Raw genomic sequence first — 72,089 nt, forward strand, 5'->3', positions numbered from 1 at the left:
CCTAGCTCAGTTTCTTAGGGACGAAAACGGATTGGGCAGGGTGTTGGAATTGGCGTTGGCTGTTTGAGTTTTCACTCGCTCAATGTGTTCACTGAGTTTCGCGGTACAGGATTCGTAAACTTCATAGCATGTTTCTTGTTTACCCTGAGATAACTAACTTTAAATGGGTCTGTTTACGATTTTGTCAGTTACCCTTATCATTTGCAGCGTCTGATGTATTTCTCAGGCTCGTGCGCATCGAATAGAATAAATTGAATTGGCTGGGGAAACTTGAATAAAAAGGAATAGTAAAAAACAACAACATGGGTTCCACAACAAAATGTATTGTCATTAATGAGAAGACTAAATTAAATTCACATCGCATCGCAGATTGATAAGTATTAAACTATGCCGACTACCGAAGGCCTTAAAATCGTCCATTGCATTGTTCGGCGTACCTCATCGTCTAGTGGCTGATCAGGGCAGATGTTTTACCGGATCAAAATTTGTTGAGTTCTGCGCCTCACAGAAAGTGCAGCTTCACTTAATAGCAACCGGTGCTAGTCGAGCCAATAGACAGGTCGAAAGAGTAATGAGTACATTAAAGAATTTATTGACGGTGGCCGGGTCCAGTGATCGGTCATGGCAGCATGCTTTAGGTGAAGTACAGCGTTCACTGCATTGTATTATTAATCGAGTTACAAAATCTAGTATTTTAGAGCTATTAATTGGCATATGCTCACGACTTCAAGGTTTAGTATTTGTGACGAGGAGAGTGAAATTGACTTAAGTAAACAGAGAACGGAAGCTGAAAATAATATGAAAAGCGCAGCACAATATAATAAAACAAGATTCGGCGAAGGCAAAGCTAAAGTTGTTAAGTTTTCCGAAGGAGATTATGCCCTTCTCAAGAATAGTGAGCGACAACAAACTAAATAAGACCCAGAGTTCCGTGGACCTTTCGTAGCGACAGAACTGTTAGGCGTTGATCGATACCAACTAAAATCTTTGACGAGTAAGAGACAATATAAATATCCCCACGAGAGCTTACGTAGAATGCCGGAAAGGCAGGTACCGAGCGAGCTCGACATTGATGTAGAGAAAAAAAACCGTACGTTCGGTGGTGAAATAGTCAGTCGGACGTGGCGCAGTTGACTTTTCAAGTTGGTTGATATAACGCGCACTGGGACTCCCTCCACTCGTTTGGCTTACAAGAATGGATGAGAACAATATTCCGCTCGAGCGACAACCGAGAATCTTCTTCGATAAATACAACTTTAAAAAATTGTCGGAATTAAGGTGGCGCCAGCTGAATAATAGTTGGAATTGAAAATCTGCCAAAGGGCCGACTCTAAATTCGAAATTTCGATTTTCATGGAACTTTTTGACTTTTTGGGTGCACAGAAATTTTAAGTTTTACGAATATTAAACGGGTAAAAAGTCAGTTTTAGTCACTTTTTAAAAAGTAGTACTTACTCTTTATTTAATAACTTTTGGTTGGCGGAAGCTTTCTTGATGAATTCTTCAGCAGTTGGTGCTTAATTACCTATATATCCTTGTTAAAAAAAACGTTCTATTTTTATACCCTTGAGGGTATTATAACTTCAGTCAGAAGTTTGCAACGCAGTGAAGGAGACATTTCCCCTATTCCGTATATATATCTTGATCAGCATCACTAGGAGAGTCGATCTAGCCATGTCCATCCGTTTCTACGCAAACGAGCCTTAAGTTTTGATTTTTCTAATAAACTAGTCACTCAGATTTAAATGTATCTGCATGAAACTTTCCCAAAATTTGTCCTTCTATTGTGGGTAGTACATAAGTCGGAACAAGCCGGATCAATCGGAAAAATTAATAAAAAAAATTTTAGCCTTGCTGCTTTTAATTTTGTTATGATTAAATATTTCAGAATTTCGGTTTAAAGTTCATATAGCTCCCATAGAAACAATAAAAATATTATTTTTTTTTAATGTATCTTTTCTATTTTGTAATTTTTTTAACAATTCTTTTTGACTTATTAATAATTTGACAGTTTAGAAATACGCTTTTAATTCTATTAAAATTATAAGACCTATCGAATATTTGAGCTGAATCAAAGCTTCAATTCTTTTAAACATAAACGCAAATAAATCATTATTTTAATGTTTTCAAGAACATTTAGTTTTTTGAAAAAGCTGCAAGGGTATATAACTTCGGCTTGCCAAAGCTTGATTCCTTTCTTTTTAATTTTTTAATTTGCTCATTTATTTAGTTGTTCAGTTAATCAAGTTTGCTCACAAGTTTCGTACTGTCTTATTTGGCCTATGTTAAAATCAGTACAATGTCAAATGGCATATTATTTATGATCATATACATATTAACATAAATTATATAATATATTGCAAGAACTAGTCAGCAAATAAAACTATTGAGCGAATAAAGATCTTTAAGCAACCGCTTAACTGAATAAGTGAGCAGCTGAACTGAAAAACTGAACTGAACAACTAAGCAACTGAACAAGTGAGTAACTGAACAACTCAACAAGTGAGCAACTAAACAAGTTAGCAAAATAATATTTTTTGAATATGTTTTGAACCGATTATCGGATTGAGATGACAGTGGAGTCATTGGACATGTCATAAGAACGGCCACAACAGCTTCAATATAGGGACAAAACATTTTCGCACTTTCACCCCCATTTCTCCGGAGCCAAATGACTTAATAAAACTTTTAGTATGCTCAAACTCATGAAACCGCTACCTTCCGATTGCTATATCATTTATTCAGATCGGACTACTACGGACTCACTACCTGGACGGCCATCCATAGTAATAGCTCCCACAGGAACAATCGGAAAACGTAGAAACTTAAGACGCTAATTAAATTCCTTTGCACGTCTTTCAGTTCATAGCAAGTATTAGCCAGTTTATAGGAGGATGCAAAGTGCAGCCAAAATGCCATGTTTTATAAGGTGGTTAAAAAGGCATAATGAGCTATTTAACGAACAAAGAGAATACAAAATTTCCAACGATTACCAAACGATTCACCCTTTCGTATGTAAGTAAGGGTATGCGAAATCTGACACCGGTGTCGGCTGCTTTGTTGAATCTGATTTAGCATAGCTCCCATCCGGTTGTCTTCATAAACTGCCTTAGTCTTGTTAGGCTTGTGTTAGAAAGTTCCAAGAAATTTATCATGAAGGGATTACCTAGGTGGATTAATCTTAGCCTGCATTGGCATGTGTACCCACTATCCAAAGTTCTGTAAGTACCCGTATTACCATTCCGCTCTCCGTACGGTTGAGTCTCAGTATTTTCAACGTTTTTTTCGCGTCTTAATGGGCCATGTTTCACTAGATTCGGCATGGCATTATGGCATACCAATGCACAGCGGTTGCGCCCATAGGCCAAAGTTCATACATAAACTATAAAAAAAAAGCTCAAAATAAGCATTACTTTAGTATTCGGTATTTTTGGGACGTCTTATCAAACATCAATGTGGCAACTCCAAATATCCAAATATGGCACAAAAAAAGGGTTTTCCAGAAAAGCTAACATCTGACTGACTATAATTGGCTGCAAACGACGCGAAAAAATAGAGTTTTAGCACCGAATTTTAAAATAAGCCGTAAAAAGAAAAATTCGTTATTGAAGAAGCGAAAACTTGTTCTCCAATTGCATTTGGAAAGCTACATGTTTTGCTTCTTTAAACTTCCCAGATCCTCGAAATGAAGTTGAAAAATTAATACTGTTTTGTATTAACAACGCGAAAACTTGTGACTGCAGTAGTTCAAGACGACGTTAATTTGCGAACTTGTGAAAAACTATTTCGAAAGCACGACGAAAAAGAGTGGCTACGATGACGTTCGATTGATCACTAATTATTATCTTTCAATAATTTCGCTTAGAACCTAACTTATGCTACGGTGGCGAGAGACAGGGCGAATTCGCAAGAGCGAACGGACGAAAGCTTTATTGGCTCCCGCTCTCGCCCTACAACTAGTGAATTAAATACAAGCGCCAAGTGCGCAAACAGAAGTGTCATTACGAAAACGGTCGGTGGCATCGTCCGACGCTTTAAAAATGAGGAAAGAGTGGCGTCAATTAGGCAAATGGGACAACCAAAAAACTGACTGAGCGCGAAGAAGCCGAAATTGTTAGTTTTGTGTTTGGGCAGAAGCGATCTCGTCGAGTGCTTGGTACAGACTGACTTTATTCAGAGATCACCAAGAGAATAATGTTTTTTGTTTTTTTTTTGTATTAAGAAAAGCTTAAGTATATACAGGAGCAACACAAATGGCAGAAGAGAAAGTGGTAGGAGAGTTCCGTTCCCGCGTTACCGCCGCAAAGCTATACTTCGCGGGACGGATGTCGGTCAGGTTGCCGCATGTCTTTATTGCTCGTTGCGTCGACTCTGTTTCCGACGCATTAAGTCCTTCAGGATGCTAGCAGCCATATTAGCTACCGCATCCCAATTCCTCTGGTTTTCCAGCATTCAGTTGATCACGTTGTCCACTGTCGGGAAACGCTCGGTTCTTGATTCAGCTTCGGCTCGGTTCCTCGCGTATACGGGGCAGATGAAAAATGCTTGCTCCGCGTCTTGGATGCTTGCTGTGCCGCAGTGGTCGCAGCAGGGGTTTGGCTCGTGCTTGAACCTGTACAGGTATTCTTTAAAGCATCCGTACCCGGAAATCATCTGCGTGAGGTAGAAGTCAACCTGCCCGTGTCTTCTCTGCAGCAAAGGGATTAGACTGGGGACTTACCTGTGCGTCCACAGTCCTGTGCTCGCATTGTTCCACCTCCTTTGCCAAGCCTCTATCGTGCTACTGCGCTGGGTCCTGCTTCCTGTACTTCCTGTTCTTCGTTCTGCCGCCTGGAGGTCTTTTGGTATTGTACCGTGCAGAAGCTGCTTGTGATGCGCAGAGCGCAGCGTCTGTAGACAGCTTTGCACTGGCGACTATATGTTGCAGTCTTCATAGCTTCGGCCCATATGGGCGCGGCGTACAGGATGGTCGAGGTCACCACTATGGCTATTATCCTTCTGCTGTGCTGCTTTGGTCCTCGGGTGTTGGCCATCATCCTTGAGATGGATGCAATCGATCTGGATGCTTTGGATGCTGCATACGCTAGGTGGGTCTTGAAAGAAAAGCCTGTGATCGATCATTACCCCAAGGTACTTGATTGAGTCGCTTGATACTAATGAAGTTTAACCGACTCGAATTGTTGCCTTCTCAACAATCTTCTTGCTGCTTATGAGCACTGCCTCCGTTTTGTGCTCGGCAAGCGATAGCCCGTTGTCTGCGAGCCAGCTCATAAGGGTGTCTATGGAGAGGCTGCACCTTATTGTGGCCTCTTTGAGGCTTATGTGAGTACTCTGTCGGTAAGGTAGTCCGAGATTCCCATGAGATGAAGCGCTTGCAGGACAAGGTTCCAGTTGGCAGAATTAATGGCATTCTTAACATCCAGTGGGTGACCGCTCGGATCGCGTCAATGGTACTTCTTTTCCTCCGGAAACCAAACTGGTGGTCCGAGAACGCTCTGAGTTCTTCGAGCTCCTTTTCAAGGTGGGTGCATACTATGCGCTCAAATATCTTTCCCATCGTATTTAGCATACAAAGGGGTCTGTATAAGGATGCGTCGTTCATCTTGCCTGGTTTTGGGATGAGCACTAATCTTTGCCGCTTCCATCCTGTAAGTAAGACACTTGTACATTACCGTGAATATACCCGGGTAAGCTGCCACCATTGTGTGCAGCGCAGCATTGGGAATGCCATCGGGACCAGGGGCTTTTCCAGCCTTGGTTTTTCTTAGTGCTGCCAGCACTTCGGCTTCGCTAGTGAGAACGGTATCGCCTAACCCGGTAGCTTGACAGGTAAGGGGCGGCTGTGTGGGGAACAAAGTAGCCACTATTTGGCCAAGCTGCAAGTGGTCAGTAGGGGTCGGCTCTCTGTTGAGCTTACTCATGACCATCCTGTATGCTGACCCGAATGGTTCTGCATCCGCAGCTTTGCACAGCTCCTGGAAGCATCTGGCCTTGCTAGCTTTGATCGCGTTCTTCAGCACTTTTCTCTTGGCCCTATAGGTTGCTTCGCTCAGCTCTTGGTTTCCGCGTCCTCTGCTTCTCTGACACCTGCGTGGGGCCGCTAGGCAGTCTCTCCTCGCTCCGTCTATCTCCTCTTTCCAACACGGAACTGGTCTATGCCCATTACCACCTTTCGTGGCTTTTTCCATAGAGGCATCGCACGCCGCCTTAACTCTATCGGCTAAGCTCTTCGCACAGGTTTTAGCGTCTCCTGTAACGCAGACGCCTTCCATGTGTGCTAGGAGGGCCACTGTGTTAAAGGTATGCGCCTTGTAGGACGTTAGGCGACTGCTTGGGGAGGCCAATCTGGGGCTTGTCTGGGTGATGATCAGCTCAATTACGTGCCATTTCTGGGCTAGCGAAGGTCTTGACTTGACTTGCTAAAGGTTGGTCTGTTCCCTTCGGTGAGTAGGCAAACATTTTACGAAGCCAACGCCTCAAGGAGGATGGTTCCCCGCTGTATCGTACTAGCGTTGACCCATGTTGTGGACCATGCGTTGAAATGACCTGCGATGAGGATTGGAGACCTGCCGCGTGCGTCGTCAGCGATCTCCTGGATTATTGCTCTGAACTCGCTAATGCGTACGCTCGGGGCAACTTCGCTCTGGTATATCCCGCCCTGGATGCCCTTTGCGATAGGTGTCCAGAGGGCTGCCCGCGGCTCCAAATCGCTGCTCTACCGTCCGAGCTATGTTGCCATACGCCTTCGTGTACTCGCTGGGTATTGCCACATCAGCCTGCTGTTCGGTTGCCGTCTGGGTTAGTAGGTCCTGCGCCGCTCTGCAGTGATTTAGGTTAATATGTAGAACCTTAACCATGCTGTAAAGAGTTGAGAGCTTTCCGGTACTCCGGACACATCCTGCTGATGGTCGAGTGTTCGGCCTCTCCTCCAGATATTCCTCGTCTCGTGCAGATGATGCATTTTGGTTTGCCCTGAGTACAAGTTCTGCACTTGTGCCCATCCGTGCCACATCTGAAGCAGGATTTCTGCGTGTTTTTGGCTGTTGCGTCCGACGCTGGGCATCTGGCAGACATGTGGCCTATTGCCATGCATTTGTAGCATCGCCTGGGCTCCATTTTCTGCCTTATGCGGCAGATTACCCATCCTACCCTGATTTTCCCCTTGTCGAGGATCCGGTGTGCATGCTCCTGTCTTAGGTGAACCTTCGCCGTTTGGGTTTCGCCATAAGCCTTTCGCATCCTAGATGCGGCGCCCGCCGGCATATCGCATTCCTCCTCAACGTAGACTGCCTGTAGTACCTCCTCGCAGATGGCCATCTCGTCCAGGTCGCGGATTTCCACTGAGTCCTCCAGTATAGCCACTTCGGCTTTGCCGCTGAAGGCGGACTTCATGGCAGTTGCTGCGTGGCTGAGTCTGAGGGTTTCTGCATCTTGAGTAGCAGGCTCCCAAGGGCTGTCCTGCGTATGCCTTGTACCCCATCTATATGCCCCTTTAGGGTAGGCTCGGTTTTAACCAACTTGAGCATGTCTGCGCACAATCCTTCGCTGCATTTGATCAGGATAGCGTCAGGGCGCTGGCTCTTCCGCTCTACGGAGTTTCTCACGTGATCTTCGCTTTCCCCGATATTCTCAGCAGTCTCGCGGGGCTTCTTGGTTTTGCGACTAATCTGCTGCCAGCACGGGTTCTCGGCTGGTTCCCTGCGCCAGTATGCATCCTCTCTGTGCTAGCTTCTTGCCCTGGGCCAACAATCGATGGTGTTGTCTGCTGGGTTTCGTCCATCCTCGCACTTATCTTGCTTTGCAGCTTTTTCATAGCCTGCAGTGAGTCGATCTGGATGACATGACGGACAACCTTCTTGCTGTTACTCTTCGTGTCGGTGAATTTCGCGATCATTTCGTCGAGCATCTTACTTAGTTCATCGGTGAGAGCTGCGGCGCTTGTCTGGACCCGCTGATTCTTATGGGCTCCCGACTTCTCTTCGGCGTGGTTTGATCGTCCTTATTACTGCTGAAGTTGAAGATTGTTTCAGTTACTTTAGGGGGCGCTGACAATGGGAGAGCCTCGGAAGCCTGCTCTATCCCCGTAGGAGACCGCGGCACCTTCTGCTTCATCATCTGAATCTTAGCAGCTCTTTCTCAGCCTTGGCAACTGCAAGGGCCTCGACATGTCCGGACCCTTTCTCCTTATCCATCGCCTGCACCAGTCGGAGGTACCTGGGTGAACCGGGATTTCCCCCGGCTTATGTCTGATGGGAGCTATACCGCTCAGACTCGGTCCCCAGGGCCGCTATCGCGGTGGGGTTGGGAATTGGCCTGTAATTTGGCTTTTTGCTCATCCATCCCTGGAGGCAGTGGCGAAGGTGGTTAAGTTGGTATTAGTTTAATTTTTAATATATCGGATAGCTCCCTCGCAGCCGATGTAAAGCTCAATTGGGAAAGCTTAATGTTAAGCGCACTGTTAAGCTCGGCGCTGTCTAACACTGATTCAAGTAATTTGTGGGTGTTTTGTGGTAGGACAGTCTTGATTTTATGAACCAGACCGTTAATCCAAACGCGGTCGAAGGCTTGAGATACGTCTAGGAATAAGGCACTGCAGTATTCCCTGCATTCAAACGCTGTGCGTATATCAGCTGTTATGCGATTTACCTGTTCGGTAGTTCCGTGCTTTTCCCTGAAGCCGAACTGGCATCACCCTATGGAGGCGTAGCGGGATCGCTCTGTCATTTTGTAGGTGTGTTCTGAGGTGGCACAATAGCAGTTTTTCAAATAGCTTTGATAGGCACGGAAGGAGGCTAATGGGCCTGTAGGACGAAGGTTGGGATTTGTCTTTGCCTGGTTTTGGTATCATTGTAATAACAGACTTTTTCCATTGTGTGGGAAAATAGCCCCATTTAAGAATTGAGTTGAATATGGTGGTTATGCTTTTGACTGCGCATAGAGGCAATTCAAATATCATTTTAGGCGAAATTAAATCATGGCCAGGACCTTTTTTTGGATTCATCTGTTCTGCAATGGCAGCTGGTGAGATGTTTGGTAAAGTGAATTGGTTTGTCGGCGGATGAGGCTGGAAGACATTTTTTAAGTAAGAGGCGAATATGTTGGCCTTTTCCTCGTCACTACGGGCCCACCCACCTGTTGGTGATCGAATTGGAAAATCGGGTTCTATTGGTGGTTGAATGTTTGGGTGCGCTCTCCAGAGTGGAAATTTGTGGCTGGTGGGCGAAAGTTGCACTATATAGGCACATTGAGTCTGATTCTTTTCAGTTAGTAAAGCTTTAGACAACTTCCAACAAGCTTCTTTAATCCTTTGTTTAGTGGCTGGGGAGCGGTGTGCCTGCCAGTCTCGGCGAAGTCGCCGCTTTTCTTGAAGGAGCGACTGAATCTGTGTAGTTGTACGTGTAGTTTTTTGGGGGGATGAGGCTGAAAGTTGGGGGTAGAGTGTTTGGCAGCAGAGGACATTACATCCGTTATATGTTTAATTGAGTCTTCAATATCAGCTTCACAGGAGATTTAAGGTTATATTTTTAATACTTCAGCCAGTTTGTTGTATTGGATGTCAGAAATTGTGGTCGTTCTACAAACTGTGGATGTTCAGATAGACAGAGTAAAACAGGCGAGTGGTCAGATGATAGTTCCGCCAGGGTTTCAACATGTATCAGCCTGGAAGGCACTCTCCTAGTTACAGCAAAATCGATAAAGTCTGGTTTTTTGTTCGGATCTGCTGGCCAGTATGTAGGAGTACCTGGTGAAACAAAATCTAGCTTATTACCGGGTTTGATAATAGCGTTGTATAATTGGCGTCCTTTGGGGTTAATAAGACGAGAGCCCCAGTAGAGAGCAGCTATAAAACAGTTACCCAATGAGTTGTAAAAGCCAAAAAATTCACTCTCTGAAATATTAAATCGTGGGGGACAGTACACAGCCGATAGGGTGACTGGACCGCTGTTTGTGTTGATTCGTAGGGATGTGGCCTATATGTGGTTGTAGGCAAACGCCTCCATAGGGTGATGCCTAATGCGCTGTTTGATAAGGATTCCGGTCCCTCCGTGAGCTTTGCCGTCTGGGTGATTGCTCGCATAGAAGATGTAGCCAGTGAGATAGAAATGGTTTTTTTGGTAGGTGAGTTTCTGAGAGGAGCATGATATCGATGTCCTGGGTGTTTATGACCTGTAGAAGTTCAAGTCTGTGCTGCGAAGCACCATTAGCGTTCCAAAAGCATATTCTTAAGGGATCCATTTACGTTGACTTTTGTTTGATTAGAAGTTCCATAAGGTTGTTCTGGTTTCGCATTAGTTCCTGGAGGGTACCTTGCATTGAAAGCATGATGCTCGTGAGTGTAGCTAAAGTAGCTTCGATGCTGTTTTTTATTTGTGGAGTGTAAGTCTGGTTTTGTTGGTTATAAGGTTGAGTTGGTCTTTGAGCGTTTTGCTCTGCAAGCGGAGTATATTTCGGTTTTGGTGTAGGCGGGTGGGGCTGTAATGCTTCGGGATGAGCGGTTCTTGTAGGCGACAATCCAGGGTATCGAAGTGCAGCCGCAAACGTAACTCCAGGAGTGGTTTTTGAAGGAATGTAAAGATTTGGCTGAACAACCTGTCGGGCGGAGGTTGGTTGTTGGCGCCAAGCTGAGGACCGTTGTCGAAAATCGAAGACAGTGCAGCGATCGTGTTGGCGGTTGATTTATTGTAGACGACATTTGGATGACAAATGGGAACTGTGAGTACGCGTCTACGCATATGAGCCACATAGCGTCAAAGATTGGACCGGCTAAGTCGATATGAATTCGCTCCCATGCTGTTGTTGCTGCTGGCCAACTATGGTACTCTCTTGGTGGTGCAGGATTGTTGCACTTGCAGATGCTGCAAGACTGGGCAAGGCTTTTGATGTCATCGTCTATGGTAGGTCACCAAACATATTGTCTTGCCAACTGCTTTATTCGAACAATGCCCCAATGTCCTTCATGTAAGAGTTTTAGGATATGGGCACGTGGACAGGCTGGAACTATAATAAGATTTGCGTCTGTGTGTAGTCAAAGCAATTGTTTGTTGATTTTGAAAGCAAACTTTTGGTTAAAGTAGGGCTATAGGGCTTCGTTGCCTGGCTGGAGTTTTTCTGACCATCCTACAGATACGTACTGCAGGACCTGCTTGAGAACTTTGTTTTTGTCCATTTGGTTGCGAATGAGCTCAGAATTTGTCAGTGGTGACACTTTCACTGCAGTGTGGCAAGCTTCCTCTTCTTTGTCGAAGTCAGGAGAACCTTCCTGTCGCGTCTGTGATACGTACCTGCAACCTAAGGTGTCCCGCACTAAACAAATCTCACTTTTAGCTATTTTAAACCTTTACGCCGGTGGAAATTCGTGTCTGATTGGAGAGCGCGGAAAAACTCGTCCTCTGAAAAGCCACTACGATATGTGTGTGTGTATACATGTGTTTAACGTGTGTGTTTATACATGTGTGTGCTTATAGAACGAAGGAATACAGAATAGTTTTGGATGTGTGAGGAAGCGAGAATACATAACACATCTCCTCCTTTAATTAAAAACTATTTATATGTTTAGATTTTCTGAAATCCTTTGGCTTAAAACGATCGACTTTTTGGCGAATACGGGCAGCTTTGCCTCGGCTGCTGGGTAGGCGCTGCTGCGCTTTCAGGAGGACGAGAAACAGGAACAGGATCAGGTTGCTGAACAACTGGCGGAGTTGGCGGTCGATCTTGTTGCTGTGTTTCTTGATTGAAGGATGGCTTTGGCAGTTCAGGAATCCACCAAAACTCTGGAGGTCTCTCGATTGAGTTGTTTGCTGACAACTTCGGTTTCAGCTGGTTGAAATGGCGCTTGATGTAACCATTTGACGTTCGAACAATGAACAGCATTTTTTCAACTGGACGGTCAATAATGCCTTCAATGCTAGTCGAGCGTTTTAGATGCGAAAAAAATGGGTCTCTCTCCGCCTTCTGACGAAAGGACTAACCCGATGCCAAGGATGAGACATCTGTAGCTAGCACTAGCTGTTAATTTTCATCAAAGTGAGCTAGCTGCGTTGCGGTAATGATGTGGGACTTAAGAGCTGTAAAAGCCTGCAGCTGTTGTGGACCAAAAAAGAAGGTTACGCCTTTTCTGCGAAGTTTGTTCAATGGAGCACCCAACAACAGCAGTTTGAAATAAAATTACAATAATAATTAATTTTACCCATGAATGCTTTCACTTGTTGTAAGTTAGAAGGCGGACACAATAGTTTTACATCCTCCAAGCCTGAGCTGTCTGGGAGAATGCCGTTTGCGCTGATTCTTCGCCCTTTATATTCTATTTCGTCCTTAAAAAAGAAACATTTTTGTCTTTTGCATCTGATGCCGTTCTCTTGAAGTGCTGAGAACTCGGTCGATTCGGTTCAGATGTTCCTCGCTTGTAGGTGCTGAGATGATGATGTCATCTAAAAAGTTGCCACAACCTTCTATTCCCTTTAGAAGTTGCTCGAGGTATCTATGGAAGATGGCTGGTGCGCTTGCAAGGAAGACGCTGCTATTGAAATAGGCCCAGTGGTGTGTTTACCACCATGATTTCCTTTGAAGCCCTATCTAATTCCATTTGGAGATAGGCTTCCTTGAGGTTTATCTTGCTGAACTGTTTACCATGACGAATGATGTGAAATAGAGCTTCTTTTGTTGGTAACGGATACTGTTCGACGTCGATTTGTGCGTTGACTGCCTGTTTAAAATCGCCACCTGGCTTAGGTGCGAGCACGATTGGGGATGCCTAATTGCTGAATTTGACTGGTTTCCAAATTCCGGCTTGTGTGAGTCTGTCTGCTTTGGCTCTAAATTTGTCAATTTGAGCGAACGGAATTTGGCGGCTTTTATAAAACTTTGGTGTCGCTGAAGATTTTAAAAATACTCTGGCTTTGAAGTCTTTAATGGCACCCATGGACGGTTCAAACACTTCGCTGTACTTGTTGCAGAGGTCACTTACTTTGTCATTATGCACTTCAGAAATGTTTGATACTTGCGTGATATCAAATTCGAAAACGTTAAATAGATCCATGCCGAAGAAATTAGTCGAAGTTTCTATATTTGTCACTGTAACGTGCAGAACATTAAGTCATAGCTAAGTTTCAAGTTTGAGTGGCAACTCTAGCCGATATTTAGCAAGTTAATAGAAAATACTAGAAAGTAAGGAATATACCAGAAATCCCGAAGGGGAGAAAAAGGGAGCTTGGGGAAGGTGGTCACACAAGGAGGGAGTTTCCGCTCTCTTGTGTCGGAATGGTAAGACGGGACAGACGTGTCTCCCGCGGTAATTTTTCGTATAATCCGAGGTACCACGCCACGATCGCGCGTCGGCACGCGGTCAAACGAACAAGTGGATTGATCAGTGCTCCAAGGTTAGTATATATAATATTCCTCTCCGTCAAGGAAAGACGGTGTAGCGGACTCGTATGAGGACATTAGATAAATAAAAATTCAAAAAAATAAAGAAACGTGTGGAAGTGAAATCTCTTGTTTGCGATTTTTGTTCGTAGTTGATCAGTAGCTTCCCTCCTGTAGTATTTGTGACCCGCACATTGACACCCATCCCGTCCGGTCTAGTACCCTAGCATTCCTCCTCGTAGTGCATGGGACCCGCACTTGGACACCTATCCTGTCTGCTCTAGTACCCTAGCTGAGAAGAGAACGGACATTTCCGACGGAACTGCCCCAACCCACGTCGGGATTTCTGTTGGTACTGTGGACGACCAGGAGTATTAACCATAGACTGTTGCCGTCGAAATGCGTCGGGAAACGGGGGACGTCTCCACCAGAACCCGCGTGCGGCGGAGACGAACGGAGCAGCAACCCGACTCCTGTGAGCCCCCCGTTAAGGTTACACGGCGGGCTCATCACAGCAGCGATAGAAGTCGGAGGACAACTGGTGGACGCCACCATTGATACAGGGGCATCGAGGAGTTTCGCCAGCGAAAGTTTTACTCACCTGGCCGCACGTGCAGGCGAGTTACGAGATGTTGTCACTAGAATAGCTTTGGCCGACCGGTCATGTCTGCATGTGACGAAGCTCTGGCGAACCTCGGTTACGTTGGCCGGCACTACGGTACTCTTACCTATGTGGGTAATGCCCATAATTTTAGATCGCATAATACTCGGGATGGACTTTCTCAAAGTAGCGGGATCACAGCTGCGATGTGGGTGAGCCACCCTCGACTTGCATTCTGAATCCCAAGCGGTAGGAGACCGTCTGTTACAGCCAGTACTTATAAAGCCGCGAGGCAGCCAGGAGGAAACGGTACACACTGTTGAGGCTGGGGCCCAATTGGGGACTGCCAGGCCAGGAGGAGCAGAGGTACTCAGCCCTATGCCTACCCGGGCTACGACCCCGAACATCGACGCCAGGGGCCCATTAGGATGGGGACGGTAGAACATGACGAGCAGCGACAGAGCACACCATAGAGTCCGGTCCAACAAGGCTTCATCGATCGAGAACTGGACTCATTCGAGAGGCTGCAGGTGGTGTCTCACGTCGCCGAGCACACTATCGTCATACCCGTTAAGCAAAGGCATTATCCCCGGAACCCGGGATGCAACCTTTCATCGATGCCCAAGTAGATGAACTGCTCCGTGACGGGGCCATCGAACCTTCCAGAAGCCCACACAGCGCTCCCATCGTATTGGTCAAGAAGAAGACTGGCGATTGGCGCATGTGTGTAGACTAGTAGAGGATTGTACCAATGGAAGGTCATGCCCTTTGGGCTGCATTCTGCAGTGCTACGTTTCAACGTGCTCAAGATAGCGTAATTGGTGTGGAGATGGAACCGGTCGCCTTCGCCTACCTAGACGATATTATTATCATAAGCGCGACAGAAGAACAGCACTTCACTCATCTATCGGAAGTCTTCCGCAGATTGCGGACGGCAAATTTAAGGATAAATCCAAAGAAGTGTGGTTACTTCAAGCAGAAACTCGTTTATCTCGACCATGCCATCAGCAGTGACGGAATTTAGACGGATCCCGAGAAGGTGTCTGCGATCAACGGGCTGAAGGCCCCCTCTAACCTAAAGGAGTTCCGTCAATGGATCCGGACGGCGTCGAGCTATCGGACATTTGTGACTATCGTGCAACCGGTGACTGCGCTACTAAAGAAAGGACGGAAGTGGACCTGGGGACCAGAACAGCAAGCCGCCTTGGAAGAAATTAAAAGATGCCTGACTACTGTCCCCGTGTTAGGTTGTCCGGATTTCGACCAGAAGTTCATTTTACAAACAGGCGCGAGCGACGTCGGCTTGGGCGTAGTTTTAGCCCAGGGAACAGATCTACACGATCACGGAGAAAGAGTGTCTGGCAATAATCTGGCAATCAGGAAGATGCGGTGCTACCTGGAAGGGTACCGATTCGAAGTCGTTACCGACCATCTAGCTCTCAAGTGGCTAAATTCTATTGAGAGCCCTTCCGGCCGAATAGCGCGTTGGGCGCTAGAATTGCAGCAGTTCCAATTCGATGTACGCTATCGACGAGGGAAATTGAACGTCGTGACCGACACACTTTCTCGGGGTCCACTGCGACTGGATCAAAAAGAGGAAAGACCAAATACATGATGACCCCGAGAAGTTAGCCGACTACATGATCAAAAACGACCAGCTCTACAGGAACATGGGTTACCGAGCTGACGACGAGGACTACTTCCCTCGGAAGCTCTGTGTGCCCACTTCCCGTAGAGGCCACGTCTAATATGAGTGCCACGATTCCCCGATTTCAGGACACGCAAAGGTATTTCTGGCCCGGTATATATCGCGACGCGAAACACCATGTTCGCCATTGTGAATCTTGTCAAAAGTTTAGGACCCAATTCAGGAGGACCAAAGGACTATTTCACCAAGCTCGGCGTAGAAATCCAGTACACGGCTCCTTATTGTTCACAGGAGAATCCCACAGAAAGGACCAACCGCACTGTGAAGACGCTGGCGACCAGAGTTCGTAGGATAATATGTTGCCAGAGATATCTCTCGCGATCAATAGCAGTATATCGGATTCGACGGGGTATAGCCCCGCATTCCTCACTCAAGGACGGGAACCACGCTTGCCTGCGATGTTGTATGACGAACTCACTCCAGGATCGGCGGTCGTGCTTACAGGTCCTGAAGACAAGGCGTCTCACCTCCAAGGAATCTTCGACATCGTACGAGCGAATCTTCAGCGAGCGTTTTAAGAGACATTACAACCTACGAAGACGAGAATGGAGACCCACGCTCGGCTGTCAAGTCTGGCTGCGAAAAGCAGCCGAGGGACTCGCCGCCAAACTTGCTCCCAAGTATGACGGCCCTTACACCGTTACGAAGTTCACATCTCCGTCTACAGCGCCCAGGAGATCGACGGCGGCGGATCGCCAACAAATCCCAGCTCAAACCATACTACGCAGAAGACACTCCAGACAGGATCTGTATAATCATTGTATAAGCCTCGTATAACCATTGTAATAGATTAAGACTAACGAGTCCTTTGTTAGCTACATTGTCAGGTAGGAAGGGCGTCACCAATAAGTTTAGTTTTCCGGTTCATCGTCACTATCAAAAGCGACGGGAAGAAAGGGGGGTGTATCGTACACACCAAGAAGCTGTACGTTACAATTCTTAGTAGTATGTAAGGTTGTAGTTGTAAGCGACATATTATTAATTAAAATATTTAGTTGAGACAGAACATTAAGTCATAGCTAAGTTCCAAACCCGAGTGGCAACGCTAGCCGATATTTAGCAAGTTTATAGAAAATACTAGAAAGTAAGGAATATACCAGAAATCCCGAAGGGGAGAAAAAGGTAGCTTGGGGAAGGTGGTCACAGAAGGAAGGAGTTTCCACTCTCTTGTGTCGGAATGGTAAGACGGGAAAGACGTGTCTCCCGCGGTAATTTTTCGTATAATCCGAGGTACCACGCCACGATCGCGCGACGGCACGCGGTCAAACAAACAAGTGGATTGATCAGTGCTCTAAGGTTAGTGTATATAATATTCCTTTCCGTCAAGGAAAGACGGTGTTGCGGACTTGTAGGAGGATATTAGATAAATAAAAATCTAGAAAAATAAAAAAACTTGTGAATGTGAAATCTCTTGTTTGTAATTTTTATTCGTAGTTGATCAGTAGCTTCCCTCCTCGTAGTATTTGTGACCTGCACGCGGACACCCAGCCCGTCTGGTCTAATCCCTAGCTTCACTCATCGTAGTGCATGCGACTTGCGCGTGGACCTCTTTCCCGACCGGTCGATAGTACCACCATCCTTTTCCCTTCAATCTGCCTCCGCCCGACGAATTCTACTCGGCTTGGCCTCGCCCGAAGGTCCAGCCAGTTGGATTTTTGGCCTCCGACGCGCGGGAACCGGCTCGTGCGCCCCGATCACCGAAGTGATCAGTGACATCACCCACCGTTCCCACTCTCGCGAAGTAGTTTTCCCGGCTTGGCCTCGCCCGCAAATCCAGCCCTGCGGATTTTTGGCCTCCGACGCGTGGAAAACAGCTTGTGCGCCCCAATCACCGAAGTGATCAATGACATCACCCACCGTTCCCAATCTCGCGAAGTAGTTTTCCCGGCTTGACCTCGCTCGCAAATGCAGCCCGGTGGATTTTTGGCCTCCGACGCGCGGAAAACGGCTTGTGCCCCCAATCACTGAAGTGATCAGTGACTACTCGTTGTATTCCTGCGGCTGCTTTGCGATTTACACAAAAACGATATATTCATGTGGCTGAGATTCTTGTTTTTATCCTCGTCGCCAACAATGTTGTGTTTGGGCAGAAGCGATCTCGTTGAGTGCTTGGTACAGAATGACTTATTCAGAGATCAGCGACAGAATTAACATAAGTAACGTGTGTGTGTATATATGTGTGTGCTTATGGAACGAGGGAACACGGAATAGTTTTTGAGGTGTGAGGTAGCGAGAATACATTTTGCTTATACATAACAGTTAGGAAGATCAATCACCGAAGTGATCAGTGACTTCGCTCAACGTTCCCGCTCTCGCAAAATAGTTCGTCCGGCTTGGCCTCGCCCGAAGTTCCAGCCCGTTGGATTTTTAACAGGACACGATGCGATCAACTCCGGCATCACTCTCTCTCTCGCGACGTCCATGAGAACCTTCGGCGTTGCCCCCCCAACAACTCATTCACTCGTTGAATGAAACTCTCTAGTCCGGTGTTTCGATGAAATTTCTTGTAAAGGACTTCTGGATCTGACTGAGTTCTGTACCCCGGCCAGAGAGCATCCTTACACCACGATTATGACCACTTGTTTCTCTTTCTCACCGCACTTCGCGACAGTGTGCAGCTCCCCTAGTAATGGTATTGGTGTATGTCCAAGCGCATGTGAAACTCGGGAACACTTGTGCAATTTCGGCTTCTTCAGCAGGGCGTATGTATTGGAGTTTATCACGGATAACAGCATCCAGCTTCGGAAGCCATTTGAAATGAAATCACTTGTTTAAATATTTCGAGATCAATAACTTTTCTGTTTTGTTGATATTTTACTTGATCTGTGACACTACGAACTACTTCGATCACTTCGACTTCGTTTGCATCGTTCTTATTGGACTTTACTTCCCGGTTATTTACTTGACCCGGCCATTGAACATTTGACGTGACATACTTTTACATACAGACGATTGCTATTTGACCTTTCCTACCGCACTTGTGACCGTTGCCGTATGGCGGTTCTGAACTTGCTTTTTTCTCTCTGGTGAGTTTGACCACAACCAGAGCAAGATTGAAGATCACCTTTAAACGATCTGGCATCGTTTCCACTGCTTACTGGCTTTTTTGTGTATGTGCGGATCGCATTGATTAGATCCTGTTTGTATATGTTCTCTTTTAGCGCTGCAACGGTTTTTGTTGTTGTCTCATAGGTTTCTGCAACTATGAGTTTAAATCTTATTGTATTACTCCTGGCCGTTTTCGTCCTCTCTCATCTTTTTGGCCATACTTTTAGCCTTATAAGTTTTATTTTTGGCTCTAGTGAAGGCCAGTCGAAGGTCTTTAATATGGTCTGTGAAGCGGTAACCGTCTTTTCTTTGTGAATCTGAAAATATAATAATGAGAAAATATAATATAAAATATAATAATGAGAAGGAAATATGTAATTTTATTAAAATACGATTGTAAGTTTGTAAAACACTTACCGAATAATGTTTCATTTAAATGAATGTAGGACGCAAAACCTTCCCTGTCCCTAGTACCTACACTTAATATCCTACTGAAGATCTAGATTTTCCGAATTCAACAATTTTTAAAAGTGCATCAAGTTGATCTCTAGTAACATTATTATTATGGTACCATTTTCAAGGAGATTCATAGGTATCATATGTGTTTATTTTGTAAAATATCTTTTTTCAATTAAATTATTAAATTTGTTAATTATGTAATGTCTAATTATTTAAATTTATGTTTATTTTTCTTACCTTTTTGTTCACTTAATTTGTGTTCTTAGGTCCACCCTAAAAAACACTACTTGTATGTAGATGTAAGTCCACCCTAGGTAGAAGTAAAGGAAGAGAGAAAAAAGAGAGCACACAAATAAACGAAACGAGTTCACAAAACAAAAAATTTAAATTTATGAAATACATATAAATTACCTTTTGTTTTGAAATATTTTTTTTGGAATTAAACGAAAATAATATTTAAAAAGCATTAATTAAATTAAAACTCAAGTCTTATTGCAGTGTACGCTCAAAAAAATAATTCTTTTTATTTGCTTGATTAACAGCCACACACAGTTTTAGGGACAATTTGCTTACATTTGTTTTGACCGTACACTGTTTTTAAGACTGTTAATAAGTGTTTATAAATTTAATATTTATTTGGCACAGGTACACATCACTTATTGTTTTAATTAATCCAGTGTTTGGTTCATGTTATTTTATTAACAGTATTGGAACTCCTATTTAGATTGTGTATATCAACACTATACTAACTTGAAAATTAAAACCGCAAAGAATATATTAATTTCACAAATCACAGAGGCACCAACTATTTCAAATGAAAATCATAATGCAAGTGGCGAGAAATGCAATAGAAACGAAAAAGACCGCGCGCATTCTAGCATTTTCCCTTTTTTTCTTGTCGTTTGCTTTTTAGAGTACCGTTTTGTTCGGTTACTCCTTGTGAATACAGTGGCGGAGGAAACTATAGCGCCGGCAATGTAAAATAATAATTTAAAACAAAATCACGCTTTGAAAAAAAAATCATGTAATCGTGTATTATTATTACCTAAAATTAAAATATATAAAAAACTGATTCAAATTAATAATTTTCTAACTACAATATAAAATATATTAAATATTATTATTAATACAATTAAATATTAATATTTTTTACAGAATTAATTTTAGGAAAACTTTAACAAGTCATATACCCCAAACATAACAAAGCGTTCAGATATTGTTTTTAAAGATAAAAAGTGAATATATTTACGCCGCTGCTGTTCATTAAGAAAAATAGATTAAATTGGTTTCCCATTTTTTTGTCCATTCCGAAACAAGACTTCTTTTTGCGTTCTTTCGTAAGCGAGGTTTTCGGTGAAAAACACGATCTCAAAAATATCGGACGATCGGCATCGTTCGGGTTTCAGTTTTTTTTTTACATTGCAAAAGAAGGCTTTTTTATGCATTGTAGTGGAAGGGACGATTTCACAAAAACTATTTAGAATGCATAAAAATGCTTCTTTATAGCTTCTTACATTCTTTTCGCTTGCAAAGCATGCATGAAAGAAGCTTTTTTTATTGGAATGCGTTCTCTAACTTCCGACTGGGGTTACTCCCGAATAGATTTTTTAATAGTTGTGTGTGTTAACAACACACCATGAAAGGAAACATGCTTTTTGTTTTTGTTCTGCACTAACCAAATATACGTTGAAGTGCTAGGATACTTGTTGCAGATACGACTCCCAATTTTGATTGTCTTTGTAGAATTTTTGGAATGGAGGGCACATAGATAATTCACCCGCGTGGCTTGAATCACTAGCACCTGGAAGCGTTTTTTTATAGTATTGCTTGCATCCATGTTCGTTGTTGTTCAATAAGAGCTGCTGTAAATTCTTGCTGTTGAGCAAGCATTGTCTGGATTGCGTTCTGATCAGATGGCATCTTGATGAAAATCAACGACTACGCAACACTGCGTTACAGAAAAACGATGTTTTTTTCGGCTGACTACACGGTTTACACAAGAATGTTGTAGTCCTGCGGCTGTTTTGCGATTTACACAAAAACGATATATTCATGTGGCTGAGATTATTCTTTTTATTCTCGTCGCCAACAATGTTGTGTTTGGGCAGAAGCGATCTCGTTGAGAGCTTGGTACAGACTGACTTTATTTAGAGATCAGCGACAGAACCCTGCAGTTCCAATCCCTAAAGATTCCCTCAGTAATCCTCCGGGCTTCGCCAAGAATTCCTTAAGAATCCCGGGGAGTTCTCCATACAAAACGGAAATGAATTTGTATGCAGCAGGCCTTCCCGGCGAGTAATTCGAAGATTGGGAGGAATACAGAAGGAATTGCTCGGGAATTCCTCGGTAATTCCTGAGGAATTTCGAAATAAATCCGTGGGACTTTTTAATCGAATTCCCCCCGGAATCTATTAGGAATATGGAACTTAATCAGTAGGCAAATTCGCAAGGAATGCCTGAGGAAAATACTAAAAAGTCCTTAGGAATTCCAGGGGGAAAATTGCAATGAATTCCTCCGGAAATCCTAATGAAAATTCCCGGGAATTTCTCAGGAATTCCTAGGGAAAACTGCACGCAATCCTTACCGAATTCCTAAGGAAAATCCTCAAGAATTCCTGGGGAAAAGTCAAGGAAATTCCCTTAGGAATCCTTACGGAAATTATAGTAAAAAAAACATCAGAAATTCCATTTATAAACATTTATTAAAATTAGTTTTTTAACATTTATTTTTGTTTTTTTTTGTTTGCGTTGTTTTTTGCGCAAGATAAGGCGTGCGCAAGAGCCTTCTCCGCCGGCAGCTGGCCTCCCAACGCAGATATGCAGAAAGGAAGCAAACTTCGGCAAGCCGAAGTTTATATACCCTTGCAGCTATTACAAGAATTAAATATTTTTGAAAACATTAAAATTATACGCAAGTAAATCGTATATGTCTAAAAACATTGAAGCAATGATGATTTGCAGCTCAATTATTAGGTAGTTATTTTATATAATTTTATTATTTCTATGGGAGCTATATGATATAGTCGTCCGATTTTGATGAAATTTAAACCGTAATTTTGAAATATTTATCCATTACTATATGTCGAAGAACTTATAGAAAAATTTAAAAACACCAAAGTTATAATTTTTTTTTATTTACTTTTATGATTGTTCCTATGAGAGCTATATGCTATAGTCGTCCGATTTTGATGAAACTTAAAACGTAATTCTGAACTATTTAACCATTACTATATGTCGAAGAACTAAAAAAAAATTAAAAAACAGCAAAGTTATAATTTTTTTTAATTTATTTTTTCGATTGTTCCTATGGGAGCTATATGCTATAGTCGTCCGATCCGGCTCGTTCCGACTTATATACTACCTGCAATAGAAAGACAACTTTTGGGAAAGTTTCATGCAGATAGCTTTAAAACTGAGAGACTAGTTTGCGTAGAAACGGACGGACAGACGGACAGACGGACATGGCTAGATCGACTCTCCTAGTGATGCTGATCAATAATATATATACTTTATAGGGTCGGAGATGTCTCCTTCACTGCGTTGCAAACTTCTGACTGAAATTATAATACCCTCTGCAAGGGTCTAAAAATCTGATACATTTTGCTCAATTATACATACCGACTATAACGGAAAAAATCCTGGAAAGCCCTTAAGGGCCTTTTTTCCATTCACTCCGTCTATATTGAAGTCGCAAAGAAGGTGCTCTGCCAAAACTCCTTTAATAGACTTAGGCAAATTATTTCGCCTAAGAATTGCGGTGATGGTCTCAATCTGTAGAAAAAACACAGAATTAATTGCACACTCATCTTCTTCATAAATATTTTACTTACATAGGCGGTTTTAGTAGACGAGCATATTTTAACTTCTAACGCCACCAGCTCCTCCTCACTTTCAATTGGAAAGGAATCGGGTACCTCGGTATCCTTAGCCTTTCCCTTAAGGAAAACTTGCAGCAGTGCCGTCAGCTTTGTTTATTTATGCACTTACCTGATTAATTAATAATTGCCTAAAATTTTCACTTTTAAAAGCACTTCCTCACTCTGTTGCAGTCGAATTCAAGTGCAAAGGGAATGGGGAGAACGAAAAACGAATCCGAAATTTCTGCCTGACGCGTACCAGGGTATATCCGACCATAACAATGCCTTGTAGTTAAAATCACATAAGGCAGATAATCAAATATTAACATTTTGGAGTTGCCTATTGCAACTTTGCAATAACTTCCAAAATGTTATTACATCTAATCAATAAAAATAATTTATATATCATCTTAAAAATTAATAAATATACTAGCGCTTCTAAAAAAGGGCATTTAAAAGTCTACACAGTTCCTTTTGTTCTTGACATTTTGATTTTTTTCTCCGTTTTCTCTCCGTCCAACCCTCTCCCTTCTTCAGCCGCTGCTCCGATTTACTTCGAAATAAACAACAACAAAAAAGTTCGAACTTCGGCAGTGGCAGAAGTGCCGACAGAATTTTGTCAGCCTGCTTTGTTTTGAACTTCGCTAGATGAAGCCCATGTGATTTGTTTTTGTTTTCCGAACATGCCGGCCAGGAAAGAGCAGGGAAGGGAATTTCAGAACTACAGGGAATTAACATGAGTAACGTGTGTGTGTATATATGTGTGTGCTTATGGAACGAGGGAACACGGAATAGTTTTGGATGTGTGAAGTAGCGAGAATACATTTTGCTTATACATAGCAGTTACTAAGATCAAAAAAAATCTTCGACTAAGTGCTCAGGAATGGACGGCTGAACTCTTTGCCGATCACGGAAAAACACTACAAGGGTAGTGTGTGAGCGCATCCGAAACTAAAAATATGCCAAATGTGTATGCGACACCATAAAAAATAATGGTTATCAACCAAATATTAGATTACGTTTATTTTCTAGATAAAAAAGTTTTAATTTTGATAATTAAGATGAAACCGAATATTAATGTAACGCAAATACTAATTTTTTTTATTGTTTATATATGTTTTTAGCTTTTTTATGAATTAAAACAAAAATATTTTTACCACTATAAATAGGTAATAAAACAAACTTTAGTTAAAATTTTAAATTTTGTTCTTTTGTTAAAACCAACAAAAACTCTTTCTTCGCGTTTGAAGTTGAAAAAAACGAATATTTATGTGATCCACTGTTACGCTTAATGCATTTGTGTGAGTTTTTAAGGTAATACTGTGTAAAAATTGGTTGCCGAGAGCTGCCGATGTGTGCACAATGTTTAATATACTATAAAATATATATGTATAAATTTAATTTAAATTTATATTATTCCTTATTTTATGTTTAGGAGCTTTTTCGAATGAGAATTTAGCCGCATTTATATATTTATTAAATGGTGTTCCGAGACAGGTACAAATCCAGTTAAGATTTATGTCAATCTTTAAAACTGAAAATGGAGAATGATGGCTAATCGTTAAGCGAAAACAATCAATATTTTTGAAAAAATATTTTACAAGAGTCAACTATTTCTATGCTTAGTGAAACAATTTAAAAATTACATGATTTTGTTTTTTTTTCGTTTTTTTTTATATTTCTTAAACTATTTGTCTGTTATTGTCACTTTTGAAAGAGAGGGTCTTGGGGGTGGCATTGGGTAACCATGTCCAAATGTTTGTAAATAACTAACAGTAAAAATAGCAGCCTTATATGACCACAAGAAATGAATTATGACTGCTCTTTCAACTAAGCGCAACCACTGAAGCAATCGTTCCTATAAAAGTTATAGGATACAGTGAGACGATCTGTCCAATTTTTTAATATTTTTTTTTGGTTTTTTGGTGAAAGTTTCAAAGCAATAGCACGTCTAGAAGTATTTATGGTCGCGGCTCCATACAAGCCCGACCACTGTGTAATGTTCTCCTTATCCGGAAGGAAAATTATGGTATTGCCAAGTCTTACCAGCTTGTCAGCTTTACAGTTGCTTGCGATGTTCCGGTGTCCGGGGGCCTTTATCAGGTTAATGGTGAACTGCGTAGCCATCTGGTGGAGAGTTTAATATTGTTTGAGAGTTTGTGATGGTCGCATAGATGGACCATATGGCAATCACTGTAGATGTTGATCTATCTTTTTTGAAAGCTGGAACTGTTTACATGTATAAGTGCTTCTCTTATGGCATATACTTCCGCTTGGAAGACGCTGCAGTTATGCGGATGTCTAAATGATTTCCTAATGTTGAGTTGATCAGAGTATAATCTTCCCCGCCGTTCTCTTGTTTAGAATCGTCAGTGTAGATACTGACTGCTTCTGTAGGACCCGGCTGACCGTGCTCTCAGTTTTTTCTGGGGAATAGGATTTCAAAGGGCGTGTGACCATATATTATATTTTTGCTATTCTATTGGTTTGCACAGATCCGTTTTGGTTGGGATCGAGTTGTCTTGCTGGAGAATCCTGGCGTGACCATATGTTTGGGGTTTCCACTGTCCAGTGTGTCTCAAACGAACCGCCGCTATTTTGGCCCGTTTCATGGCTAAGTCCAGACAAAGAAAGCTTAATATAGGGTTTAGCGCATCGGAATAACCCCAGAGCTGGTGCCAGCGCAGGTGGAGCCAACGCTCGTCGTGTCTGTTCCAGTTAACTCTTCATCGACGTTTCGGGTTTTTTGGGAGTGCCCGACTCCATATTATTCTTTTTTATTTTTGACTCAATAATTGATCTCACGAGTTGCGGAGAAGGAAAAAGGTATACCCCAGCAGAAATCCGCGATGCCCAGGTAGGATATATAAGGACAGGGACTTCCTAAGCCCCCCGTAATTACTAGATTTGACAATACTTTAACAAAATCTGTTTGATTTGTTTGTCAGAGTATCCAGTCCGGAGATATAGTGGTCACGGCAAAACGCCTTTTTTCAGAGGAGCTCCCGGAGATTAGCTGTAGCTCATGTCCAAATAAATCTTTTTTCCAACACAGTCTTCAAATTTTAGACCGTTCGCTATCCGCTACCTGCGACCCGCATGGCCACCCATCTTACTAGTTACGATAAAAAAAATCACGTTACCGGTACAGGAAGTGGGATACGGACCAAGGAAATCAATATATAACCACTGCTGCTGCGTTTCATAGGATTGGAAATAAGCCTTAACACCATTTACAAACCCTGCGAATACCTGCGAACTCGTTTCAGGATCTTCCAAGCCAAGGTTTCATGCAACTAATCACCAGTTGCATCTTCGGTCCTTTGATTTTTTCACTGTTTTCTGTCGCGAATGAACTCTCAAAGTTTGAGCATCTTTTAAATGCATTTTCAATGCACTACAAATGACATCCCACTGAAAATAGAACTCTCGCGCGTTTCCCTCAAATATTAAGTAAGCCTCTAGTAGAGGTTACATAATAAAATGCGAAATATCAGATAAATACATTTTGAAGTTTTCTCAGAAAAAATTCTTCAAATTTTTTTTTTTTTTCGGCCTTTTAACTGTATATCACCCCTTAGCAAACAGAATGCTACTATGCAGAAATGATGAAATTCATGTCTACACTTAATTTTTTTATTACTTTTGGCTGAATTCAAATTGCTGTCGCACAGAGGAAACTGGCGCCCAGAAATTTTTTCCGAATGATGGTGGATCTATATAAAAATTGTAGTCCAACGAACTTCTAAAATTGAAAAACAAGCTACAAATTACCAATAATAAACAACAACAAAAAATGTATTTAATAAAATATAAAAATTGTATCCCATCTTCAAATTGCAAAGACATTTTTCTTTGTTCATCTTTCTCCAGACAAATTACTTAAAGTTCGGACTGAAGTTAACCAGCTTCCCACCGAAGCGTTCTATATTCTGTAAAAAACTCAAACGTTCGTTCGGCCAACAACAGAATATGACCATGCAACATCACAACTTATCAAATTATAATAAGTTGGACGTCAAACATAACTCTACATCCGGGAAAAATCATGGAAGCAAGAACAAAAACCAAAAATATACACTTACCAATTATTTTGACCTTTATTTATTAACGCCCTCCTCTTAGTTAAAAGTCAGTCTAGGGTATTTATGTACATGGCTGGAGTATAAAAATATTTTCTGCCATTCTGACTTACAAACCGATTTAAATAACTTTCAATACTGGTGCCGGTATAGCTTACAAACTTTAAAGGTCTAAAAGTGCAAGTCAATCACAGACATAAGATTTATATGCTAGTTTGCTGCTCTTTTTATAGAATACTTATTCTAGAATACGAAACTCCCCGAAGTATTGGCTTTTGTTTTTTATTCTTTGTGAGATTAATAGGCCCGAGTTTGTATGTCGCCTTTTACTTTTCTGTGCCAATTAGAAACATGTAATATATTACAACATTGTAGATCTAATTGTGGCTTCTGAATATCATAGACATTATCTTACAACATAAAATTTTAACACAAAATTAGATTCTTTTGTTTCCATGGACTTTCATCCCTATTTTCTGCGCTTCTCTTATGGTTTGTCGGGTTGAAAGCCGTAAAAAATATTAATAACATAATTATAGATTATTCTTTATATCCAGGAGCCCACACGCGAAATATGGTTTTGCTTGGCCCATTAACCAGGATGTAGAACCTTAATTTTTAAGGATTTGTCTATACTTAATTATATACCCGTTTCTTGGTTAGGATAAGAAGCTGAGTCTGTCTGAATGTCAATTTCAAAATATGGTTACGCTCAAATTAACGACCACAAATCGCGAAAACTGTGTTGTCATCGTATTTAAAGCCGGGGCACTTGACTATAGCGTCCTTTTTTGTAAATTATAAAATGTTGCGTTTAGGGATAAGCCTTCAGCAATACTATACATTTTTGCCACGGCGCTTTAAAGCTTCATTTTCCTGGGCTTAAAAAAGACAGTTGAGAAGCCAGAAACGGCTGCAATAAGCATATGCATATGGCCGCAGAGAGAAAATAAGGGCACGTGGGTATCCATGTTCGGTGCCCCTCCCTTCCCTATATATAAATCAGCTAATTCCATCTGTGAGTTATTTTTTTTAATTTATGGATCTTAAAGTTTATATAATTATTATTTTGTTTGATTCTATGCAATCAGTCGAAACCTTCATTAAAGTGACGGTTTTTGAAAACATCGCGGGTCCTTCTGGAAACTGCTGGCCAGGGAAATTTTAAAAACATTCAAAAAATAAGTTATGTTTTTTAATAACCATTACTAGAATAATTTTGCATTCGTTTAAGTCTACAAAAAGATTACCAATCTTCCACTTAATCCAATCTAAATAAATTACAAATTCGAATATCTTTGTTTATTGACCTTTTGTTTTTTCCTTCAAATAAGAACATTTTTGGAGTTTTTTTGCCGTTTGGGTAAAGAATATTTCAATTTTATATTTATTTTTTCTTGTAAATAGCAGTTTATGAAAAAACGAATTAAAAAAGTCTTTAAATATAATTAAAATATATGTAAGTGTGTACAAACGAATATTTGTTTGCATAAATCTGCCATTTATAGCTTTTTAAATTTTGTTTAAGTTTTCGCATTCGACTCTTTGAGTTAATATTTCTAGATTAAAATGCAGTTTACAATCAAAAGCTTGAATACGAAAGCGTTATACAAGTCGCATTACGTCAAATTACGACGAAGAAACAACTATAGTGACTTCGTTACTTGTCTTGATGCTCGGGCATTCGTTCTGATTTGCCGGTGATAGGTTGCTGCTTGTAATTTCGGCTGGTTCGATTACATTTTCATCAGTCTTTAATCGTTTAGACTTGTTCTTTTTGTCTAGATCTGTGATTTCTGCAGCTGTATCTGGGGAAGCGCCACGCTTCAGTGTACTCTGATCAGTATTAACGTCTAAAACCTTCTCATATGCCGAAAACGTGTTAGCTAACACATCTTCGGTTTCAGTTGGATCGATGGTAGTCTGTAGCTTTTGTAGCTTTTCCTGGAACTTGACAATCACAGCTGTCATGTTGTCGCAACCAGTCCCATCACCCATTGTATTTGGAGCTAAGCAGTTGTCAAAGAGCTAAAAGTTCCAACGGTTATTTATCATATAGTTTTAAATGGTACAATACATTACCTCTTCACAAATTTTGGACAATTTCTTGCTTTTGTCTTTTAATCTAATTCGTACAAAATCAACGACTTCCTCACTAGACATATAGTTCCAGATACCATCACAGGCCAAAACCATAAACTCGTCATGTGGCGTGATAATTAACTTTTTGATATCTGGCAACGCTGAAATCATTTGTTCCTCAGCTGGAAGTTCAAGATTGGTTTTGTAGGCATGGTCTCCAAGGGCGCGAGACAAATTTAAGCCGCCATTAACGCGGCCATCAAGAGTGACTCGACCACCTGCCTTAATTATGCGCGAGGATTCTTCTTCGTCTTCAGGCTTATGATCCAGACTCATTTCAATGGCTCTACCATTTCGGGATATGACACAGCGGGAGTCCCCTGCATTTGCAACGTACAGATCTCGACCATGCAACAAACAGACAACAGCAGTACATCCACTATCTTTGCCAGGTTCCTCGATCATATTTGCGCAAAAATTATCATTGGCCATCTGATCTTCGTCCGTCTCTTCTTCGTCACTAACTTCAACTTCCTATGGATACGTTTATCAGAAATGTATTTCAAATTATTTATGTGGTTATGACACTCATTGACGGATTCTTTCAAGCTTAGAAAGATTCAATTATACAGATTAATATATATTATACAGATATATATTAGATTTGTTGGTAATAATTTAAATTTTATTTTTAAAACAAGAACGGAAGCATACTTCGGCAAACCAAAGTTCATATACCCTTGCAGCTATTTCAAAACAATCTTGAAAACTTTTAAATTTTGATTTATTTCCGTATATGTTTAAAAACATTGAAGCTGTAATGATTTTCAGCTTGATTATTCGATCCTTTCCATGGCAGTTATATGATATCCTTTTCCGATTTGAATAAAATTAAAGCGTAATTTTAAACAATCAAATTATTCTATGTCCAAATAATTAAAAAAAAATTTTAAATAGAGAAGTTACATTTAAAATTTTTTTTTTTTTTTTATTTTGAGTGTTCTCATGGGAGCTATAATATATTCAATCGATTTTTGATTAAATTTACACTTTAATTTTGAAATATTTAACCATTACTATATCTTGAAGAACTAAAAAAAAAACAGATAGCTTTAAAAATGAGAGACTAGTTTGCGTAGAAACGGACGGAAACATAATTCATATAACGTCTTAACAAATTAATATGTCAAATCCTGCAAATGTTTTTCTTTTAGAAGATTTTTTTACAACGCAAAAAAAAGAAGCATACAAAATGTTAACGTTAAATCATAAAACAGCGCCGCGACCAAAAACAAATCCCTACCGAAAATTTCACCCGTTCGACAAAGTCAAAAATTTAAGTTAGTATACTAAGTTCGAAAAAGATGTGTCGGTAATTAAATAGTATTAATTTGGTTATATGAAATTAGTTAGCGTTCATAAGAAAATATGTAAATAAACTCCAGGCTTCTAGAAACTTCAAACATTCTAAGTGCAAAATCCTTATTCGCTCTAATCATTAATTTTTGGCATTAAAATAGTTTTTTATTTAAGCCGGTACAAAACCGATAACCGTATCATTTATTGGGTAAAGTACCGTAACCGCAACCGAAATATAACATTTGAACCGAATCCGTAATCGAAATAGTTATATTGGCTAACCGAAACCGATATTCGATTCGGTTTAAATCCCTGGTTTCAAGGTTTGCAGTTCTTACCTTTAAATGCTAACAAATATTTCTTATACATTATTTTGTTTTCGAACTCAGCAGTCTTTAACTTTTTATATGCTCTAGAACTGAAATATTATTATTATTTTCTAGCTAGTACGATTAGTTGTGTATTTATTTCAAAAGAAAAATTAGTCATTTGTCACGCTATTGGAATAGTCATATGTCCGTCTTGTTCGCACTTACTTAAAATCGTAAGTCTGGGAAAAACTTGCTGCAATGAATGAGGCCAACAATGTAGTGTCATACCCCATTAGTAACTTACATCGTCATCGTCATCGTCATCGTTGGCAGCACTATCTTTTACATCTTCATCAGAGCTTTCTGCAGATGAAACATCAGGACTCTCAACCTGGTCATTTTCTTCGTAATCGGCATCGTCGTCTGTTGACTCATCTTCTTGAGAATTTGTCTTTTTTAGGATTTTTTCAGATTCTTTGCTAGTAGACGAAATTCCAGTAATAACGCCTTTTAATGTTTGTGCGCTTCGATTCGCTTTGCCGATATCGTTAGAACCAGATACGAATGATTCTTGTGCATTCTTTTCTTCCTTCTGCTCTTTGCCCACTTCTGCCATTCTGGGATCAGAAGAAGTAACCCTATCTGCCTTTGAAACGGACCCATTCGATTCCTGTTTTTTATCAAGAGTTAAATTTTTTAATGGAGCATTATTACTACTGCTCACAGTTGATTCGTCTTCGAGTTTTTGTATAGAGGCAGCAGCTGCAGCTGCTGCTGCCGAGGTGGAAGATCCTTCTGGTTTAGCTGTAGGGTCCATTACAGCTTTATTAGCAGCTTCGGCTGCTACAGCTGCAGCGCGACGACCGCGCAAATAAGGAGAAAGCATTTTTAAATTGGCTTCGTTCTCGGATTTTAGAATGATTGAATCGTGTGATTGAGGAAGTCCTTTGTATTTTTCCAGAACTTCATTCAACGGCAAGTTGCTCTCCTCTTGCAATTCAGCTAAATCTTCATCATCGTAATCCTCCGCATCGGCATCGACGAAATTATGTTCACCTGCCAATATTTTTAGTATGCTGACAATCGGTGGATCAAGCAGCGTTTTATCAAATCCTAAAAATGCATCTTTGAGTGCGTTTTCAAGTTGATTATTTTTATACGTTTCTAAATTTCTAAGGAACTCTGGCAACTTTTCGGCACAATATTGGGCTACCTCAGCACCGCCATGTCCATCATACACAGCAAAAAACGACGTGTTTTTGTCAAAATTCAAAATGGAGTTGTGTGCATCCTGAAATGTAAATAAAAACACTAATCAATAAAGCTGTTTGTGTAAGCAAAAAAAGTTTTATTGTTTACCTCTTGACTGTTTCTCCAGCCCTGCATTGAGCTGGCTCCCACTGCAAGAAACTCATTAAATTCATCTGTAGATGCTTTATCGGTCTTCGGATGCGACAAGTAGGCACCCATATTGTAAAATCAATAATCCTTATTCAAAAATGTTAAGAGAATGAGTGGGAATAGTCACGTTGCGAATTTCAGTATTTGTTGAGCGAAAAATCGATGCCAGCCCACGCACGCGTCTTAAGCATAAAATTGGATTCGCCGGCAAGACAATCGTGGCATAAATTTGTTGTAATTTTACTTCATTCTGTTATAAAAATAAATAAATATCCATTTTGTAATGTTTTAAAATATATTACACAAGTTTTTGTCAATGTGTGTCGTTGCCGCTGACTTTTTCAATTATAAGTTTTTCGTCTACAGACTATGTATGTATGTGCTTATGTGTATAAACAACTTAATGTCTCATAAACTAAAATAAAACATTTTTCAACAGAAATAAATTGTTAAATTCTAACCTTGTGACGCGCTGTATACGAACAAATCGAAAACGATCAATACCTTATATATGTGTACAAAGGGAAAAATATGTACATATATGTATGTACATGCATTTAAATAATGGTGGGAATATTTGTGTTATATTTACCTAACCAATATCGGACTTATCGCCGAAACTGGAACTTTGGAATGTCTGGTTGGTAACAGTTTCATTTTTCTTTGCTAAGGATATTTTTAAATGCCTGGTTCAGACTGGGGAGCATCCACATCAATAGCCACATGCTTTACAAAGAGGTGAACAAATTCGTTTTAACAAGGTCTCCCAGGTTAGTGCGCATTATAGGCCCTTTCCACAGAGGTCCATCCACCTTCCACCAACCGTTAAACGGAAGGTCCATAAGGTTTTGCCGTTCAAATAATGTCCCAGTATTGTCAAAAATCCCATCCGTTTCCAATGGTCTGGACGGAATGACGCAATGAAGCATCCAAAGTGTAACTAGGCTCTAAAACTTTATATAAAATTATTAGGCGACTTCGGATGCAATTTCTAATTTTAATTTATTTGCCCTAATTCTTCTGTTCCGCAAATGTTTTTACTGGGAAAGTGAGGAAATCTCCCATTTGGAAATTGAGATTTTCTTTTCTTTCTTCGGGTGTCATTTGTTTCAGTTTTAAATGCAAGTTGTGCATCCCGAAATCATAAAAAGGCTCATTGAAACCTTGGCTCTGCTTCTATAACTCCAGTGTTACCTTCTCAGTTATAGTAGGAAAGAACGACAGCACTGGCTATTCAGAAAGTCAGTTTTTTAACAAAGGTTTTTCTTAGGCAATTCGAGATGGAGAAAACTGCTTTTCTATTGTATCTTGCTCGACATTTTGAATTTGATCGTTGGAATAACAGAATTATTATATTATTATACACATTCATTGTGGTTCAAGTAAAAGATAAATATAATCCAAACAAACAACTAAAGAATGTATACTTTTATTTAACTATATACGTTTCAACAAAGAACTTAAGCTTTATCTTGACATATCAAAGCAAAGAACAGCTGTTCAGACGCAGAGAAGTGCTCTGTGGGACTAGGCCATTATCTGCGTACAACAATTTTCATAAAATCAAAATTATTTTAAATAAAGCATTTTGTAAGCGGACTTGTAATATAAGGTAAATCGAGCGTTTGTAAAATCGTTCGACCTATGTAATAGTATATATTTTGATATATTATGATTTACCAACTCTATGCAACTATGCTCTAAATTTCGAACTATATTTTGAAATTTATTTAAAGGATATATTTTTCAAAATTTTTAATAATTTTTAATAAGACAACATCATGGAAACATAACATAAATAAGGTTTCTTTTGATGCAAAGTCAACGTATGAAATCAAATAGGGATTGATAAAAATGTAAGGTATTTGAACCTATTCTGGCTTAAACATATTAACCATTAGTTAATAAAGGTGACGTGCACACCTAAAAGAAATTAGCGCAGATTCATGCCATATAATTATAGTCACCCATTTATTAAAAATAAAATACGAAAATGTGTTCTTGGGTATAGAAGCCAAAAATACTTACCAGTTTCCCAAATGTTCAAAAATTTTGCGCTGGTTATGTATTACAAAAAATTGAATTTCATATAAAAAATTATATATTTATGGCCTAGTTTCACAGAACCCCATCTACAATTTAATATCATTTTTAAAAATGGTTTTAAGGTTAAGTCAATACAGAGAAGAAATAAGCCATTCTTTAAATGTTTATGCACTTTTTCAAACAGTCCATCCGTTGGAAACGGTTGAAATTTTCAGAAAATGTGATTTCCACAGCTGCTCAAATCAGCTGAAATCGAATGGTGGAAGGTTGATGTGCTTTGTGAAAATAAGATTTTCCATTTTTTTTTATAAATCTCAACGTTTTTTCGGGGATGGACTGCTATGGAATAGGTTAAAATTATCGGCTAACTATCGCATAAATTAGTCCGTCGCAGTTTGTCAAATTTTAACGGCGGACTAACTGGGAAGTTTTTGGAACGACGAGACTTTATGGACCATTCCTTCCACGGATGGTGGATGGACCCATGTGGAAATAGGCTATTTGGGAAAAAATTTAACAACTTGAAAAAACTTTCCATGTTCCATATTTCATCGTCCCGCTATTGCCGCTAAGTTGCGATTAAATAGAGTCGATATTTGTATATTGATATATGCAATAATTTTTTAACCCACTGTTGAATAGAGTTAGGATTTTGTTAATTAAATCTCATATAATTTCGTTTTGAAATGGGAAAAGAAGGTAGTAAGTAAAAAACAATTTATGTGAAGTTTTAAACTAAACCAAACATTTTTTAGATCATCGCTTAAGTCTATCCAAACGACAACAGCCACCACAACATCATAACTTTTCAATAAACGGGGAATCTCCCCATATTCAGTCTTTTTCAAACTCTGTTCCGTCGATGGGGCAACATGACAGCCCAAAGGTACAGACGAGCAATGTCAATATTCTTAAATTTCCTTATATTCGCACTAGAAATACTTTTACAAAAAAAACTGCAGATGTAGCTACTTCGCCCAACTCTGTTACCAGAAAAGTTAAAAGGCGACGCAATAGTGAAACTTCTAGTGACGAAGAACGATGGCTTAATGCCATAGAAACCGGAAAACTAGACGATGTTGATGAGGAAATGAAGAAAATGAAAGACCCGAAACTGATGACAGCTCGTCAACGTGCCATGTACGATACTGACACAAATGGGTTTGTCGAAGAGCTAATTTCACTTCCAAGTGGTTACAAAGAAAAGGAAAAGCCGCAAACGGCGGAGGAAATCCATAGAGCTGTTCTTAAATCTCAGAAACGCAAACAGCAAGCTGACGAACGTCGAGAAAAAGATAAAAAAAAAACGATGGAGCGCTTGTTAAAAAAGCAGGAAAGCAACAAACAACGCTTATTGACTCGCAACAAGCATTCACAAAAATCATCATATCCAAAAATAACCTATATAAGTGCTATAAATGGTAACTATATAGTTGTACCACCAGGTCACGAATTCCTTCTGAAGGCACAATTACCTCTCACACCGCCCCGCTCACAATTGTGCTCTGTTAGCGGTTGTGGAAATCGAAAGGCATACAACTGTTCAACTACAAAACTGCCCCTATGCAGTCTTACATGTTATCGTAAAAATATTTCACACAGTTTTAACCAATAAATAAAAGTCAACTCAAGCGCAAATAATTTTAATATTGATTTACAAAAAAATTGTTTATTATTTCGTTTTGATCAGATTCGATTCGCTGCATATATTGTAACTCCATCTTTAAACGTTCTAGTTCTACCGTTTGTTCAAAAATTTCGTTCCGAAAAACTTGCTGCTCACTCTGTCGCTGATAAGATATGGTTTTTAGCTGATTCTGGGTGCCAATACCGAGTAGCTTTTCTTTATCGACATCTTTTGCAAACAATTCAGATACTTTACAAAAATTATAAGCTAATTTTTTGAAAATTTTAAGATTTTTTGAGTATTTTAAGCACTCTTGCTTAACTTTTATTTTATTTCCGAGTAGGATAGGGTTTTCAACACGCAGTCTATAGATATCATCTATAAAAAGTCCAACTTTGTGAAGCTCCTCCATGTTAAGGCCAATGTGAAGTAAACTTTTTTTAACCAATATTTGTTGTGTTATGTTATGGCTAACGTTGCCATTGACAACTTGTATAACACTGGTCGACAAATTTAAGGTATTAGTTTTGTCTTTTCTAATAAAACGAAGAATTTTTTAATTTGTTCTGGGCGATAGTTCGGTTAACCAATCGTTTGGCTTTCATCCCCTGCAGAGGATAAACAAATTTCAGTCCATCTTTCGAACGCAGTGAAGGAAACGTTATCGACCCTATAAAGTACAGATATTTGGATATACTTCCGAAAAGTCTAAACACCCGATCAGTTTCAAATTTCCGGGATCCACGTATTTTGGGGTCCTGTTGACGAGAAAAATAGGTCAAAATTTACAAGACCGTTCTCTTGGAAAGACTTTACTTCCTAAAAGCCCCAGCGCCCGATCATTTTCAAATTTTCAGGATCCCTGTATTTTGGGGTCCTGGTTACGAATAAATAGGTGAAAATGCAACTATATATGCATTTCTTCCCCAATGGAAGGTATTGCACCATTACTGCAAAAGAAATTATAACAAACAGAAAATAATACCAAAAACTAATCATTAAAAAAAAAACCGTCAACCTGTGGTACTGAATAAATATATTATAAATAAATAACAAATGAATTACAACAAATTTAAAAACAATAATAAAAACCATAAGCAAAAAAATCCAAAATTGAAATTTCAAAAATCATAACGTTAACTTAAATAAAAAAAATTATGATGTTATTCGAGTGTAAAGTTTACACTGTAAAATGAATTTATGCGAAAACCTTAGAGATGTCCAATTAAGCAATAGTTTTGTAAGATATCGATAAATGTGTAGTGATGCCACCCCGGTCCAATTCATTGAGCGCTCATTTTAAAATGACGGTTTAAAGGCATCAGTTTTCTGCATTTTTCTCGGAAACTATCAGGTTTACGCCAAAAAGTCAAACAAAATATGAAATGTGTATTTCAACTAGATCTCCAACTTTTGTTTAAAGGGTTTTTAAAAAGTTCATATTATAGGATTTATTGACCTATTTATTCTTAATCAGGACCCCAAAATACAAACGTCCTGAAAATTGGAAAATGATCGGGTGTTGGGGCTGTTCGGAAGTTTATCCATATTATTTGAGGACCGAATTATTAAAATAATTTTAACATTGTGATTTAATTATATTTTTTATTAAAATAAATTTAAAATATTTTTTGCTTGTAGGATTTTTTACTTATATTATTTTATATAACTTTATATAATAGTGTAATTTTTACAACATCGCCACAAATCAACTTAAAACAAATATATTTATTTCAAAATTAATTGCTTTAAAATTCTAAGGACGTAAAAGTGTCGGTGCGCAACCAAACACTTGTTGGTATAACTCCGTTTGGGTCTGGCAGAATACAAAGGATAGAGAAAAAGATAGAATGAGTGCAATCAAATAACAGTATATAAGAGAGGGAAAGAGAGAGACGACGCCGGCTCAAATCGAAGGCAGCGGCGTCGACTGCGGAAAGTTCTTCATCTGAGTTGTTTCATCCATGAAAGCCAGAACTGCAGGGAAGCGACATAAGTGCGCCACAAGTAATTTTTAAGAGACATTATTTCGTGTGATCTTATAACACTTAGCAGCGACAAAATTTCGCGCATGTCAAAAATATGTCGTTTTTTCTGCGGTGAACTTATGGCGTTCTTAAGCGTCATAAATCGCGCGAAATCGTGGCGTTTTAAAACGGCGAAATTGTGGCGTCAGAATTATGTCGTTACCCCGTATATATAATGCAAATGTAATAAACAAAACAAAAATAGTTCTATTTTTTATACAATTTTGAAGATTTTGTTTTATTTTTGCTTAAAATTTGGTTTGAGATTTAAGCTGTTTGTCTGTCTTAGGTAAAAATAATATTAAAAAGGAGGATTCACACTATTTAAGTAAAAATGAAACCAAATCTTAAAAAGGGAAAATTTAATTTTATTAATAATACAAATGTAAGTTTGGGAAACACCTACCGAATAAAGCTTAACTTAAAAAGGAAATGGATGAAAACTTTTCATGTCCCTGGTTCCGCCGATATTAAAAACTATTATTACGGTGGTGCGTAATGCTGTGCTTCTATTTTTTGACGGGTTATTTCCCAGGAGCTTTTTCATAATGCGATCTATAAAAAATGATCAGTATAAATAAAATTTTAAAACAGAAATGTCGAGAAAATCTTTCTACGACAAGTTTTGTTACCTTTTTTTACAGAAGTTTCAAGTTGATTGTAATATACTTACATATTTCCCCACTATATCCCCCTAAACAGAGATCGATGTAGACCTTAAACCAAAATGAAAAGAAAATAGAAAAAAATTAAAACCAATATATTCTTGCAGAGGGTATTATAATTTAACTCAGAAGATTGCAACGATGTGAGGGAGACGCTTCCGAAAATATAAAGTATATATATTCTCTATCAGCATGACTAGGAGAGTCGATTTAGCCATGTCCGTATGTCCGCCAACTTTGAACGGGCGTAAAGGTTCTATATTGAGTTTGGAATCGAAAAATTTAGGCCTCCGCGATATTACCGCTAAAAAAATACATTTTGTTCGAGTTCCTCAGTTTTTAAAAAATAGCAATAATTTTAATTTAAGATTTTTTATATAAAAAAAAACCTTATTGAAATCGAAAAAAGGGTTGTTTTGCAGAAAACTGCATTAAACCAACGTATTGCACTGAAAATTTTTCTGGTTATAAAATCATATTTGTTCACTCATTTCCTTCGGCGAAATCGAGAAAAGCGCGGTCGAGTGAAAATCGGCGAGGGATGAAGTAAATAAAACTAGAGGTGGGAATCGTTAGCTAATCTACGCCGCAGTGAGCTATCTAACAATTAAACCGAGCTTATAACCCTTCACGTAGTGGCCACACTAAAAGGCAGCCAGCATACATGAAGATAAATTTTCATTGGTGCGCAGGCACCCTAGAAACGGAAGCTCGAACGACATTAACAGCTGCTATGTCGAAACTGCTCGATATAAAGTTAAGCGATCTGCCAACCAAATATATGGAACAAGTATATGGAACAAGACCTAAAAGGCGATTTTGAAGCCTCCTCGATGCAGGTCAGATAGCTAACCGATAAGAGTACTCACCTCAAGGAAAAGGTTTTGACTCTCAATGCGGACGGAGATGCTGATCGGCGAACAATAAACTTACTACTGGAAAATAAGAACAATAATGTCGTTGTCAAAGTGCTAAAGTGCTGATAAAAACTGCAAACTCTTCGTCAAACCATTAATTAAAGAAATTTGAATTCAAAGGGCACTAGGGTCAGCGATGTGAGGAAGCTGAATGAGCGAGATGGTAAAATATTGGTCCTAGTGGAATGAAAAAGCTAAGGAGAAGACGAATACATTCTAAAGAATGGCTATAAACTGCGCCGTAATCAATATTTCTAGATAAGGACTTGACAGACGAAAAAAAACCAAACAAATCGGCTCTTCTGGAACATATAAATTTCATTTTAAATTTAAATAAAGAGAATAAGGTTACAGTACGGAACGACAGCATATACAAAGATGGAATCTGGATGTCGTTTAATGGGAAAAAAAAACGTATGTGCCACGGCAAACCAGTGGACTTCAAATTAAAGGAAATCGAAGGACTTGTCGGAGTTAAAAAAAAACTGAAAATAATAAAAAACAAGAAAGGAAGCAAACTTCGGCAAGCTGAAGTTCATATACCCTTGCAGCTATTTCAAAAACTAAATACTCTTGAAAAAAAATCATATTTGTTCACTCATATTTGTTCACTCATTTCCTTCGGCGAAATCGAGAAAAGCGCGGTCGAGTGAAAATCGGCGAGGGATGAAGTAAATAAAACTAGAGGTGGGAATCGTTAGCTAATCTACGCCGCAGTGAGCTATCTAACAATTAAACCGAGCTTATAACCCTTCACGTAGTGGCCACACTAAAAGGCAGCCAGCATACATGAAGATAAATTTTCATTGGTGCGCAGGCACCCTAGAAACGGAAGCTCGAACGACATTAACAGCTGCTATGTCGAAACTGCTCGATATAAAGTTAAGCGATCTGCCAACCAAATATATGGAACAAGTATATGGAACAAGACCTAAAAGGCGATTTTGAAGCCTCCTCGATGCAGGTCAGATAGCTAACCGATAAGAGTACTCACCTCAAGGAAAAGGTTTTGACTCTCAATGCGGACGGAGATGCTGATCGGCGAACAATAAACTTACTACTGGAAAATAAGAACAATAATGTCGTTGTCAAAGTGCTAAAGTGCTGATAAAAACTGCAAACTCTTCGTCAAACCATTAATTAAAGAAATTTGAATTCAAAGGGCACTAGGGTCAGCGATGTGAGGAAGCTGAATGAGCGAGATGGTAAAATATTGGTCCTAGTGGAATGAAAAAGCTAAGGAGAAGACGAATACATTCTAAAGAATGGCTATAAACTGCGCCGTAATCAATATTTCTAGATAAGGACTTGACAGACGAAAAAAAACCAAACAAATCGGCTCTTCTGGAACATATAAATTTCATTTTAAATTTAAATAAAGAGAATAAGGTTACAGTACGGAACGACAGCATATACAAAGATGGAATCTGGATGTCGTTTAATGGGAAAAAAAAACGTATGTGCCACGGCAAACCAGTGGACTTCAAATTAAAGGAAATCGAAGGACTTGTCGGAGTTAAAAAAAAACTGAAAATAATAAAAAACAAGAAAGGAAGCAAACTTCGGCAAGCTGAAGTTCATATACCCTTGCAGCTATTTCAAAAACTAAATACTCTTGAAAACGTTAAAATTATGATTTACTTGCGTGTATGTTTAAAAACATTAAAGCAATGATGATTTGCAGCTTAATTATTTGATAGTTCCTATGGCAGCTATACGATTGTTCCTATGGGAGCTAAAAAATTTAAAAACACCAAAGTTATAATTTTTTTATTTATTTTTCCGATTGTTCCTATGGGAGCTATATGCTCCCATAGGAGCATATCCGGCTCGATCCGACTTATATACTACCTGCAAAAGAAAGACAACTTTTGGGAAAGTTTCATGCAGATAGCTTTAAAACTGAGAGACTTGTTTGCGTAGAAACGGACGGACAGACGGACATGGCTAGATCGACTCTCCTAGTGATGCTGATCAAGAATATATATACTTTATAGGGTCGGAGATGTCTCCTTCACTGCGTTGCAAACTTCTGACTGAAATTATAATACCCTCTGCAAGGGTATAAAAATATATAACAGGTAGTAAGTTTTTAGAAAATGTAAGAAACATAAATAAGGTAAGGGGATATGAGAGTAAGTATGATGATATTCAGTCAACTATAGGGGCAGAAGATAAAAATCCTGTCTTATAAAATCATATAAATTATGATCATCTTACGCTAGATGCAACGATTCTTTCTTTCCACAGCATGAACGTCCGCCACAGAACCATTTGGACGTTTTCCAAGCTTCGGATTCGGAAACATATAAGGCAAAGTTGGACCGTAATTTGGCAACACGATCGTTCGCAGAGATGAGCAGTCCTGACGAAATCGAAGGTTTCCTTTTAGATGGTTTTACAAAAGCGGCAAATAGTCAAAACCGCAGTAAGGCCACAGATTTAAAAAAGAATGGTCAAGTAAGAACTTGACAGACGAGAAGAAAAAAAAAAGAAAAAGAATATTTTAAGTTAGAACAGAGAGAAAAATATTAAAGTACAGAAGAGAGCATATACAAAGATGTACACCGCGAAGAGTTGGAAGAGAGGGCCGTAATGACAAAGTCATTTCTGATTTCGATTTTAAATAAGTGCAAACAAAATATTATCGAGAAATCCGCTCCGCCAGCAAATCGACCGCCTCAATGCCGCCTGCCGAGCGTTGCTCTCCCAACTTTTAGCGAAAAACACTACGAATTTAAAAGTTTTATAAGCCTTTTCGAAACTTTCGTTGACAAAGATGACACTTTACAAGATATTGAAAAATTCAAGCATTTAATTTCGTGTTGAGCCGGAGACGCTTTAGAAACAGTTAGGGCCTTCCAAGTCACTGTGGAAAATTATCCCAAAAGCCCTTGCTAGCCTGAAGAGGGTGCACGATAATGATTGTCTTATTTTTTTGACAACATATCGCCACTTTTTAATTAGCAAAAAATTTCCCAGCCTTCAGCCGTCTGTCACAGCCTTGTATAACTCCTTGCTGTCTATTGGGGATGATAGACGCATTACTAATGCTTTTTTAATACATCTGGTCATGAGCAAGGTCGATGCAGGAACTAAAAGAAAATGGGAAGAACAGTTAGATTATACTTCGCTTCCACTTTGGAACGAATGTGAGGCGGTCCTCAACAGGCGATACCAACACATGGTAGCGGAAGAGGCTGCCAAGCCCAAAACTGTTCAGCAGACCCAATCTAGCCCTAAGAAGAATGGAAGTAGGAGTTTTTCGTTTGTCGCTGCCAGGATCGACTCTTTTCAATGTGTGTATGGCAACTCAGCTGAACATCAGATTGGAAAATGCGCTTCCTTCGCAGCCCTTACAGTTCAGCAAAGATGCGATTTCGCTAAAAGAGCAAATCGAACAGATGTAGAGTGTGCAATTCCTCACATCACACTTTGCTACACATACATATATGCCCCAAACAAAAATCTCGCGTTGCCACCCCCTTCTCAGCCCACGCTCATGCAGGATTCTCCATCCACGTCGCATGTTTTGCATGCGAATGCATCGGATCGAGTCATGAGCGTCCAAACCAAAAGCGGCGAGTTTGTATTAGCTCGAGCGTTGCTCGACTCTGGCTCAGCGCCGATAAACTTTGTAACCGATGAGCTCGCTCAGAGGCTCAAAATTACAAGAGAGGACGTGTGCATGAGCTTGCGAGGCATTGGTGGAACTAATGCCCAATCCACAAAAAAAATACACACGATTGTGAAGTCGCGAGTAGGGAACAGCCAATTGTCGTCCGATTTTTGGATTATGAAAAATATTTCTGGTTATCATCCGGATCAAGCGGTAAACACCAGCGGGTGGAGGGTGCCTGAAAGTATTCAGTTGGAAGATCCATTCTTCTTCAAGCCCCAAAAAATAGATATGCTTATCGGCGCTGAAACATTCTTTGAACTTTTATCTATTGGCCAGATAAAGCAGGGGCCTGAATTCCCCATCTTACAAAAGACAGTTCTCGGCTGGATAGTGTCAGGGAGATGTGCCTCTGAAAATAATAAAAACGCTGAAAAAATGGTACATCTCAGCTGCCATGAGGAAGCGTTGGAGTCAATTGACACAACCCTGCAGAAATTTTGGTCTGTGGAGTACTTGCCGCCCAAGGCTAAAGTCCATACTCCTGAGCAACAACTCTGTCAACAACACTTTGAGAAAAATACTCAAAGATTGTCGTCCGGTAGATTTTCGGTTCGTTTGCCGTTTAAATCTGACCCAAATACTCTTGGTTCGTCATACGAAGTTGCGAAACGTAGATTTTTGTCGCTAGAAAGGAAATTGTCAAAGGACGCTTCGCTGAAGAAGATGTATATTGAATTCATGGAGGAATATATTTTACTGGGCCACATGTCCTCCACAAATGACAAAATTCCAAATACTCCGCACTATTTCATTCCGCACCAATGCGTTTTACGGCCACAAAGTTCTTCAACTAAGTTGAGAGTAGTTTTCGATGCATCGAGCCGTACTTCTACGCAGGTAGCGTTGAATGACATCTTGATGGTAGGCCCAACTATTCAAGAGGAGCTGTACTCGACTCTGCTTCGGTTTAGATTGCATAAGTTTGCCCTTGCGGCCGACGTCAAAAAGATGTATCGCCAAGTGATGGTGGACGAAGCTGATCCAGCTCATAGTATGGAGACGAGATCCTTCTGAGTACCTGAAAATCTTTAAGTTGAACACCGTTACATATGGAACTTCGCCAGCTCCCTTTTTGGCGATTCGGTGTTTAATGCGGCTAGGAGAGGTGGCGCAAGAAACTCATCCAAAAGCCGCAAAGGTTATTCAGAATGATTTTTATGTTGACTATTTGTTGACTGGCGCCGGATGCGTTGAGGACCTGCAAAGCCTTCGAGACGAAGTTTCTCAGGTCTTGCAAGAGGAAGGCTTTGAATTGGCAAAGTGTTTTTCAAACTGCATAGAGTTATCCACATCTGTTAGCGCTGTAATGCCACTTATGGTTAAAGATTACTTTCAATTTCGATAGGATGACTCTTTCCTGGATCTTCGCGCGACAAAGCGAAATTTTTTTTCGGTGACTGCTCGACTTTTCGACTCACTTGGCCTCTTGTGTCCTTTGGTCACAAAGCAAAGATGTTGTTGCAGGAAATGTGGCTTCGAAAATAAGATTGGGACAAGTCGCTACCGATGCAGTTGCTTCTGCAGCTGCCGAAATTTAAGGTATCGCGATTCGTCAAAACAGATTCACAAGATTCGATTCAAATACATGGTTTCGCTGACGCTTCCATGCGAGCGTATGGAGCGTGCATCTACGTTCGTACTCAAACTGCTGAAGGTTTGAAAGTGTCTTTATTGACCTCCAAATCGAAAGTAGCTCCCCTCAAGACGAAAACTTTGCCTCGCCTTGAGCTGTGTGCAGCTCACCTTTTAGCAGATCTCTATAATCGTGTCAGGCCATTGCTAAATTGTCCCATTAAGAATGTATTCCTGTGGACAGACTCCGAGGTCACTTTACACTGGATCAAAACGCATCCCTCGTCGATGTCGGTTTTTGTTTCGAACCGGGTTGCAGAAATTCAGGAGTGGTCTATTCTAGATTACAATTATCAGTTACATGGTTTATCCTAATAAAATAATACTATTTTGATAAAGATATCGTAGGTAAAATAGTCTCAAATATTCTGCATGCAGATGGTGTGAAAACGTGAAAACAGAATTGGCACACATGTGGACATAGGCACATGTGGTCCTGTGTTGATTTAGGTAGGCCGATATCATTAATGACCCTTGTCTACTTAACCCATAAATATCAATCCAGCTGCGAACAATTTTTTTTCTTGGCGAAAATCGCACATTCTCCCGGCCGTTGAACGGATTGTTCAACAGTCATTAATGTTGATGGTAAACGGCTGAGTTGTAAATGTGGCCGCACTCGTAGGTATACTAGGTCCTTGTTGAAGTGGTAGAGGAGGCGTAGATTTATGCCATGATGATCATTAAAAAAATAAATCCAATATAAATGGCGATAAATATTAGATAAATTGTGTGGTAGCTCAAAGCTATTTTGCGGAAACAGTTCCATTTTTTTTGAAGAAGCTCATTGAAATGTGTTTTCTAAGTATCAATTACAACCGTCGTATTTGAATTTGACGGCAAATTTTCAGCTTAATCGCCATCTCCGAATCGAGCATATGATGCCTGTAGTGTAGTGTCTGTTCAATCTTGAGTAGTTATCGTTATCAATGTATTTCGAATTGTGCACCCATGACGTGCAGTCAATTAGCCGGAGACTTGTAGTTCTATGTTAGATGTCCCATCTAAGCAAACAGCAGAAAGCTTTAAAGATTCGTTTGTTGAAAATATCCATTGATTCTTTGCATACATTCCAGACCAAAGAAAGTATTTTCTTATGCTAACTATTTTACAGGATGAACCCGTTTTATTATGAAAAAATTTCATCTCACAACTAATTTCTGATGAAAACATTGTTTGCTTGTTGAAACAAATAAAATCCCTTTTAGCTCTTTCTTGACATAACGTTAAATCTGCTTCAGACATTTCAACAAGTTCATCACGATGACTGTTGATTGCAAGAAACGGAGTTTTTATTTCAATCGAATGAATTTCAACTTTACCCAGGAATGGAATTGGAGTCAATTTGTAGATGTCCAGAACTTGCGACGATATTAAAAGAAAAATTGACTTTAATAATGACATGATCCTTCACAATAGTTCCTTCACCCTTCATTAGCTGGTATGCCATAAGAATGTTATCTGGGTGAACTGGGAGCATTTGTCCAGGTCAAAAGTGACTATGTATAGTTGTCCTGGTGATATTAGCATTGGGCTAATTGTATTATGACGAATATTTGTTAATACATTTATTATTTATGCTTGTACCCGTTGAAGATTTGGTGCCAGAATAGAAAGTTGCGTTGACAGTGTTATATACCATGAGAGTTTATTAAATACACTCTTGGTACTTTCTGTGTCGGAGATATAATTTTCAATCAATTTAATCGTTTTGAGTTGGAAATCTCATCTCTTTTTATGACATTAATTGTTGAATCAATCAATGATGTCTAATTTTTTAATAAATTTAACAGGTGTTTTTCGTTGCCTTTAACCTTTGTTATTGTCTTGGCCATTTCGTTAGCATATGTTGAGTCTAATACGCCAAACAGACTACTTGCTATATTTCCAACAATATCTTTGGTGCTCTTTGTTTACGCGATTTTGCTAGTAGGATATTTTCAGCCTGCAGATCTTCTTCTAAATGTTTGAAGTGATGATACAGACTTGTACATGCTTCTTGGTGTACATAAATGACCAATTTTGCTAACTCCCATTGAAAATGGGTTCATATCATTCCAATACGGCCTTAAATTGTAGTAAACAATTATAGACCAATCCGTTTTGGCAAATTGACCATTTACAACCTTTTCAATGAAGATTCCATGGCCTTAAGACAAATTTTGTTACATTGATTGACTGTGCAATAGTTAATGGTAACAAAAGAAGCATTACTATCAATGTCATTGCCATTGACGACATTCCTGAAGATTTTTTCCTTTTGGTGTGTTTCCTTCAACCATTCTGTCATCACGGCTCTCTAATAGTGGATGCTTACATACCGGTACTTCCTCTGCGAGCTATGTGCTGAATGTCCCTCTTGAAGAATCCTTTTGCGGTTTTGACTTCCACTACTCTGACGAAATTGTCTTTACATTGACAATTCTTCCCATTGGCCATTGCAGTACTGGTGTGTTATCTTCTTTTATTAACACCAGCTTTCCTTCCTTAGTGTTTGCTGATGATCGACTCCACTTTTGCTTTTGCTGCAGTTGTTGTAGATAATCAGTTGACCATTGCTTCCAAAAGGCGTGCTTAAGTTTTGATACAGCTTGCCATCGTTGTCCCAATGTCTGTGGTTGCTGAGAAGGTTCGCTGTCAGCCTGGGCGGTGAGTGGTTCTCGAATAAGAAAATGACCTGGTGTGATTGGTGTCAAATCGTTTGGATCAGTTGACGTGGGAACCAAAGGTCGAGAGTTTAAAATTGCTTCAATCTCGACTATAACAGTTTCTAACTCCTCATAAGTTAGATTAGCTGTGATGACATTTATTAACAGCAAATGCTTAGCCGATTTTACAGCAGCTTCCCACAATCCTCCAAAATGCGGTGCTCTTGGTGGAATAAACTTAGAATTGACTCCTTTGTCAATACAACTTTCCACAATGCATTTTTTTGCCTTTTCAAAAAATATTGCTATTGAAGCTTATTTCTTGCTCCAACAAAATTAGTCGCATTGTCGCAATGCAAAGTTTGACATTTTCCTCGTCGACTTATAAAACGACGAAGCGCTGCCAAAAATGCATCTGTAGTAAGATCACTTACTAATTGCAGATGGACTGCTTTAATCGCAAAGCAGCAAAATATTGCAATATATGCAGTATGTGGTTTATTATCACGAATTTTATAATGAATCTTAAATGGTCCACAATAATCAACGCCAGAGTTTAAAAATGGTCGTGCTTGTGTTAGAACAACACTTCGGGCGATTGTTTTTGCTCTTATAGTGAAATAGCCACCAGAGCCTGGACACCACAATGTATATTGTCCTTATGAATTTTTTCAAAAACTAATTTGACGATTTGGTCGCCATATGGAAGTAATATTGGGTGCTTGGCATCAAATGAAAATTCAGCTGCTTCCAATCTACCTCCAACTCTGATGAGATTATCTTGGTCTAAAAATGGTGTGAGCGTGCTTAAACTGCTGCCTCTTTCGACTTCACGACAGTTCTTCAATCTCCCATATTCCGTACCGAAATGCATTTCCTGGATAATACGTAGTATTACTTTTCTGGCTCGTTCCATCTCTTCTAACTGGATTGTTGCACCTTTGACTCGTGGCCTTTATTTCACACGCATAACATATGCTACTATCCTAAGCAGTTTAAAAATGGAGTTCCTAGAGTTTATGCGATAAAATAACACATTATCTTTCACTGTTACTATTGATGAATTTGGCTCCTTAATGATACGCCACTTTGTAGATGGCCCATATAAAAATATTGGGCCAAAAAACCAAAGGCTGTGACTGGCAAATTTGGAACCACATATTCGTCTTGAAGCTACATCCGCGGCATTCTGTTCTGATGGAATATGGTGCCATTCCTTTTGCAGAGACGTTTCTTGAATTGTCGTAATCCTAGAAGCCACAAATGTATCCTTTATTGTAGTGGGGCTATTTATCCATGATAGCACTATTTCCGAATCTGCCCAGTAGTATGCAGGAATTGCTTGCATTGACAACTGTTCCTTTAATTGTGCACCTAGCACTGCTGCTTTCAGTTCCAGTCGGGGAAGCGTAATTGTATTTATTGGAGCCAAACGCGATTTTGCGCACAGCAATTGTACAGTCATCCTTTTGTCTTTGTGAACCGCTTGAATATAAACGGCTGCTGCATATGCATTTTCTGAAGCATCAACAAAGGTGTGGATCTCCTTGGAAATCGTTTTTTTTTCCTTCAAAGACATGATGTGAAATTTTAATGTCATTTAACGCCTCTACACTGTCACGGAATTGAATCCATTGCCTTTGTAGATGATCAGGCAATTCCTCGTTGTAATCAAATTTGAATATTTCTGAGACAACGTCTCTTCTTGTTATTTTGGTTGTTTTAGCAATTTGTGTTTTGCCACAAAGTTTGTCTATCTTGGGATTCCAGAGAATTCCAAGACTTTTATGCTGCAATCTTCAAATGTGGTATCTTCCAATTGCACATCAGGGATTATGTCATTTGCATTTTTCAATTATTTTTCTACTTTTAATGATCAGTAAGTAGCCAGTTAAAGATTGTTCTGTTGGCGAAATAAATAATTAATTAAATAAATCAAAGTAATTTGTACATTTGGGCCTTTGTGCAATGAGTCATTAAATGAATTGCCAGAGAATGACACTGCTGATGCGTCAAATACCCGTAATTTCGTTGTATGACTATCTGACTTTACTATACAATGATGAGGAATAAAATAATGCGAATTAGCAAATTCACCACAGAAACTTTCTTCATATGTCCGAGCAATGTATCCTTGTTTTATTGCTTGATCTTTTAGCAACCGTTTCTCTGTTGATATGAACCGTCGTGAGGCAATGCCACGTGCTCTCAAGAAAGTGGGATTCACATTGTAATTCAATAGGCTAATAAAATTTTTTATTTGGTTGAATATTATCAAGTTCTCAGAATTTAACAGTTTCTCATCTTCCGAGAAAACCGAGCACACTGATGAAGTTGATCGTTGAGCCGAAATCTTTCCAGCTACAATCCAACCTAGTTTAATATTTTGTAATCGACCACATTATATCAAAATAGTGTTCAGCTCCAAGAAGGAAATCTATTTTTCATTTTTTTTCCAAATTGAGGATCATGTTATGTATATTATTTGGAATTTTCCAATTTCTGAGGCATTACCAAGACTAGAGTCTTCAAGCAAAGTCTCCGTTCTTAGACTGTTGCGAATTTAATATAATTTATCGAACACTATTTAAATTCAATCAGATTTATGAAATGTATTGGCAAGGGCGCCAGGACCGTATATTTAAAAGATATTTTTTGTTATTTTCTAAAAAGAACAATGTGGCCACATCAGCTGAAGACGCTATGACTCTTTACTTGTTCAACAAAATCGTGCACGTTGAGAGTACCGAAAAACAAAGACATAAATATTAAAATAAAATATGGATTTATTCGGAGTACGTTGTAAGGGTGTGGACAACAACAGTGTAATTGGTCCGCATTACCGAACATACAACAAATACGATGCTTTGGGATACGAGCCGGATTAACATGTAGATTGACAGGTACAACAACCTTAATGGTCAATCGAACGTAGATTTGTAGGTACAACAACATTAACGGTCCTTCGAACGCTTACAGAACGACGCATTTGAAATACTTTCCTTTTTCATCACGAAGCCTGACACGGCGATATTTGCACACAGGAGGTGTGCAAACTCTTTTGATCACGAATTTCACTACAGGTCGAAAACAGTCGCGGCATCACACATACAACTACATTTTGTGTGCCAGTTTTGTTCTGTACCGAGAACTTGAAGGCGACGTCTGACGCAGCGAAACACAGACATATGTTTAAAACTATGTCGACATGAGTCAACTACGTAGTGGAAAGATATATGGATACGGAGCAAGCAAGGATAATTTGGATGAAGACCTCGACTGCAAAGATATGGCATGTGGATTAGAATATCGAAAGCAATGACGATGACAATAATAATAATGATCAAAATATTATGAAAACATTTATGGCCCGACAGAAAACAACACAAGATCTGCCTATTTTCTCAGTAGATCCCCTTGACTGGCCAATATAATATTCTGAGTTTATTAACAGCTCGAATGTTTGTAACTTTTCCGACTATGAAAACATATGTTGACTAAGAAAAGCTCTAACTGGCAGAGCAAAAGAATGTTTTCAATCTCTTTTTGTAACCACAATAATGCCATAATTAACTCCTTAAAAGACTTAAAAGATTTGATAGAAAATATCAAAAATCATCTACCTCTCAGTGATGGTATAATTGAAAAACGTATTACTCTATACGACATGCTTACTAATCTTATATGTACACTTAAAAGTTTTGAAGAAGAAGATCATTTCCGTAATCCACTTTTGTTTGACGTAGTACTCGAAAATTTGCCATTAGGACAACAACTAGCCTTTATGCAATTCTTGACGGAGAAAAAAAAGAAGAAACTAAATTAGTTGTACTTCATAAATGGTTAACAAAAAAACAATAGCTGCTCAAATGTTCGGATATGGTCAAGCTATGACAAAGGAAACTACATTGTTTGACTCAAATTAAAGCGCTTCAGAAAAGAAAGAAAAATCTAAATTTTGCAATTATTGTCAGAAAATTGATCATTACCATTCGACATGTCAACAATTTAGGGGATTAGAGGTTGATCTACGTTGGCAGCACGTTACAAAAAATCTTTTATGTGATGTTTGTCTTTGCATTTTTTTTTTTTGGTAATTATGCTATATACAAGGATGGTCCTTGTTTTCGTGTATGCCTAGGAGTGTTCAAAGATCATTAATATTCGGGTATTAAGTTCAGGGCAGGTAAAAGCTTGTCGGTATTCTTTTGCTGTTATAAGAACAATGGTGTAGCAAGACGTCTATCCAGATGGTTCGTGTGATCCAGCAAGCGATCTCTGTATCGATTTGAAAAGCAACAATTTGTCAGTAATAGGTCAAAGATTCGAATGGCTACTCGCGGTGTACCGCAGGGGTCTGTATAAGGGCCGTTTCTGTTCACTTTATATATAAATGATCCATCCAGAGTTTTGTCTTCATGTTATTTTCATATGTATGCAGATGATGTTCAATTGTATGTCAGTCGTCTTTTAAGTCAAACCATATTAACATAGCAACCGAACGAACATATGGATTGTTACAACAACTATACACAACACAGTCTTTATTCTAACAAATATTAGACTTTTAATTTCTTAAACTATTGTGATACCTTCCCTTTTTCACAATCTCGAAATATTTTCAACTGTTACGCAAAAAGTCAGCAAAAAATAAGGGTAACGTTTAACAATATTGTACAATATTTTTACAGTTTGAAACGAACGGATCATGTAACTGAAAGCGCAAAGAAAATCGTTAACCTTAATGTTCATACCTGGATTGATTCAAGAGTCTTAATATTCTTACATAAAATAATAGTAACACAGCAAACTGAGTATTTGAAAAGCAACAATTTGTCCGTAACCTTCGGCACTCCCGTGTCCTGAAAGAACACACAATTTTCGACATAATGGTGCCATTTCACACTTACTATCCTCCTGCGCACCTTTAATATGCACGTTTTTACCCTTTTAAGAGATGAATCACAGGCTGTGCCCAGCACCTTATTTTAAGGCGAATTTAAAACGCAACTTTTTTGTGGGACACTATTAAAAAAAAAAAAAAAGGTTTGCCTCAAGTATGTAATCATTCGACAAAAACCACACTTTGAAAACCTGCAAGAGAAACAAACCTTGTAATATAAGCAATTGCACTCATATACATGATGAACTTTTACACTAAGAAATGTTAAGACAGTTTCAGATCTAAATTTACCAGTTCAGTCTGTTAATGTTAACGAGCTAGTCAAAACATGGACATTTTTAAAACCATTCACTGACCGTTCGTACAACAACGCACACACAAAACTCCTAATTCGACAGGATAATTGATCATTTATCATTACACGAGAACTGAAAAACGATTCGTTCAACGGTCCAATTTTAAGTAAAACATATTTAGGTTGGGTCATTCACGGTGTTATTTACATTTACAGTATCAGGGGCTGTGACAGCAATGCCAACGACAAAGACGACTTAAACTTTTTACAAGATCTAGTAGTTCGAAAGACATTGCAAGACGACAGAAAATGTATGAAAATTAACGAGACCCCTTTAAAAAGAAAAGGAAATAATTTTGAATGCGTATTGTTTCGGAGAGAAGAACAAATTAAGTTGCCAGAAAGTCACAGTAACGCATTCAACAGTTTGATGCATTTATAAAGAAAATAGACAAAAACGCAATATTTGGAGAAAAATACCAATCAATGATCGACTTATACGTTACCGAAGGATACCTACGTAAATTAAACCCCAGTGAGATAGTAAAAGAAACCCCATTTCGGAGTAATTAACTCCAACAAGCCAGACAAATTAAGGATTGTTTTTGACGCAGCCTCAAAAACCAATGGATACTGCTTGAATGACCTCTTATTAACAGGACCCGATCTGTGCAACCAACTTGTTCCTGTTTTAATTAACTTTCGTGAGCATAATGTAGTATTTGTTAATGATATAAGAGATATGAGAGATCAAATTCTATAAGCGAGGAACTAAGCGAGATAGTAAGCCAGATGTTTATGAAATCCAGGTATCAGCATACAGTGCATGTGCATACTTGCGCTTTAGTTATGAAAATAAGGTGGAATGCTCATTAGTAATGGCTAAATCTAAAGTCTTTCCCTAAAAGCCAATGTCAATTCCCAGCTTGGAATTACAAGGAGCATAACTTGGAGCCAGACTAGGCAAATACAAATTTCTTTAACATAAAAGTTAATGTACGTTCATGTGGAGTGATTTCGAAACAGTCCTTTATTGGCATAAGTCTTACAGTAAACGCTTAAAGATGTTTGTAGCGCAAAGATAGATAGAAATTCAAGAATTGACAAATATAGAAGACTGGAGACATGTGTCTACAAAATTAAATGTAACCGATCAGACAACAACGGTTATGAAATTAGATTTGGCAAAAAACGACTCTTGGTGTAATAGTCTATTCTTTTTGTATCAATCACCTTCAGAATGGCATAAAGGTAAATTCAACGAACAGAGTTAACAACTAGATCCAGAGTCGGAAAGTGAATATGTACACGTCATCATATGTCTACATTACTACCAGATGTGTCTGGATTTTTTAATTGGAACCGTTTTATACGCACTGCAGCATGGATATTATATGTAGTTTATATATCATGCCGAAGAATAGAAAAGATAGCAACGCAAAATCTGAGTTGATTGCTAATGAGGTGAAACAAGCAGAGTATACAATCTGACTCGTATAAAAATTAGATTGAATGATTTTTTAAAATAAAAATCCATAGATAATTCGAGTTCTTTGAAATCGCTTCCAATTTTTTTGTTAAATAATGGACTCTTGCTACTACGCGGACGTTTAAGTAAAATATCAGAAGAGGGCTTCGATTATGATTCGAAAAATCCTATTATATTGAGAAGCGGACATCGACTTATTACTATTTTAGTAAGATATTATCATGAAGAGAATTGTCATCTTGGTGCGGAAACTTACGTTAAAAATTTTGGATAGTTAAATGTCGAAGTGTGATCATGAAAGTTATTCGAGACTGCCAGTATTGTAAGCATAAGAGATCCAAACCAATTATAGGTCAATTACCCACATGTTGAGTTCTGCCAACCGAAAGACCTTTTTTTTAAACCGGAGTAGATTACTTTGGGCCGATAGAGATTTTAGTTAGTCGAAGTCACGTAAAAGTTATGGGGTCATATTTAATTGCATGGAATCTCGAGCTGTACATTTAAAAATTGCTGATGAGCTGTCTTGTATTGCCTTTATGAATGTTTTTCGCCAATTCGGTAGTCGCAGAGGTTATCCTATTAAGGTGTATTCAGACAGTGGCACAAATTTTAAAAAGGTGAGTAAAGATATACAAGAAATTTTATCTAGTTGGCCAAGAGATGAACTCATTCAGTTTATGACCACAAAAAATGTTACGTGGCTTTTTAATCCACCGATTTCACCCCACATGGGAGGAGCGTGAGAACGTTTAATACAGTCCGTCAAAAAGTATTTGTTATACTTACTTAACAATATATTGTTAATTTTAAGTTCCCCAAAGAATATGTATTAGGGGCAGTTTTTTACGAAATCAAATTTAAGAGACTCCAAAAAGTATATTAATTAGACCAAATTATCAGACTTCAACAAATTGCAGACTTGTTTTGGGAAAAATGTATGTAGCTGAAACGGGTATGTTATACAGAAATCAAAGAACAAATTAATATATTGGGAGGATAATTTTGCGAATTTATTTGAATTTAAACGGAATTATGAAATGTATTGGCAAGACCACGAAGACCGTGTGTTTTGAAGTTATTTTTAAGTCATTTTCTTAAATGAACAATGTGGCAACATCGGCTGAAGACGTCATGACTCTTTTCTTATTCAACAAAATCGTGAACGTTGTGAGTACCGAAAAACAAACTGGATTTATTCGGAGCACGCTGTAAGGGTGTGGACAAATACAGTGTAATTGGTCTGCATTACCGGACATACGACAAAGACGATCCTTTGGGTCAATCGAGCCGGATTAAATCATAGATTTACAGGTACAACAAGTGGTAACAGTAATGGTATCCAAATTATCCGACATTTTTTCTAAATGCAGTAGAGTATTGTGAATTTTGTTGCTCTTTGGGTTTCTCAGTTTAAATACCTTTAATATAAGGAACCTTTGCTCCAAAAATTCCAAAAATTCTTTAACAGATTATTATTAATTCTTTAATTATTTAACAGATTGCAATTCTTTTGTATTCAGAATTGATTACTCATACAGCAAGTGCGTTTGCCGATCCAACTTCTTTGTCGAGATAGAAGAAAAATCGGATCCCACATGTCCGATTTTATTTAAGTATTATTTAACGGTGATAATGTTTCTTCAAATTAATATGCAGCGCTTTTGTTCCCTTGGCATCGTTAGATGGAGGTGCTCGATCTTACAATTTTTTTAACATTTTTAATAATGTGTTACTGCAAAATGTTCCATGCTGTCACATAATTATTTTTAGTTAGAGACAAGTGCCCAATTCGGCCTCTCCCGTAAGGCTCGTTTTTAAATACCACATTTTTTGTATCGCGGGTAATGAAGATTCAAGAATCATTTTCTTAAACAAGTCATGAAACTATGCCATCGTAAGTAATTTTCATAAAATGTAGAAATTAATATTTTTGGCAGAGGTAATGTTGCTGGGTTCAGCATCTTGCTTTCTGTCTACGCCGAATGACATTTGAAATGTTATGATGGCATCTTCAGCCATCAAACATCGGGAATGATCATATCCCAATTCCTTAGGGTTTTTAAATTATTTATGAATTTGGACATTAATCTTTTTAATTTCACTCCAATTGTCGGATATGATCAACTTATTCAAGATGTGATTCAATTTCTAATCTTTACAATTGCAGTGCTGATAAATTTGTGAAGAATATTTTTGGATATTCTATAAAATAATTATTTCTAAAAAACATGTGGTAAATTTTTTCTCCTTTGAGGAAAAGTTTGGATTTTATCATCCCTGGAGGCGTAATTAACTCACAGGCCTTCCAAATAAGCCAAGCGTTCCATATAATTTTTCTCTCGTAATCTTTTCTAAAGTTTCTTATAATACTTGGCTTATAAAATAATTTTAAAAATGGTCAGTTATCAAGCCTTTTTATACCCTTGCAGAGGGTATTATAATTTCAGTCAGAAGCTTGCAACGCAGTGAAGGAGACATTTCCGACCCTATAAAGTATATATATTCTTGATCAGCATCACTAGGCGAGTCGATCTAGCCATGTCCGTCTGTCCGTCTGTCCATTTGCCCGTCTGTCCGTCTGTCCGTCCGTCGGTCCGTCCGTTTCTACGCAAACTAGTCTCTCAGTTTTAAAGCTATCTGCATGAAACTTTCCCAAAAATTGTCTTTCTGTTGCAGGTAGTATATAAGTCGGAACGAGCCGGATCGGACGACTATAGCATATAGCTCCCATAGGAACAATCGAAAAAATAAATAAAAAAAAATTATAACTTTGCTGTTTCTTAATTTTTGTTTAGTTCTTTGACATATATCAATGGTTAAATATTTCAGAATTACGGTTTAAATTTCATCAAAATCGTACGACTATAGCATATAGCTTCCATAGGAACAATCAAAAAAAAAAAATTATAACTTTTTTTTAATTTTTTTTAGTTCTTCCACATATAGAAATGGTTAAATATTTTAGAATTTCGTTTTAAATTTCATCAAAATCGGACGACTGTATCATATAGCTCCCATAGAAATAATAAAAATATATAAAATAACTATCTAATAATTGATCTGCAAATCATCATAGCTTCAATGTTTTTCAACACATACGCAAATAAATCATAATTTTAATGTTTTCAAAAGTATTTAATTCTTGCAATAGCTGCAAGGGTATATGAACTTCGGCTTGCCGAAGTTTGCTTCCTTTCTTGTTTGTTTTTCTTTTTAAGGAAACCAAGACTTGTCTTTGGCTGTGTGTTTCGATCGCTAAGTTGATCGGAGTCCCAATTCAAACAAATTTTGCGGTTCAAAGTCGAGGGTCACCAAATGTACGAATTCTAATAAATTCTTAATGTTGAAATACATTTTGTTGCGTCTCGCAAGTACAAAACCAGTGGCAATAGTTGCAGCAATAAGTACAATACCAATTGAACTGCGGAGAAGTGAATCAAGAGCTCTTTTTGTACTGATTTTGTTGAGTATAACTTGGGGTTTATATACCTATTCTTGGGTCAAAAGGTATTTTCTTAGGTCTACTCTATAATACAATTATCAGTTACACATATGTCTTAGGTAAATTATTGCTGCATATCTGCATGCAGATGGTGTGAAAACGTGATGAATCAGAATTGACACATGTGGATACAGTCATAAGTGGTCCTGTACTTGTTTTGGTAGGCCGATATCAATAAAGGACCCTTATCTATTTAACCCATGAATGCTATACAGCTGCGATCTATTTTCTACACCATTTACAGAGATTACCTTGCTGCGGCTTTTATCCACATCCTTGCGAACAGTTTTTGCTACGAAAAGACAATTTCGGGCAATATGACAATTTTTGTTGCAGTTCGTTGGATACCGGCAATCTTTTTTTTATGCTTTGCGGAACCACACTCGAAACATACCTCCTTCTTTTCCTGGTCCTGTAGGGAAAACATATGGCATAATAAGGTAATTTCCGTAACATACCACCCATATACGTTTACTAATAGCTTAAACCTTAATTATTCCAGCGCTTTTTTATGGAATAGAAGTTTTTTCAAACTGTGACACGATTAATAAATTAAACATAATTAATAAATTAAACATAATTAAAGTATTATTTAATTGCATAGCACAGCATAAAAATCACGTATCCCGTATCACGTATTTCACAGAAAATATTCGATGTCTCACTAAATGAATGGATAAAGATGCGAATCTTAATTTTTCTGCAAAAAATTATTTTCCAAAAAGAACCTTCGTATCTTTTCGAAAAACTGCAGTTTACATCCTCTAGAAAAGCAAACAATCTAACTTGCATAAGACCTAGATCACTGGCATCCGAAAGACAATTTTTAATTAATGCTATTCGATTATGGAATCATCTCCCCAACCATCTTAAAAATATTGGCAGTGCCACGCAATTCAAGATAAAATTATTCACACACCTTAAATTAAGTAAATTAAAGTAAAAAAAGAATGCGACATAAATTATTTTTTTAAAAAAATTAGTTTTAAGTATCATGAAATAATTTAAATATTTGCAACTCTAGCGCATTTACTCATTTAAACTTGTAGCGTAAGAATGACATTTAATGATAAAATACAAATACAAAAAAAAAATTTTGGAATGAATTCATCAAGTAGTACACGATTCAACTCGTTGCAGTCGCCGCACACACAGACTGTAAAAGCAATTAAGCAGTGCTTGTCACCTAGCCTCTTTCTTGCTCATACAACTGTTTAAATGTTCGAAAATATCGAACCACTAAAGAACACCTTGACCGTCAAAATCGTTCACAACTTTCTCGAACGTATTTATTTGGGGTTTACCGCGCCGTAGGTTTTCGTCAATTTGAATTTTTTAAACAACTGTAGATACAATTTCGTTGTTTTTTCATCTCCGCAACTTCCATTCGTCTATTTTCCTCTTGAACTTCTTGCTTCTTTCTTCCCGTCGTTATTCTATTAATTGTTAATTGATTACACCCTTTTCCGTCACTTATTCAGTTATCTCAGACCCGATGCGAGCCCCAATTGTAGTGTTGCTATTATAAACAGTTAAATTAAATGCTTTTAGCAGTAATTTTAATTTTAGGCGACTTTGAAAACAACTTTAAACGAATTCAGTAATGATTACTTAAAAAACTTTGCAGAAAGTAATGATTACAAATTAGTAGTTACGTTCGGTGGCAACGGATTGCGTGACAAAAAATCTACGTGGCCCATTTTTGCACCACGTACATATTTTATATCAAAATCAAAAATCTGCATATAGGCCCACCAACGTTGTACTCTCGGTGTACGGCTTATTTTATTTCGCGTAGCTTGCAGAGACTTACAATCCGTAAATACAACAAAATGCCGGCCGTGTAAATAGTGTCGAAACTGTTTCATAGCGTTAAAGACGGCTAGTGTTTCTAACTCGTAAGAGTGGTAACGTGATTCAGTTGCGGATGTTTGTTTACTGAAATATTTAATGACCCTAGGTTTATTGTCGATTTTATGGAGTAGTATTGCACCGTAGCGTCAGTGTGCAGTTCGAGGGGATATTGGGGTTCAAAAATTAAAAACACCGGCTTATCAGTTAAAATTTCGATAATTTTTTTTTTCGCACTTCCTCACGGTAGCTTTTCCACTAAAATACTTTATTTTTGCAGGTAAGGGCGTACAACGGCTTCATTATTTCAGACAATTTTGGGACGAACTGTCGAAAGTATGACGCCAAGCCGATAAACTGCCTTACTTGTGTAACTGTCTGCGGAGGGGGTAGATTGACCAAAGCATGGACCTTCGCCATCTTTGATTTGAAAACCTAAATAATCTACGCTTGTTTTTTAAAAAGGAACATTTCGCGATATTAAATGGAAAACAAGCTTGTGATAATAGGCTCAGAACAGTTCTTAATCTTTCAAATGCTTCTTCTTGTGTACTAGAGGTTATTAAGATATTGACCATATAAACTATGACGTATGAATATGCTAGCTCACCTAACGCCTTAACTACCGCCCTTTGAAACACAGGTGCCGCATTATTAAGTCCGAAAGGCATTGTTAAGAACTCAAATTGACCCTCTGGTGTAAATTATGCTGTACGTTCAACTGAGTTTGGATGAATCGGAATCTGGTGATAGCCGTAATACTTTACCCCACTTAATCTAGCAATCTGATCGTTAATAAGAGGCAAGGGATATCTTTCTGCCACCGTGTTCGAATTTAACTCGCTGTAGTCTACAAGTGTCGGTCAGATCCGTCTTTCTTTTTTTTTTACCAGAAGCATTGGACTAGCAAATGGAGAAGAGCTAGGGCGGGTGATATTCGCTTGTAGTAATTCTTTTATTATGTTTCTCACTATTTATTCGATATACTGAGTCTGTAAGGCCGCCTTTGAATCCATCCGAGAATTCATTCAAAATGCGCAACAAGCTTGACTTATTTACATCTTCCAACCCAGTATTGATATTTGTTAACGAACACCAGCGATATGCTGAAAGCGGGAATTCTGCAGACTTTATTTATTTATTTATTATTATCCAGACGCTACAAATATAATACTTTTACATTATCGCGCCAGTCACAAGAAAATCAGACTTAATTACATTGATTATTTAAATAAATAAAAATAGATTAATATTATAATGATTAATATTAATAATGATAACTGGCACTTACTGTTTTAAAAATAATAATTTAAAAGTTTTTTCTATTTGAAAGTCCTTTAACGTCTTATGTTTTATGTGATATGTTCCTATGTGTGTGTGCAAAAGATTAGTTTTAAGTTTGTTTTCGAATTGTAATGTGCCTTTAATTGTTTTAAGTTGGTTTGGTAGATGGTTCCAAAATTTAAGTGCATAAATGAAAAACTGTATGTCAGAGCTTGCAAGTCTTGTACGAATACTAATAATATTTTTGGTTCGTTGCGAGAAAGAAAATTTGATAAGCTCAAACAAATACTCAGTTTGCTGCGTTACTATTATTTTATGTAAGAATATTAAGACTCTTAAATCAATCCAGGTATGAACATTAAGGTTAACGATTTTCTTTGCGCTTTCAGTTACATGATCCGTTCGTTTCAAACTGTAAAAATATTGTACAATATTGTTAAACGTTACCCTTATTTTTTGCTGACTTTTTGCGTAACAGTTGAAAATATTTCGAGATTGTGAAAAAGGGAAGGTATCACAATAGTTTAAGAAATTAAAAGTCTAATATTTGTTAGAATAAAGACTGTGTTGTGTATAGTTGTTGTAACAATCCATATGTTCGTTCGGTTGCTATGTTAATATGGTCATTCCACGAAAGTGTCTTATTGAAATAAGTTCCTAAATTGTTATCCTTTTCAACGCATTCAAAATAAGGGTCTCCTAAGCTTAACTTCAGAATTTATTTACCGAATTGTTTGTATATTTTTCTTGTATATACAAAGGCATTTTGATTTTGAAGGGTTTAGGCTCAGACCATTGTTCTTATCCCAATTGCTCAGTATTACAAACATTTATTCATTTATTGATTTGACTTAAAGGACGACTGACATACAATTGAACATCATCTGCATACATATGAAAATAACATGAAGACAAAACTCTGGATGGATCATTTATATATAAAGTGAACAGTAACGGCCCTTATACAGACCCCTGCGGTACACCGCGAGTAGCCATTCGAATCTTTGACCTATTTTCCCCCACAACAACGGATTGTTTCCGATTAGTGATTTACGATCTCTAGTTTTAACAGCTGTCTGGGAAAAATAAACATATATTTTTTTAATATGGTCAACAAAATCGCATGGTTAACGGTGTCAAATTCCTTGGTAAAGTCTATTAAAGTTAAAAATGTCACCGTACTGGAGTAACGGGGTTGACATTACAGAACTTACAATTTGTTTTCCTAGAGATTCAATATCTTCCCTTAAATTTAATTCGTCCAAAATATTACTTTTTAGATCACCTGCAGTGATAATGATACTATGTATATGGGATAGGCTGGCTGTTGAATTGATAATAGTCGTGTAGTCAGTCAGCTTGTTGGGTCTATACATACAACTGATTAATATCCTTGACCTACTAATTCTAACATAAACAAGTTCAAGAAAAATATACTTAGTAGGATCATCAGATCATCATTGTTAAACCATTCTTTTGTTTGCTAAAATTCGAACCATCATTAGAGGCACATTAATAACACATACAAAAAGCACAAGATAGACTCCTATCTGATAAACTCTTAAAAGAGGAGAGATCACAAATAAAATAAGTTAATTTCTGTTAGCTTCAACTAATACCATGACAATATCATAAGAGAAATTATCTGCGAAAACTATTATCTGCAGTATGAGGGGTACCTTCGGCGAGCGGGACGCCAGAGAGTGAGAAAGGAAACCCAGCAGCCGCAGATGCTTAAAGCTTTTCAAGCTGCTGGATGATGTAAACGTCATCCCTCCCACTAAACTTCACGTGCACAATCCCACGACGCGTAAACACAGCATCAATAGATTTGTGCTTTTTCAATCGCAGTGCTTCTTTAAAGATAACGAAAAGATAACGAAATCGTGAGAGCTGCTCATTTACATAAAGAGCGGCCGGTGAATCAAAGCCCAGCAGTTGTATGCTTAGTTGTTGTTAAGCTGACCGCCGTTACTTTTTCCCTCGGCGTTTCCAAGGTTTGTCGGTAATAGTTTGTTGAAAAGCGACCTTAGATTGTCCCCCTTGGTTACATTGTTAATGTGAATGTTACATTGGTTGACCGTGCAATAGTTAATGGTAACAAAAGAAGCATTACTATTAATGTCATTGCCATTGACGACAGTCCTGAAGATTTTTTCCTTTTGGTGTGTTTTCTTCAACCATTCTGTCATCACGGCTCTCTAATAGTGGATGCTTACATACCGGTTCTTCCTCTGCGAATAATGGAGCTATGTGCTGAATGTCCCTCTTGAAGAATCCTTTTGCGGTTTTGACTTCCACTACTCTGACGAAATTGTCTTTCCCGTGGAATACCTTGATAGTTCTTCCCATTGACCATTGCAGTACTGGTGTGTTATCTTCTTTTATTAGCACCAGCTCCCTTCCTTAATGTTTGCTGATTGTTGCAGTTGTTGTAGATAATCAGTTTACCATTGCTTCCAAAAGGAGTGCTTTAGTTTTTATACAGCTTGCCATCGTTTGTTGAAAAGCGACCTTAGTTTGTCCCCTTGGTGAGGCATTGTCTTGGTTGGCGTCAGAGGATCGCCCCCCGCTTGGCCCCAGCGGTTTCTTTTAAACGTTTTCCCTCTTTCATAACCATTTTCCCAAGTGAATATGTGTGTCGGTTTTGAAAAAAATAGTTTTGTGATTCGTGTTTTTTCCTTTCCACCTACTTCTTGACGCTTGAGTGTTTGCACTGTAGAGTATTTGAGTGATTTTTGTCAAGCAGTTTCGGTGTTAGTGTGTTTGTGATTTTATCGGTACAAGCAACATAAGCGCGAATTCGAATTCTAGAATAAATTTTTATACAGACAACTGCAATCAGTTGGGGAAAGACAACTGATTACTAGCCCCGAATCAGTTTGGCATTTTGTAAGTTGTAAAAGAACAATGTCGCAAATTCCTTCCCGTACGTTGCTTAAAAATAAATCAGCTTCCTCTGACTTGGGGGTGGCTAATTTATTCGCTAAGTTTGTTTTATTCAACTTTGAGCCATTATCTTCCTGGAATGTTGAATTAATACTGCAATCCATTGCCTCGGTGCTAAATATAGGGAATTTAGTAATGTAACTGGTTCTGAATGTCATACCACTGCTATGGGCTTCAACGACTCAGGCAAAACTGATTTCGACGGCGTTTCTCCTTTTATTTTAAAAACGGAACGGATTGTTCAACAGTCATTAATGTTGATGGTAAACGACTGAGTTGTAAATGTGGCCGCACTCGTAGGTATACTAGGTCCTTGATGAAGTGGTAGAGGAGACGTAGATTTATGCCATCTTTTGACCAGATGAATAATGGTGATGATCATTAAAAAATTTAATCCAATATAAATGGCGATTTGATGATGCTCAATATTAGATAAATTGTGCGGTAGCTTAAAGCTATTTTGTGGAAACAGTTCCATTTTTCTTTAAAAAAGCTCATTGACATGTAGTTTATAAGTATTAATTACAACCGTCGTATTCGTCGTAATCGAGCATATGTTGCCTGTTGTGTAGTTTCTGTTGAATCTTGAGTCGTTATTGTCATCAAATAGCCGGAGCCTCGTAGTTCTATGTTAGATGTCCCATCTAAGCAAACAGCAGAAAGCTTTAATGATTCGTTTGTTGCAAATATGCATTGATTCTTGGCATACATTCCAGACCAAAGAAAGGATTTTCTTTCGCTATGTTTTCAGGATGAATCCGTATTATTATGAAATAATTTCATCTCACAACTAATTACTGATGAAAACATTGTTTGCTTGTTGATTCAAATATAATCCCTTTTAGCTGTTTCTTGACATAACGTTAAATCTGCTTCAGACATTTCAACAAGTTCATCACGATGACTGTTGATTGCAAGAAACGGAGTTTTTATTTCAATCGAATGAATTTCAACTTTACCCAGGAATGGAATTGGAGTCAATTTGTAGATGTCCAGAACTTGCGACGATATTAAAAGAAAAATTGACTTTAATAATGACATGATCCTTCACAATAGTTCCTTCACCCTTCATTAGCTGGTATGCCATAAGAATGTTATCTGGGTGAACTGGGAGCATTTGTCCAGGTCAAAAGTGACTATGTATAGTTGTCCTGGTGATATTAGCATTGGGCTTATTGTATTAAGACGAATATTTGTTAATACATTTATTATTTCTGCTTGTACCGTTGAAGATTTGATGCCAGAATGGAAAGTTGAGTTGACAGTGTTATATACCATGAAAGTTTATTAAATACACTCTTGGTACTTTCTGTGCCGGAGATATAGTTTTCAATCAATTTTAATCGTTTTGAGTTGGAAATATCATCCCTTTCTATGACATTAATTGTTGACTCAATCCATGATTTTTAAAAAAATTCAATAGGTGTTTTTTGTTGCCTTTAACCTTTGTTATTGTCTTGGCCATTTCGTTAGCATATGTTGAGCCTAATACGCCAAACAGACTACTTGCTATATTTCCAACGATATCCAGTGGTGCTCTTTGCTTACGCGATTATGCTAGTAGGATATTTTCAGCCTGCAGATCTTTTTCTAAATGTTTGAAGTGATGATACAGACTTGTACATGCTTCTTGTTGTGGAAATTGTGTACATAAATGACCAATTTTGCTTACTCCCATTGAAAATGTGTTCATATCATTCTAATATGGCCTTAAATTGTAATAAACATTTTACATTGGTTGATTGTGCAATAGTTATTGGTAACAAAAGAAGCATTACTATCAATGTCATTGCCATTGACGACAGTCCTGAAGATTTTGTTTCTTATTGGTGTGTTTTCTTCAACCATTCTGTCCTCAGGGTTCTTTAATAGTGGATGCTTACGTACCGTTTTTTCCTCTGCGAATAATGGAGCTATGTGCTGAATGTCCCTCTTGAAAAATCCTTTTGCGGTTTTGACTTCCACTACTCTGACGAAATTGTCTTTACCTTGACAATTCTTCCCATTGGCCATTGCAGTACTGGTGTGTTATCTTCTTTTATTAACACCAGCTTTCCTTCCTTAGTGTTTGCTGATGATCGACTCCACTTTTGCTTTTGCTGCAGTTGTTGTAGATAATCAGTTGACCATTGCTTCCAAAAGGCGTGCTTAAGTTTTGATACAGCTTGCCATCGTTGTCTCAATGTCTGTGGTTGCTGAGAAGGTTCGCTGTCAGCCTGGGCGGTGAGTGGTTCTCCAATAAGAAAATGACCAGTTGACGTGGGAACCAAAGGTCGAGAGTTTAAAATTGCTTCAATCTCGACTATAACATAAGTTAGATTAGCTGTGATGACAGCAGCTTCCCACAATCCTCCAAAATGCGGTGCTCTTGGTGGAATAAACTTAGAATTAGAACTTAGAATCCTTTGTCAATACAACTTTCCACAATGCATTGTTTTGCCTTTTCAAAAAGTATTGCTCTTGAAGCTTATTTATTGCTCCAACAAAATTAGTCTCATTGTCGCAATGCAAAGTTTGACATTTTCCTCGTCGACTCATAAAACGACGAAGCGCTGCCAAAAATGACTCTGTATTAGTAAGTGATCTACACTTACTAATTCCAGATGGACTGCTTTAGTCGCAAAGCAGCAAAATATTGCAATAAATGCAGTTTGTGGTTTCTTACCACGAATTTTATAATGAATCTTAAATGGTCCACATCAACGCCAGAGTTTAAAAATGGTCGTGCTTGCGTTACTCTTTGTGAGGAGTTGAATAACTCCCCACAAGTTAAGAAGCAAGTAGGGTAAGCGCATGCAAGCAGTGGCCTACCAGTTACCAGTTACGCGGCGAATTCGCCCGTAGTAACGGTAGTGCGGCGAGAGAGAGTGGTGCACTGAGCACCAGACAAGAACAAGGAGAGTACGAGAGGGACAGCAATGCAAGAGAGCGGCGAAGGGCCGTGGGCAGTAGGAAGTAACGGGACGGCACCGGACTTTGGACCCTGATATTGGTGCCGTGCGCAGAGGGCGAAAGGTCGAACGGTAAAACCGTGGACTTTGGACCAGGAGGCAAGGAGACGCCGATAATTAGCGGTAAATGGAGGCCTATATAAACCGGCCGAGCGCAGGAAGCTGGATCAGTCGATTTCTATCAAGTCAACAAGTAACAGTCATCAAGTAAACAAGTAACCAGTAAAACATCGTGAAAGAGCAAGTAAAGCCGTGCGGAGTCATCAAGGAAACAAGATCGCTACGTCTAGACGTTCGGGACTTAGAGCTAAAGTCTCCGAATTGAGACACAGGTAGCTGAGGTCCTTACGGCATCACACGGCTAAGTCCAGGCGCTTTGTTACAACTTCTGTCGCGATTTGAGCTTGGCATCCCACCCGGCGTGTCCGACAAAGTGAACGAATAGAGTCCTTCGACGAAGAACCGTGGGCTCAGAAGCAAAGTGTCTAAAACTAGCTACCTGCATACAAGGACTGCATTGGCTAACTCCGGCGTATGCCTGATCGTCCTGCAGGAGCTGTACAAGGTCCTGATGCGACTAGCCCGGAAGGACGCGCGTTTGTTCAGCTGGTGTCTCGAAAGGCGTATGCGTTGAGAGCACAGCGGTCCACCGCTAGAGTCCCAGAACGGCAGCTTACCGAGTCGCCAACAAGGAGGGGAGCCTGCCTACAAGGACTGCATTGGCGAACTCCGGCGTATGCCTGATCGTCCTGCAGGAACTGTACAAGGTCCTGCTGCGAATAGCCCGGAAGGACGCGCGTTGTTCAGCTGGTGTCTCGAAAGGCGTATGCGTTGAGAGCACAGCGGTCCACCGCTAGAGTCCCAGAACGGCAGCTTACCGAGTCGCCAACAAGGAGCGGAGCTGGTCGAGATAGCTGGAGGCAGAACAAGGACAACGAGGACCCCAGGACGACGAAGACGAGCGTCGAGCGAGCAGCCTATACTTCGAATTCTTAAGCCTGCGGCAGAGAGGGTAGGGTGGAAGCGTTCGTCTAGAACCTGGCGTTTGACCCTGGGACTGCGTTGGCGGCTTCCGGCGTACGCCTGAACCGTCAAGTAGAAACTGAGCCGACGTCCGGTGCGACCGGCCGGGACAGAGCAAGGGACAGGAGGCTGCGGCTGCGAAAGGCGTATGCCTTGAGAGCACAGTGCCTCTTCACCCTAGTCTGGGAACGGTGACGCATCCCTAGTCCCTGTAAACCCGCCGAGCCAAGGGCAGCAGAAGACATCGCAAGCGAAACCGGCGAGGAAGACACCACTTCGCAGCCGGCACGATCCAGCGAGGCGTTCAACGCGGGAAGGAGACGACGGCAGGAAGTAATTCTACACCACCCCGGCCGAGGGTCAAGTCGGCGAATAAAAGATCACTGCATACTCCCAATCTTTCTGTGTGTTTTCACTGGTCAAAAGGGCGGTCACGTATATATAAATTTGGTGGGACGAACACTTACATCTTCTGAGCTAGCCGCACGACATTCGTAGCGAGCAGATAATAAAGAAAATCAGTTCGTTACATCTTAATGGCGGTGAATTTCCCATTATTTGCTCCAATAATTTTGGCTTGGCTCTCGTACACTTTACGCAGTTGAGAACAACACACTCTTATAGCCCAATATCTCTAGCGTGAAATAGCCACCAGAGCCTGGACACCACAATGCATATTGTCCTTATGATTTTTTTTAAAAACTAATTTAATGATTTGGTCGCCATATGGAAGTTATATTGGATGCTTGGCATCAAATGAAAATTCAGCTGCTTCCAATCTACCTCCAACTCTGATGAGATTATCTTGGTCTAAAAATGGTATGAGCGTGCTTACTCTGCTGCCTTTTTCGACTTCACGACAGTTCTGCAAGCTCCTATATTCCGTACCGAAATACCTTTCCTGGATAATAATGGTTTAATATTTCAGAATTACGGTTTAAATTTCATCAAAATCGGTCGACTATATCATATAGCTCCCATGGAAATAATAAAAATAATATAATATATAATAAAAATATATAACAAAATATTTTTATTAAATGTAACTTATCTATCTTGTAATTATACCCTTGCAGAGGATATTATAATTTCCCAAAAGTTGTCCTTCTATTGCAGCTAGTATATAAGTCGGAACGAGCCGGATTGGACGACTATAGCATATAGCTCCCAAAGGAACAATAGGAAAAAACCATAAAAAAAATTATAACTTTGCTGTTTTTAAATTTTTTTTAAGTTCTTCGACATATTGTAATCGTTAAATATTTCAGAATTACGGTTTTTCAAAATCTGACGACTATATCATGTAGCTCCCATGGAAACAATAAAAATATGTAACAAAATATTTTTATGAAATGTAACTTATCTATATTGTAATTATACCCTTGCAGAGGATATTATAATTTCAGTCAGAAGTTTGCAACGCAGTGAAGGAGACGTTTCAGCATCTCTAGGAGAGTCGATCTAGCCATGTCCGTCTGTCCGTCCGTCTGTCCATCTGCCCGTCTGTCCGTCTGTCCGTCCGTCGGTCCGTCCGTTTCTACGCAAACTAGTCTCTCAGTTTTAAAGCTATCTGCATGAAACTTTCCAAAAATTGTCTTTCTGTTGCAGGTAGTATATAAGTCGGAACGAGCCGGATCGGACGACTATAGCATATAGCTCCCATAGGAACAATCGGAAAAATAAATTTTTTTTTAGTTGTTCGACATATAGCAATGGTTAGGTATTTCAGATTTGTGGTTTAAATTTCATCAAAATCGGACGGCAATATCATATAGCTCCCATGGGGACAATAAAAATATTAAAAATTTTTTTTTTTTAATTGTAACTTTTAGTAATTCTTTTTGATTAATTAATAATTTGACAGTTTAAAATTACGCTTTTAATTTTATTAAAATCGGCAAACGATATCATGAAGCTGTCATAGGAACTACCAAATAATTGAGCTGCAAATCATCACAGCTTCAAGTAAATCATAATTTTAATGTTTTCAAGAATATTTAATATTTGCAATATATATAATTCGGCTTGCAGGAGTTTGCTTCCTTTCTTGTTTTTTTTTAATTCTTTTTGACCTATTTATAATTTAACAGTTTAGAATTACACTTTTAATTTTATTGAAATCGGAAAACGATATCATATAGCTTCCAATGGAACTACATAATATTTAATTTGCAAATCATGATAGTTTCAATGTTTTTAAACATATACGCAAGTAAATCATAATTTCTATGTTTTTAAAAATATATAATTTTTGCAATAGTTGCAAGGGCGTATAAACTTCGGCTTGCCGAAGTTTGCTTCCTTTCTTGTTTTGTTTTTTTTTTTACAAATTTTTTATTTATATAAGTCTAAACTTGTTGTTATTTATTACTTAATTTTATTTATTTTTTTTTAATTTTATTCATTACCCAATGTCTTAAGTTCTGCGCACTCCAAACACCTAGGTAAGGTTTTGAAACCCTTCATCACTTTCGCAATCATATAAGGTCAGTTTTCTAGCAGCACCAATAGTCGTATCCTTTTTATAAGCTTTCACTCGACTTTTATTGTATGACTTCTCGTTATAATCTTGAACATGTTTTAGGTGAGTCGCTGCTTGTTTCCTTATCTGTGTTACACTATCTCATTTTGGATTTTAATTTATATAGTCTACCCTTTCCTTGAGTTCATCGATTATCTTTCCTTTTTTCTCTACACCAAAAAGCATCTTACTTGGAAGTTGTCTTATACTTCTATGCTATGTATTATTGAGAGCATGTTCTATTTTATCTATAACGTTATCCCAGTATATACCTTTACTTTGATCAACTAGCTTCGCGATCATCGGTCCAAGGCTCCTGTTAATCCTCTCAACTTGACCATTTGCTTGCCGTGAGCCTGTGTCTATCTTGACATGTTTAACATTATATTCTTCCATAAATTCCTCGAAGTCCTTAGACGTAAAATAACTACCACGGTCCGAAATTATACACTTTGGCCTACTTATACTCTAAAGTAATCTTTTAATGCCGTTAATACCTTTTTAGTGGTCGTTGACTTAGTTGAATACAGTCTGACAAACTTTGTTTGTTTATTTGCTCTTGATGAATGGATACTGGAATGAATGATACTGGACCATATTGGTCAATATGGATTAATTCAAATGGTTTGTTTCCCTTGGGAATACTGTGCAAAAAGCCTTCTCCCGTTCCTGATTTTGGTGAAAACGCTACACTTGTTAAAAAATTTCCTATATGTGCTACACACTTTTCTTTCAAACACGGAATCCAACACGTTTTTGAAATTATATCCATCATTTTATCCCTTCCTACATGCCCTATTTCGTTATGGTATTTATTTAACACCTGATCTTCCATTTCTTCTGGTACGTAAAATAGTATCCTATTATCATTCCCTTTTCTGTGCACTACACCATTCCTCATTTCAAATAACTTAAGTTCTGTCTTTTCTAGCATGGTTTTAAGTTTTTTAATTCTTAAATCTTTCCCTTGACAGATGATTAAATTTTCTCAAAACTGTTGGTTTCCACTATTAGAATATTGTTATACCTACTGAGAGCATCAACATGCTGCATTTTGTTCCCAGCTCTGTGACATTTTTCAAGATCATAATTTTCCATCTCTAATGCCCATCTTTAGATCTTCTGATTAAGTTCTGCTTTATTTAATGTTAACTTAAGGGCGATAACGTCTGTTACTAGTTTGACATGTTTTCCTTGCAGGTATATTCTTTCTTCTTCTCCGAATTGAAATGGTTTGTCTTTTCTCAAAAGATCGAACAATGGCTTTGCCATTGTAGACAAATCCTTTATGAATCTTCGAAAATATGAAGAAATTCCCAAGAAAATTTGCACTACGTACACCTTCGAGGGGACTGAAAAATTTTTAAAAGCTTCAATGCCCTTATCGTCTGCCCTAATGCCATTTTCTGAAATTAAAAATCCTAAAATACTTAATGTTTGATTTCAAAAACTCACATTTATCCATTCGAAGTTCCAATCTTTTCTGAGTAAGCCTTTTAAAAATTTCATCTAACGTTTCTAAATGTTCACTAATATTTTGCTGGCAACCATTCTGTCATCCATGTAAACTACTACTTTGTTGGCTCTAATCATGTCATCGAAAATTTTATTAACAAAGCGTTGAAAAACAGCCGGTGCGTTTTTTATACCCATCGGCATTCTTAAGAATTCGAATTGTCCCAGTGGAGTTACGAATGACGTATATTTGACAGATTCTTCATTTACAAAAACATGATAGTATCCATTTTTTAAATCTAACTTTGAAAATATTTTTTTGTAAACTAATTTATTTAATAAATCATCT

The 72,089-nt window shown here is 38.7% G+C and overlaps 3 protein-coding genes across 7 annotated transcripts; 1 reads left to right on the plus strand and 2 right to left on the minus strand.

Moving 5' to 3' along the window:
• Nucleotides 1–28,404: 28,404 nt before the first annotated feature.
• On the minus strand, nucleotides 28,405–33,006 carry LOC128256369 (probable protein phosphatase CG10417). 4 transcript variants are annotated; one of them, XM_052986673.1, is made up of 5 exons: nucleotides 32,863–33,001; nucleotides 32,229–32,520; nucleotides 31,174–32,160; nucleotides 29,200–29,733; nucleotides 28,405–29,145 (listed from the first exon to the last, which is right to left on the minus strand). In XM_052986673.1, exons 2-5 carry the CDS (start codon nucleotides 32,337–32,339, stop codon nucleotides 28,747–28,749), a joined length of 2,031 nt encoding a protein of 676 aa, XP_052842633.1. In that variant the 5' UTR covers nucleotides 32,340–32,520; nucleotides 32,863–33,001; the 3' UTR covers nucleotides 28,405–28,746. The 4 variants fall into 4 exon arrangements, with proteins under 4 accessions (XP_052842633.1, XP_052842635.1, XP_052842636.1 ...); XM_052986675.1 differs by having other exon boundaries at nucleotides 32,732–32,863; XM_052986676.1 differs by lacking the exon at nucleotides 32,863–33,001 and adding an exon at nucleotides 32,573–32,709.
• Nucleotides 33,007–34,873: 1,867 nt separating this feature from the next.
• On the plus strand, nucleotides 34,874–35,947 carry LOC128256373 (INO80 complex subunit B). Of its 2 annotated transcripts, none has more exons than XM_052986690.1 (2): nucleotides 34,874–35,018; nucleotides 35,072–35,947. In XM_052986690.1, exons 1-2 carry the CDS (start codon nucleotides 35,003–35,005, stop codon nucleotides 35,929–35,931), a joined length of 876 nt encoding a protein of 291 aa, XP_052842650.1. In that variant the 5' UTR covers nucleotides 34,874–35,002; the 3' UTR covers nucleotides 35,932–35,947. The 2 variants fall into 2 exon arrangements, with proteins under 2 accessions (XP_052842650.1, XP_052842651.1); XM_052986691.1 differs by having other exon boundaries at nucleotides 34,874–35,015.
• Nucleotides 35,948–35,959: 12 nt separating this feature from the next.
• On the minus strand, nucleotides 35,960–36,879 carry LOC128256374 (intraflagellar transport protein 20 homolog). Its single transcript, XM_052986693.1, has 2 exons — nucleotides 36,760–36,879; nucleotides 35,960–36,701 (listed from the first exon to the last, which is right to left on the minus strand). The coding sequence occupies exon 2, from the start codon at nucleotides 36,353–36,355 to the stop codon at nucleotides 35,960–35,962; it is 396 nt and encodes a 131-aa protein (XP_052842653.1). The 5' UTR covers nucleotides 36,356–36,701; nucleotides 36,760–36,879.
• Nucleotides 36,880–72,089: the final 35,210 nt, after the last annotated feature.

Source organism: Drosophila gunungcola (genome assembly GCF_025200985.1).
Source record: "Drosophila gunungcola strain Sukarami chromosome 2R unlocalized genomic scaffold, Dgunungcola_SK_2 000017F, whole genome shotgun sequence".
In the NCBI taxonomy this organism is placed as follows: domain Eukaryota; kingdom Metazoa; phylum Arthropoda; class Insecta; order Diptera; family Drosophilidae; genus Drosophila; species Drosophila gunungcola.

What these genes read in the sequence shown, in the direction of transcription:
- LOC128256369 (XM_052986673.1), bottom strand. Translation starts at nt 32,339, where the DNA reads ATGGGTGCCTACTTGTCGCATCCGAAGACCGATAAAGCATCTACAGAT. An exon ending in GCTGGAGAAACAGTCAAGAG is followed by an intron (nt 32,161 to 32,228) that starts GTAAACAATAAA and finishes TTTACATTTCAG; the next exon opens with GATGCACACAACTCCATTTT. An exon ending in ATGACGATGACGATGACGAT is followed by an intron (nt 29,734 to 31,173) that starts GTAAGTTACTAA and finishes ACGTATCCATAG; the next exon opens with GAAGTTGAAGTTAGTGACGA.
- LOC128256374 (XM_052986693.1), bottom strand. Translation starts at nt 36,355, where the DNA reads ATGGAGGAGCTTCACAAAGTTGGACTTTTTATAGATGATATCTATAGA.